This window comes from Coregonus lavaretus, assembly GCF_964263955.1.
Source record: "Coregonus lavaretus genome assembly, chromosome: 20".
Classification (NCBI taxonomy): domain Eukaryota; kingdom Metazoa; phylum Chordata; class Actinopteri; order Salmoniformes; family Salmonidae; genus Coregonus; species Coregonus lavaretus.
The window spans coordinates 19,675,089-19,747,177 of NC_140007.1; the positions used below are offsets into that span (position 1 = coordinate 19,675,089).

At 42.7% G+C, this 72,089-nt stretch overlaps 1 protein-coding gene across 1 annotated transcript; it reads left to right on the top strand.

The window, feature by feature from the left end:
- Positions 1–24,887: 24,887 nt before the first annotated feature.
- On the top strand, positions 24,888–30,831 carry LOC311147679 (solute carrier organic anion transporter family member 4A1-like; the record flags this gene model as incomplete). The annotated part of the gene is made up of 11 exons (XM_084184433.1): positions 24,888–25,716; positions 26,955–27,045; positions 27,351–27,472; positions 27,598–27,709; positions 28,100–28,254; positions 28,495–28,765; positions 29,480–29,642; positions 29,864–30,042; positions 30,161–30,225; positions 30,329–30,477; positions 30,652–30,831. The coding sequence occupies 11 exons, from the start codon at positions 24,888–24,890 to the stop codon at positions 30,829–30,831; spliced, it is 2,316 nt and encodes a 771-aa protein (XP_084040559.1).
- Positions 30,832–72,089: the final 41,258 nt, after the last annotated feature.

Here is a 72,089-nt window from a genome sequence, read left to right on the forward strand (position 1 = left end):
GAAGCCAGATAGTACTTGTCTTTCTCTGTTGTTTTAACAACAGTAACAGACCACCAGTGCCATCATTTCATGCAGAATTATAAGGACAATATTACTACTACAGTATATGGCATGTAGCCAAAAACCCTGATGTCATAAACATCCTCAAGGCTGTGGAAATCAGGTTTTTGATATTACCTTTGTGGACTGAGCGTAGAGGCTCTAGCAAATAATTGCTAGTTTTGAGGATCCTGAAAGAAGCAGCATATGATTTAACCTGTAAAGTGGCACTCCTGAGGGTATATCTTTAAGGTGGTGAGGGAGAGGAAGGTGTATTTGATTGTGTGTGTATTTTAGCGAGGGAGAGAGAGAGAAACACCACACAAATACACACACAAAACACTGGATTTCTGAAACTCTGCCCAAGCTAGAGCAGCACACACATAAAAAGCCCTAAGCAGATGCCCTAAGCAGTTGTCAGCGGTGTGAATGTGATAATTCACTTCAGAAGAGCTGAAGTGCTATTCAGTTCACTGTTAGGATAACGTTTCCCTATATACTGGTCCTGAAACGACCCCACACAAACAATGGCTGTGTGGCTGGCGGGCGGACTAGGCTATTTCATTCTCCTATTCACACACAACATTCACATTCATTTGCTGCTCTAGTGAATATCTGTTCAAATAATGGGTTTGCATTAACAGTAGTTACCATTGTTTACAATTCACCTTTTGAGCTATAACCACTGAGATGTGTGATCTAAAACAAGTATATTACTGTATTATACAGCAGTTATTATATTACATCATATATCATATATATTATATTATACTGTATTCTACAGTGGTAGTCTGTGTGTAGCTGTGTGCGTGTCTGGGTTGGGTAGGGTGGTCAGTGGGAGGTGGTGGTAAACCCTAGCCAATAATCTGAGTGGATTAGGTACTGTAGTGGTGGGATGTCCCACGTGGGCTGTCATCAGCAGGATCTGTACGTCAGGATTGGGCGTTGTGCTCTTCTCAGTGTTAGCCTTTAAGAGGCTTGGAGAGACTGGGTAGAACCTGGGATACCTCCGTCTCTATCTCTCTCCCTGACTCCGTTTCCCTTTCCCTGTGAGGAAGAGTGGAGGTAGGATGCAAATAATGCTTACTATTTCACTTTCTATATTTACTGTAATGCTTCATTATTGGTATTGAAGAGTAATTGAGAAAACAGTATGGTCAATCTGAGGATTTTATTTTATTTTGTTTGAGTTCGAATATTTCCTCAATCTGATGATATTGTTAACTAAATTATGTTGTCCTGAGGAGAGGAGGATTAGCATATCATGTGAAAAAGGTGGTAAATCATCTACAGATCCTGCATAGCTTCCAAAGCTAAGGCAGAAAATACGATTTTCTCCAGTCTCAAAATAACAGATAACAGCGCTGTGCTTTAATTGGATACTTGAAACGGTTGCTAGCTTTGCTTTCCTAATACATGCTCACCAAACATGAAGAAAAGAGAATTATAAGGGTTTAGTTCAACAAAGCATCATGTTGGCAGGCCAAACTGTTTCTGCAGGGATCCTGAAAGTTCTAAAGCAGTTGGATTGTATGGAATAGAACGTTTTCAAAAATGTAAAACAGAAAATTGTCTGTACAAACCAAGCGACAAGTAAGGTATTTTTTATGTTTGAAAAAATGGTTTAGTTCATAGAAATATCCAACTGTTATTTGACTAAATTATTTCAGTTCTTTTTCATTGCTGTTGGGATAGGTTTAATGAGATGGAGTCTGAGCTGTATAATTTGATTTAAGCAATAATACATGAGAGGCCATGTGTTATAACAATTTTATCATGGCTGTGACAGCCACAAGTCGAAGCATTAAAAAGCAAGATTCTTTCCCAAACCATACATTTTTCTACAAAATGTGATGCTACATTCACTAACACTGGTTGTCAAATGCAATTTTAGGCGCTCTCTGGTCATTAGTTCTATTCGTATTGACTGCCATGTAAAGCAAAACAACCCAAGCGCTGGTTGATAGTTCCAGAACTTTGCAGGTTGCTATGGCAAGCAAAAATGGTTGCTATGGAGGCTCTTCCCCCCCTTGCTAGATAGCCAACTACACGGCTAACACAATCACTTCCAACTGAAGCTGGAAAGACAGCAAACTAGCTGCATTTTGTTTCGTTTTACCAGTTTTTCTATTGACATTTCTTTGTATCCATAAAAATTATGTTTTTCATGATATCGACTGTCTGAGAAAAGCTGCCTGTCTGTCTTGCCCCGACCCCCAACACATTCATTATTATGGGACGCATTGTAGATCGAATTTCAATATTGCAACCATGTTGCAAATGTTGTAGATAATGTCTAGATGCTTTTTACAGTGGAGATCAAGTTTATAAATTGCATGGCTGGGCAGATAAGACAGTGGATCTGTAAAAGTAGTAGTGTGTTGCTAGGTAATGATGTAAACAATGGCACTTTTTATGAATGCACTGGCCATGTGTATATTGTCTCTTATTAAAGGGGTTGTTTGGATTCTGGATGCTGATTGGTTGATATGCGGGAGTTGTGGGACAATGCTCCCACAAAATACCATGACGTGTTAATGTCATCATTCCACTGTCCTGCAGCCCAGGCATAAAATTAATAAAATCTCCCTCGGGGGAAGAAAGTGTCTTCACATTTTTGTTTCCATACTGCTATTTTGGTTTCCAAATAAACCTACCTGTCTGCCTCTATGACCCGCACAACAATGTATAATTTTACAAATGCGATCTCTCCTGTCCCAAGAATAAACGTGAAACTAATTATTCACCTTGGAAACCGTAAACAGAATTCCATGAATTCATTAACCAGCGCAGGCTTATTGGATATTTATTAAATGATTATTTATTGAAGTTCTTGTCTCTCGTCATCATTGAATCTCTGCTAGCTAACTACATGCCAATGATTTGTTTAGCACAGCAATGTCGAATGAAAAGAATGATTAGAATTAACGACTGGGTCAAAACAAAATAACTAACAACCAGCCCGCTTGGGTAGCAACTTCAGAATGCAAAAGTTATCCGATGCGGGCCTGGAGGCAAGGGAAATAATGGCTGTGAGTGGCCATCGGTGTGAGAGCTCACTCAAGAGTTATTGGCAGCCCCAAGGATAACGGAAAGTGCTGGAGTGTCATTTTAGCTGGCAACGATGTGGGTGGGACATCTTATTCTCAGCCAAAGAAGAGGCAAGCACTGGCTGTCACCAACCAGGACCATGGACAGTTCTTCCACTTGTGTGCCATCATTGAAACGTCACTATTAACATCACCAACTAGCTTGGTTAGCTCGGACTTGCCAACCATAATAGTTGTTGCTTATGTAGGCCTATTGGTTATTTATTAAATCATTATTTATTGAAGTTCTTGTCTCTCATCATCAGTGAATCTCTGCTAGCTAGCAACATTCCAATGATTTGTTTAGCATAGCTACGTCTAATGAATATAATTATTTGACTGATTCAAAAGAGCCCTTAGACGTGAGTTATTGCACTTTAATCCCTGGGTTCTTATGACTTATTGCTTAATTATACAACGGGTGGGTCTAATCCTGGATGCTGATTGGTTAAAACCACATTCTAGCCATTGTATATTCCACAAGTTACCACCGGCAAAAGCTATGACATTGAAATGCCTATTTACTCTGTTCCATCTCACTGCGAAATCCACTGTCTCATCAGCCCAGCCAGGCAATTTATAAACTTGATCTCCACTCTAAAAAGCATCTAAACATTATCTCCCATTTCTTTTAGCTAGCATTTGATTTTCAAAAGCTGAGTTTTGTATAAACCTAGTTGTCTATCTCTCCGACATTTGCAACATTGTTTCAATATTGAAATTTGATCTCCAGCTGTCCCATAGTAATGGATGTGCCAGGAGTCAGGACGAGACAGACAGGCAGGCAGGCAGGCAGGCAGCTTTTCTCAGCCAGTCAAAATCATGAATCAGCTGGCATCATGGTTATGGATATATACAAAGAAATGTCAATAGAACACAGGTAAAACTAAACGAAATGCAAGTAGTTTGCTGTGTTTCCAGCTTCAGTTTGAAGTGATTGTGTTAGCTGTGTTGTTGGCTAGCTCCTCTGAACAACAGTTTCCTGACGACAGAGCACATTTTCTATGCCAGGCAAAATCGTGCTTCATTAGCTCATTGTTATGGATGTATCCAAATAAATGTCACTAGAAAACTGCTTAAACAAACGCAACTACCTTGCTGTTATTCTGGCTGCACTGTTTGACGTGACTGTAAATTAGCCGTAGTTGGCTAGCTAGAAGGCAAGGGATAAGAACGTTGCCAGCCAGTATGGCAATGAAACATTTACAACGAACGACTGAACGACTGGGTTGCGTCTCTGGCAACTGAACCGATAGAACGAACAACCAGCCGGCTTGGGTAGCAATCCTAGATTTGTGTGGGGACTATATCTTGTGGAAGGATGAAATAGTATGAATAAATTAATCAAAATAACGTTTTTAATGAACATACACTACCAGACAAAAGTTTGGACACACCTACTCATTCAAGGGTTTTTCTATATTGAAGGAGTTCCCACATATACTGCTTTTCCTTCACTCTGCGGTCCAACTCCCAAACCATCTCAATTGGGTTGAGGTCGGGGGATTGTGGAGGCCAGGTCATCTGATGCAGCACCCCCACACCATAACAGCTCCTCCTCCATGCTTTACGTTGGAAACTACACATGTGAAGATCATCCGTTCACCCACACGCGTCTCACAAAGACACGACGGTTTGAACCAAAAATATCAAATTTGGACTCCAGACCAAAGGACACATTTCCACCAGTCTAATGTCCATTGCTCGTGTTTCTTGGCCCAAGCAGGTCTCTTCTTCTTATTGGTGTCCTTTAGTAGTGGTTTCTTTGCAGCAATTCGACCATGAAGGCCTGATTCACACAGTCCCCTCTGAACAGTTGATGTTGAGATGTGTCTGTTACTTGAACTCTGTGAAGCATTTATTTGGGCTGCAATTTCTGAGGCTGGTAACTCTAATGAACTCTGCAGCAAGTGGTAACTCTGGGTCTTCCATTCCAGTGGTGGTCCTCATGAGAGCCAGTTTCATCATAGCGCTTGATGGTTTTTGCGACTGCACTTAAAGAAACTTTAAAAGTTATTGAAATGTTCCGTATTGACTGACCTTCATGTCTTAAATTAATGATGGGCTGTCATTTCTCTTTGCTTATTTGAGCTGTTCTTGCCATAATATGGACTTGGTCTTTTACCAAATAGGGCTATCTTCTGTATACCCCCCCTAACCAATTAAGTTCTTGCATATGAACATAGATGTAACCCTATCTCCGTGTTCATTGATTAACTAGGTTGATCTTATAGTTCACTGAATCTGAATAAATGTAACTGTAGTCTACTGTGAAATCATCAACATATCCAAATTAATTATCCAACCCAAATTTAGAATGACAATGCTTAGTGATTCACATGGTCTTATCACTCAAAGTTAAAAACCCTCAACTTAGCACATATCACCACTCTCAGAATGTACACTTATATTACATACAATATAACAATCCAGAATTCTAGTATTACTTTCCTCATCATGAGAATAACTACAGATCATTATCACAATGCATTCTTAATCCCAATTATTATAAATTTAGCAGTATCGACAGAGCTGACCAACCCTTCCTTCCCCGTCACTCAATCTTCTGGCGTCTCTTCATTATGTTCTTCAGACAGCTTCATAGTTCAACTTGGATTGCCCATGACAATGTTCCAATTTCAATGTCTCATCCGAGTCACCACCATCTCTACCCCCATTCTGTCTTGTCCATTTGCCAACCAGTATACCAACAACATGAGAAATGTTGTATTTGAACAGATCACTCTCCATTCTCACTCCTCGTGGACTCCTGTCCCACTCCCCAGGGAAAAGCATGAGAGAAAAGCATTTGATAGCTTCGATTGGATGTTGTACACCGGTTGCAGGTAGGAGTGGTGCTGGACAGGACCATATGCCTTTGTTGCTCATCTTCAGCCGGGGAAATGGGTTTTGAGTTTCACACCATTCTAGGCTGAATTATCCAAGCTATGCATCAAGACACAATCTGTAGTAACCTCGACATAGGACAGATCATAACAGTTTAGTTGAGTTCATTTCTAATCCACGAAATCCATATAAGCATTGACTATATGACAAATAATTATGTTTTACCAATTATTCTTAAAACCAATGTCTAATATACTCCCCTTATCAATCTGTCAATTACACCGCAGAGTCACAGGATCAGGAATCTTTTACCACCACAAAGTCTCCTGGGCGCAGAAAATGCCCAGATTATCCTGCTAGGTCGGGCAGAGAAGCCTTCACCCATGAAGAAAGTCTTAAGAACATTGTTAGGTGAGACACAGTATGCTACTATACCATGTCTTCTCATCAGTCAGGAGAAGCCCTGAGATTAGGAAGGGCACATTCTTGCAGCTTGTTGCACTATACTAGTTTCATAGACACAGACCCCCTTTGTACTTTGTCTCTGGCCACTAATACATTTGCACATAACATATTCCATCTAACGCATAACACATTAATTACTAATGCTCATATTCTTAATACAATTTCCATATTTACCAAAAGGCCCTAGGCGACCAGTAATTCCCCCCTTTGGACACATGACTCACATCGTGATTCATGCGTTCAAAAAACAACAACAGCATTGCCTGTTAAACCAAAATAAAAAATGAAATTAAAATGACAACCCTTGATAATATCTTAACTTAATTTTATCCCCTAAGGTAATTCAAGGAATAGTAAAATGTACTATCGACACGTGTCCCTCATTCAGGACTAGCTCTCTCTCTCTCTGTCCTTTTCATGGTCTGAATCATATATACTACTATTGCAAAATTATAAATGTCTTCATAATTATCAGTATTACAAAAGACCCTCAACTCGGTATAAGAAATTACCTTAAATTCATCATCCTATGTCTCTAAGTTTTACAGTGTGGCTGATCACATCACTAGAAAGTCAGGACAGAGGTCAGAGGTCATTCAAACCCTTCAAATAAGTGTTTCATTCTATAGTATACTAATCATTTAACAACAGTCAAAACATTTAATACATTTCGTATCCCAAGTGTACAATCAGTCCTTAGTACAGTTCTTTTCAAAATAAATCACATATGTTTAATTAAAAGTCACTCAGAAAATAAAACTTCAAAAAAGTGTGTGTCCCTTGAAGATTTAACTAACTGCTCCCCCAGCCCACAGACTCGGGAATCTTCCCACAGAGAGATAATTAAACCCCCATTATCCTGGAACAGAAAGTTAACATGTTGTTAACATTCAGTTATTATCATCAATCCCAAAATAGTAATTACACACAAAACATGATGCAGATAATTCCACTGTACTACCTCATGTCAATAATCGTTTGTTTCAATCTAATTCCTTGTGACTACTTCATATTAAGATGACATAAAATCTCTTACAAGATGAAAACCACTCAATGTTCTCTGAGTTTGCAATGAGCATCCCTAATTGATTACCATTTAGACCCCACTGTCCATAATTCACACAAGGATTATTCAACCCCAAAATCATCTCCATTTGATCCCATATCAAATTATTATGGTAACTTTACTGGATCAATGAAATAGGAAATAACTGTTTCGCCTTTTACCCCTTTAAATGTAATATTTTAGTCATTCGCAAATATAATCAATTTCTCAGCGGAAAGAACCATTGATATTTAATCCCAGGCATCTATTGAAAATCGTTTGAGATGTTGTCTCCTATGACTCCCTTAACATACAGTGGGGAGAACAAGTATTTGATACACTGCCGATTTTGCAGGTTTTCCTACTTAAAAATCATACCTCTACATGCTTTGTAAGTAATTAATTTGCATTTTATTGCATGACATAAGTATTTGATACATCAGAAAAGCAGAGCTTAATATTTGGTACAGAAACCTTTGTTTGCAATTACAGAGATCATACGTTTCCTGTAGGTCTTGACCAGGTTTGCACACACTGCAGCAGGGATTTTGGCCCACTCCTCCATACAGACCTTCTCCAGATCCTTCAGGTTTCGGGGCTGTCGCTGGGCAATACGGACTTTCAGCTCCCTCCAAAGATGTTCTATTGGGTTCAGGTCTGGAGACTGGCTAGGCCACTCCAGGACCTTGAGATGCTTCTTACGGAGCCACTCCTTAGTTGCCCTGGCTGTGTGTTTCGGGTCGTTGTCATGCTGGAAGAACCAGCCACGACCCATCTTCAATGCTCTTACTGAGGGAAGGAGTTTGTTGGCCAAGATCTCGCGATACATGGCCCCATCCATCCTCCCCTCAATACGGTGCAGTTGTCCTGTCCCCTTTGCAGAAAAGCATCCCCAAAGAATGATGTTTCCACCTCCATGCTTCACGGTTGGGATGGTGTTCTTGGAGTTGTACTCATCCTTCTTCTTCCTCCAAACACGGCGAGTGGAGTTTAGACCAAAAAGCTATATTTTTGTCTCATCAGACCACATGACCTTCTCCCATTCCTCCTCTGGATCATCCAGATGGTCATTGGCAAACTTCAGACGGGCCTGGACATGCGCTGGCTTGAGCAGGGGGACCTTGCGTACGCTGCAGGATTTTAATCCATGACGGCGTAGTGTGTTACTAATGGTTTTCTTTGAGACTGTGGTCCTAGCTCTCTTCAGGTCATTGACCAGGTCCTGCCGTGTAGTTCTGGGCTGATCCCTCACCTTCCTCATGATCATTGATGCCCCACGAGGTGAGATCTTGCATGGAGCCCCAGACCGAGGGTGATTGACCGTCATCTTGAACTTCTTCCATTTTCTAATAATTGCGCCAACAATTGTTGCCTTCTCACCAAGCTGCTTGCTTATTGTCCTGTAGCCCATCCCAGCCTTGTGCAGGTCTACAATTTTATCCCTGATGTCCTTACACAGCTCTCTGGTCTTGGCCATTGTGGAGAGGTTGGAGTCTGTTTGATTGAGTGTGTGGACAGGTGTCTTTTATACAGGTACCGAGTTCAAACAGGTGCAGTTAATACAGGTAATAACTGGAGAACAGGTGAGCTTCTTAAAGAAAAACGAACAGGTCTGTGAGAGCAGGAATTCTTACTGGTTGGTAGGTGATCAAATACTTATGTCATGCAATAAAATGCAAATGTATTACTTAAAAATCATACAATGTGATTTTATGGATTTTTGTTTTAGATTCCGCCTTTCACAGTTGAAGTGTACCTATGATAAAAATTGCAGACCTCTACATGCTTTGTAAGTAGGAAAACCTGCAAAATCGGCAGTGTATCAAATACTTGTTCTCCACACTGTACATACTATAGGGTACTTCCACCAGTCCTGGAAGAAAAAATCCTACTCAAAACACATCAGATAATACCATGTTTCATTAAGTTGACTAGACACCTTCTAAATTAAACAAACCCATACCCCTTTCCGGTAATCTAATCATCGCAACCTGTTGCATTGATTTATTAAAAATATAAACCTGTTGATTAACAACTCTAGAACCTTCAAAAAATGGGTACTTCCCCATCATTATAATAGTAAAAACAAACTGTAATTCCCTTTAACATATTGCATCAACAGAACCCTTAAATTTACACCATGTAGCAATTGCTGACATGCGGCGTGATACAAAATTTGACTATATTTTAAACATAATTTGTGTTCTCGCATATACATACCCCTAATTTAATGTGAGCTAATATATTTTCTCCTTGATACTCACAAAGGCAATCAAGCTCCCAAGCTAACTGGCTAAAGATGGCTAGCTTGCTAGCTACTCTACAAACATACCACTCCACTCACCCTAGCGGATCTTGCTAGGCTTTGAAATTCATGTTATCACGTAAGATCATGGACACAGTTCTATCGCAATTGTCAATCCGCTGTTATTAGAAGTCAGTACATCTAGATAACTGTACCTTCTGATTAGGCTACAGGTAATACAACAAACATCTACTGTTTTTGGATGATCATACATTTAATTGATATCCATAGTATAAATATTCAATCTAGTGATTGACATTAAGTCCCCATTCTCAGTAGTTTAAGCTAGCACCATTAGGCAACGCAAAAAATGACTACCTCGAAATCGTCTCGCTATTCCTGTGCAAACAATCTGCTAAATCGGCCATTCTACATCACAAAACAAACACTGGCTGCAGTATCTGTCTAAGCAACACATACCCACATTTAAATGACAATCAGAACCCCACATTTTAGTCTATGCCATTGACCCAATGCTATTGAAATGACAAAGAAATCCCGCAAATAGCCCAATTACAATGGTTTGTCGTCTTAACGTCTGATTGTCGTAGAAATATTTGACTCAAAAATAGTCAACTAAAAAATATCTCTCAAGAGACTGGAGCTTGTGAATCCAGAAATTAGACTTTATTATTTGCGTAACAAAGCCGAGCCACTCCATGGAACGGCTGTCTCTCTTTGGCTCAGAGATCTCTTTTATACACACACAAATGCACAGTCATGTATTCATAGCTTACAAAGCTACTCCCCTTAAGATCATTGATTATCATCTTTAACTGCCACGCCACTATTATCTTTGAAAGTCCAATAACACATGTTGTTTACTCCAAAAGGCCATGGACGCTTTTGCCTCTTTTCCATTTTAGTCATTTAGCAGACGCTCTTATCCAGAGCGACTTACAGTTAGTGAATACATATCTTTTTATAGTGGCCCCCCGTGGGAATCGAACCCACAACCCTGGCGTTGCAAACGCCATGCTCTATCAACTGAGCTACATCCCTGCCGGCCATTCCCTCCCCTACCCTGGGCCAATTGTGCGCCGCCCATGAGTCTCCCGGTCGCGGCCGGCTGTGACAGAGCCTGGATTCGAACCAGGATCTCTAGTGGCACAGTTAGCACTGAGATGCAGTGCCTTAGACCACTGCGCCACTCAGGCATGGCTCAGACACTTTTAAAAATAAAATACATACATTCATCAAAGCATGTTTACACACTATATTGGCTATATTCCTTATTTAGACATGCATCTAGAATTTACAGTGCGGGTGATCAGGTTACACTATAAAGCCAGGACAGATTTCAGAGGTCATTACAATCATTCAATTAATTGTTTTATCCAATAGTATACTACTCTTAACAACCATCAAGACATTTAATAAATGTTGTATCCCGAGTGTACAGTAAGTCCTTAGTACAGCTCTTTTCAAAATAAATCACACATATTTACTTATCCCTCAGTAATGAAAACCCAAATTACATGTGTATGCCCCTTTAAGATATTTCACTTCCATCCCGTCAAAAAAACAAACAAAATAGAAATAAAAATCCTATACAGCTAACATTTCATACTAAGTAGTTTGTTTGTGGTTATTCGAACACCATATAGTAAAACAATAAACAAACAAAAAATGGCCAGGCCTTATTTATAGTCTCAGAAAATATTTCAAAGAAAAAAAGAATCACTCCCCCCTTTTTCCTGGAAGAAAAAGTACACATTTAGTTAGTTTTCATTCTGATACCTCTTAATCAGTCCACACAATCTACATTTGAAATTCTCACTCTCTTGCCACATCTCCTGATCCCTCCTTTCAGACAACCCTCAAGACATCACTTGTGACTGCTCCCTTCTCCGGTGAATTCCACAATTCAGCGCACATAAAACGAAATAAAATCCCATAAGACTTAAACCCATAGGCTTTTCCTTAGCCGCACTGCTACCACTCCATCACCCCCAACATGCTTCGTTACCTCGAAAACTCAAATATGCTATCCCTTGCCTCGTTTGTTGTACTTTCCCATATGCCTGTGGCCCTAGCAGAGCAAGGGAAACAAATACTTCAAGGTCTCAGAGCGAGTGACGTCACCGATTGAAATGTCACTAGCGCGCACCGCTAACTAGCTGGCCATTTCACACCGGTTACACTCACCCCCCTTTTTGACCTCCTCCTTTTCTGCAGCAACCAGTGATCCGGGTCAACAGCTTCAATGTAACAGTGTTGCTTCCGTCCCTCTCCTCACCCCTACCTGGGCTCGAACCAGGGACCCTCTGCACACATCGACAACAGTCACCCTCGAAGCACCGTTACCCGTCGCTCCACAAAAGCCGCGGCCCTTCTATCAAAATAGTTTACTAATGTGATGATGGTTTCCCCATTACCTTCTGTGGACATACCCCTTCCTTAACTATTATTAGTCCCTCTGATCTGCATTTAATCTGCCCCCCTATTCTACACAGTGTATCTCTTTCTACTAAATTAACTGGAATTTGTTCTGACACTAATATATGTACACGTAACTTTTTCCTGCTTTTTATTCTCCTGGAACTGTCATATATATTAGCTGTGTTTGTCATGAAAATTCTATTGTCTGTGCATCTTTGCCTGACATGGGGTTGGTGAGAGGCATAATTTGGATTTACACGTGAGTAAATTGCTCCAGTATCTATCATCATTGGGGTGCCTCTATTCTTCACCTGAACCTTTAGCATAGGTTCTTCATCAGCTTGCATAGTTACTGCCACTAGCTAACCCTCCCCTTTAGGATTCTCTGGGCCCCCCTAATATCCATTATTTTTCTGGGTTTTTTATTGTCCTTCTGTGTCATAAATTTGCTTTTTACAGATAATAATAATATGCCATTTAGCAAACGCTTTTATCCAAAGCGACTTACATGTGTGCATACATTTTTGTATATGGGTGGTCCTGGGGATCGAACCCACTATCCTGGCGTTACAAGCGCCGTGTTCTACCAACTGAGCTACAGAGGACCACAGATGAGCGTATAGTGCCCTTTTCTGATATTGTTATAATTGTAGCCTATTGCATTACTTTACTTTAAAATATAAGTTTGTTTATTCAACAAATCTAGAACCCACTATAAATTGGTGCTATTCCCTCAGCATAATAGCCAAAGCTCCTTGCATCCCCTGGTTCACGTAACAAAAATAAATTATCATTCTAGAATTCACCAACTATTCGCATACATCACTGGTGTCACGCAAACTATAGAATAAAGTAATAACAATTAGAATTATGTCAAATAAAGGTTTTCCATCCAACTATTCAAACTTGCTTCAAATATCTCTTTCAGCTCGATACAGTCAAGCAAGTACGACTCTCTTTTACCCGAGAACTAGATCATGGCATTAGTAAAGTCTATTCACAACTCAACAATAACTAATAGTATATTTATATTCATATTATTAAAAGACCTTACTTTCATTCCAGTCTACCTAAACAATTCAAATTATGGCCATAACTCTATCGCAATTGCCAGTCAGCTATTCAAATGTATGTAACTGTCCTTTCTGATTAGACTATAGTCACTCCTCCTTCTTTCCCGTTGAATAAGTGAGTCCTTCAGTCTGAAAAGACGCAGGCTGCTAAATCGTCCAGTCTTATCCTGACTGTTCCTTCAATCTAAACAACCCACAACCATAGCTGAACTATACTTAGAAAACCTAGACTCTAATCAGAGATGCAGAATCTATGCTTTAATGAAATGACAAGTTAATCCTCCTTTATTCCAATGATAATGGTCAGTAGTTTTAGTATCTGGCACATACCACACTTTATCAGAAAATAGCTTTGAAGGACGCAGATCTCACACGCTCAACGTAAACAACTTAACAGTCAACGAGTCAAACCCCACATTCATTGATTTGGAAACAGATCTAACGACCTAACCAAATGAATTATATTTTCCCCTAATATACTAAAATTCCTTGACTATATCACCTCTGCTTCTGAAATAATACATAATTTATTATAATGCTTAATTCTACCACATGCCCTATGTACTTTCTCCCATTTCCACGTACGTCTACGTGTTTGGGCGTGCAAGTCAACACCTATAATTTTATCCAATCCCTCGTATTAAATTACACTGACATAAAATTCATTCTATTCGAATATACAGTGGGGAAAAAAAGTATATAGTCAGCCACCAATTGTGCAAGTTCTCCCACTTAAAAAGATGAAAGAGGCCTGTAATTTTCATCATAGGTACACGTCAACTATGACAGACAAATTGAGATTTTTTTTCTCCAGAAAATCACAATGTAGGATTTTTAATGAATTTATTTGCAAATTATGGTGGAAAATAAGAATTTGGTCACCTACAAACAAGCAAGATTTCTGGCTCTCACAGACCTGTAACTTCTTCTTTAAGAGGCTCCTCTGTCCTCCACTCGTTACCTGTATTAATGGCACCTGTTTGAACTTGTTATCAGTATAAAAGACACCTGTCCACAACCTCAAACACTCACACTCCAAACTCCACTATGGCCAAGACCAAAGAGCTGTCAAAGGACACCAGAAACAAAGTTGTAGACCTGCACCAGGCTGGGAAGACTGAATCTGCAATAGGTAAGCAGCTTGGTTTGAAGAAATCAACTGTGGGAGCAATTATTAGGAAATGGAAGACATACAAGACCACTGATAATCTCCCTCGATCTGGGTCTCCACGCAAGATCTCACCCCGTGGGGTCAAAATGATCACAAGAATGGTGAGCAAAAATCCCAGAACAGGGGGGATGACCTGCAGAGAGCTGGGACCAAAGTAACAAAGCCTACCATCAGTAACACACTACGCCGCCAGGGACTCAAATCCTGCAGTGCCAGACGTGTCCCCCTGCTTAAGCCAGTACATGTCCAGGCCCGTCTGAAGTTTGCTAGAGTGCATTTGGATGATCCAGAAGAGGATTGGGAGAATGTCATATGGTCAGATGAAACTAAAATATAACTTTTTGGTAAAAACTCAACTCGTCGTGTTTGGAGGACAAAGAATGCTGAGTTGCATCCAAAGAACACCATACCTACTGTGAAGCATGGGGGTGGAAACATCATGCTTTGGGGCTGTTTTTCTGCAAAGGGACCAGGACGACTGATCCGTTTAAAGGAAAGAATGAATGGGGCCATGTATCGTGAGATTTTGAGTGAAAACCTCCTTCCATCAGCAAGGGCATTGAAGATGAAACGTGGCTGGGTCTTTCAGCATGACAATGATCCCAAACACACCGCCCGGGCAACGAAGGAGTGGCTTCGTAAGAAGCATTTCAAAGTCCTGGAGTGGCCTAGCCAGTCTCCAGATCTCAACCCCATAGAAAATCTTTGGAGGGAGTTGAAAGTCCGTGTTGTCCAGCGACAGCCCCAAAACATCACTGCTCTAGAGGAGATCTGCATGGAGGAATGGGCCAAAATACCAGCAACAGTGTGTGAAAACCTTGTGAAGACTTACAGAAAACGTTTGACCTGTGTCATTGCCAACAAAGGGTATATAACAAAGTATTGAGAAACTTTTGTTATTGACCAAATACTTATTTTCCACCATAATTTGCAAATAAATTCATAAAAAATCCTACAATGTGATTTTCTGGAGAAAAAAATTCTCAGTTTGTCTGTCATAGTTGACGTGTACCTATGATGAAAATTACAGGCCTCTCTCATCTTTTTAAGTGGGAGAACTTGCACAATTGGTGGCTGACTAAATACTTTTTTCCCCCCACAGTATTCATATCTACCAAACCATTCATGTTTCTAATGATTCTTTATTGCCACAAATCAGTTCATCACAATCTAGTCTCAGCGGAACGAACAACAAATTACCCAAATCCTTCCCCTCAGTCATAGAATCCTCCCAGAATCGTATATGTTGGTTACAGATCTTATGAAATTCTATGACAGGCATTGTTGTACGAAACTCCAAGATATATTTTACAAGAAAAGCGTATTATTCCAACGTATATATAATAATCATATACACCTCTATATCTCATCATTCAAACTTCAGAGTGCGACTCATTTACACCATTTATACCACTCTCATTCCATATTTATACAATGTTGTTCTCAAACGCGCTTAATTACTATTTGTATAACCTACAGGAATATTTTATTCTATCAAAGGGCCCAAATTTGGAATGTTAACCCTATCCCAGTTATTATTTTACTGTAGTCAATTTATCATAATACTACATCACCTCTAAAGTTTCTAAATATAATGTCAGAAACATACCCTAAAAGATTGATCAAAATATAATGCATAGACGTCATATGATCACACCGGTACACGTGACCTGTTCCTCCAACAGGATTTATTTTACCCCTCCTGGTAACGTGAATTTTCTACACTCAGTTGGTCAATGAATATCCACACACCATTTATTATTCTCTTTCCTAATGTGAGATTGGGCACGCCCTTTCTCCATCAGACAGAAGCTTCAAATGACCTCAAATATATTTCCTTTCCTTACAGAAAGGCTATTTACTTGCAAGATGTCTTATTATTCTCACTCACACAGATGAGCAGCCACTTGTGCCCAAATTAATCAGACAGTTTAATGACTCACAGTAGCCCAAGCAAACCACTCATCCACATGATCAGACCTACTCTATTTAACACTTTCTCTATATTTTGAAGCCTTAGTGACTGTTTAACCCGTTCACCTACTCAGGGTGACCGGTGTTAACTCCAATTTATGTCACCTACTCAGGATGACCTATCTTTTACCTGATCGACCCTTTCTGATTCACTTCCCCGACACAAGAAAGACAATTTCTATTTATTTAGCCCCCTAGGTGATACACTTCCTCGACACACCTGGACTTTTACTACGCTTTCCTAAGCGACCTGTAAATTCTTCCCTTCTTCTCTGATTCGCTTCCTCAACACAGAAAATAAGCAGTATTGCATACATACATTCATCAAAGCATGTGTACACACTGTATTGGCTATATTCCTTATTTAGACATGCATCTGGATATATAAAATGTCAATCATGTTTACTATATTTTATCTTTGACATTTCCCAACATTTTCCTTAATGATACATAAAATATTACCATATGATCCATAATGAAATTCCTTCACTTCATCACCTTAGCTCCGGAATGATACTTAGTTTAATGGAAACCCTAAATTGGCTTTGTACAATGTTATAAGTTACGTCTATAATTTCCAGTCCTAATGGACAGTTTATTTCTTAAACCTTATCTCTATCAAATGATCCATCAACGGCACCAACTCCGAAAACTTTTATTTATTATTTCCCACCACTGACGTATGTCTACGTTTGGGTGAGCAAGATAATATATAAATATTATTCTAATTATTACTTTATCAAATCCCTAGTAATCGATTACACACACATAAAATTAATCATATTTTCATATATTCACATAATCCATATAGAACGTTAGAAATCCTTAGGTACTCACATCAACCAATCCCTTCGTGTTTTTATCGATTCTCAATCGACACAAATCAGCTTCTTCAAACATACTCCCAGCGGAACCAAAAAACCAACAACTTTAATTTCCCGGACACTGACCTTCCTGTCATGGGATCCTCAACGCCTCCCAGAAAATATAGACTTTCCGCTGCTCTCTAAAATAACATCACGCTCTCAATACCACTCCTTGATATACTATGATGGGCATTGATGTACGGAACCACAAGATAACGTTATATCAAAGCTTATTATCCAAATCTCGATACCCATTTCTATCTTTTATTATCCAACCTTCAGATTAATACATATTTCCATATTCACACCACTATTTCCAAACACACTTAATCAATATTTGTATAACCTGCAGGAATATTACTTCTATAAAAAGGGGCCAAACTTGGAATGTCAATTCCATACCATTAACATTTTACAATAACTGATTTTAGGATTACATATTTCATTAGCCTGACTTCCAAAATATTCTATAAATAACCAATCATATATGTTGCTATCATCGTCACAGTTGTCCTCTGTACTATAAGCTGGAGGCTGAATAGAGTTCGCTAACTACGGATAAATTCCTTTCATATTGTCAGATCCTTTTATAGCCCATGTGTTCTGACTCTTTTCAGAAGGTAGATTATGTTGTTCCATTGCCAAATTACGTAATTTCTTAACTGACTTTTCCTCCTTCCTAATTAAATGTACAGGCCATTATGCACTCATTAAATACCATGCTTTATACACATCTTTCATATAATCTAAATCCCATTTCGGGTTGCTTACGGCTGTATTGTCAATGATATACTTTCACGCTACCTGTAATTTATCCCTTTCAAAACAACTATCTTGAGGATACTCATTATCTGTCCATGCTGATAAATCACTAAGATATGGTTCCACATATAAAAACCCTAATTTAATTAACATCCATTTGCTCAGTGTCTGATTTTCGATACATTTAAAAGAGATATGTTTTTGATGCGGATTTGTCTGCAACAATTTCGTCATTACCTTTCGTTCCCTTCGAGGTAAATCTAGCTCTGATTTATTCTTAATTGTCACTGTCTTGCCAGATACCGGTCTACTGAGTTGGCTCCCCATTGTTTTGTATTATTAGTTCATACAATATTCGTAATTAAATATTTGAATCAAATCCCCACCTTTATCTTTTTTGTTTGTTTTGTAGTTGCTGTATTAGTTATGGTTTTCTCTCTCGCCCGTCTTGAGTAATTCACAAGGGACTAATTCTCCCTTCACCAAGGTCCTCTAACTCTTATAAACACCAAAGGACTCAAACCTGTAACAAAAGGACTCTAACCTTTAATAATAATATGCCATTTAGCAGACGCTTTTATCCAAAGCGACTTACAGTCATGCGTGCATACATTTTTACGTAAGGGTGGTCCCGGGAATCGAACCTACTACCCTGGCGTTACAAGCGCCATGCTCTACCAATTGAGCTACAAAGGACCACCCATAAGCTAACACTTCATGATGATTCTTACACACCAAAGGACTCAAACCTGACACTTTATCACACTTTATGATGATTCAACACACCAAAGGACTCAAACCTGACACTTTATCACACTTTATGATGATTCAACACACCAAAGGACTCAAACCTGACAACTCTATCACACTTTATGATGTCGTACACATTAAAAGACCCTACGCCCAATCTTTTTAAACCCACTCTCCTTCTCCTCTGTTGTTTTTACTCATTACTCTGAACACACCCTGTTTTGAATCATAGCACCATGTCATTGTCTAATTTGATATTTCTCCTTACATATGTTAACATACTCGAATACCACTCATCTATTCCCCTCAAAAAAATATTACATTTTAAACGTTCGATACAGCTCAGCTTTACCACAGATAAGCAGAATTTTACATAATCAAAAAAATGAAAGTCTGCTTACCCATCGGCTCGACCGTAAACTGTATCCTGTTTATTTAGACGCCAATCTGTTATGATGAGTTTCTCCGGTATCAAGTAATTCAGGATGCAAGAGAATTGTTAAACAATTAGATGGAGAGTTGATACATGTATTTAATATATGGTACCGGGTTCAACATGACAAGCTGCACGTGAGTGGCCTATTGTCATTTGAACTCCCCACCTGATTCAACATAGCAAGACATACTTGGGTTGCATCTCACTATTCGAATGATAGGCATACAAAATCTCAGTTTATATACTGCTTGGCAAGCTGATTCTATCCAACAGTTGCCAACCATTATTAGAATACACTCCCAACTACAATAGTATCACCCTATATGGTATCGTCTTGCACCCTAGTCAGGATATTCCATCATGTACTCCTTCTAAGATTAGCACCAGTGGCCCCCCATCCTTCCTGGCACGCATACCTTCTGGCACCCACCAGTGACAGAAATAAATGGAATGTCCTCCTCCTCAAAATCGTATGCAGCACGTAATATCAAAGACATTAACGAATCCTGTGTAAAACACGTCATATCATATTCCTTATCTCACAATCAGAGTTGCTATCCTTAGGAGGCCATCTAACTAGATCATGTAATACTGTATTAAAATCGCCACCCCATATTACTTTGGCCAACGGAAATTTAGACATAATTTGACTTATTTTCCTCTCAATATCTCTAAATAAAATACAGTTACTTGACTTGTTATTGGTAGCATAAGTATTCACAACAATTAATTGAATGTGGTTGGCATCTACCAATAGCATAATCCATCTCCCTGCATCATCTCCTTCATGACTCAGTATATGACCCTTAAAGTTGCCTTTTAAAATAGCGACACCTGCTGACCGATTGGTACCAAATGAAAGCCAAATATCATTCCCCCATTGACACTTCCAAAACGCAGTATCTGTGGAACAGGCATGAGTTTCTTTAATTAAATGAAAGTCGGCACTCTTACCCTTACAATACAAAAATAAAGATTTCCTTTTCAAAATATTACGGATTCCCCTGGCATTAATAGAAAACACTGAAATTGACATTTACTATCACAGTGACTAAATGAAGAATATGAAAGTTGTATAAGTTCAGATGAACCGGGTTCTCACAAAATGAAACGTTCTTACTAGTTGCAAATAAAAACAGTCCTTTGCACCACGCAGGTGGTAACGTTCGATCTATTGCAAATAACATCTGCACCATCCATTGGTAAAACGAATAGCCATCAAGCTAACATTAAGTGACAGTGCGAATTTCCTGCCATAAAAAAATAAAATAAAACTTGCCTCACACAATTAATGCTCTTTCCTCACAAAATAAAACGTTTTACCAGTTGCAAATAAAAATCAGTCCTGCCCCACTCCAGTAGCCATCAAGCTAGGCGTCAGCACAAATTTCCCTTCCATTAACAAAAGCCTTGGCTCCCGCGAAGTATGCACTTTTCCCCTCCTTCCTTGCTCTCTCAACCATCGGCCATAGACGATTCCGAGCTTCTTTATCAAATGCTGTCATGTCCTCCTTGAACCTCAGGTTGTTGTTCTTTAAATAGTCCTTTTTCTTTGCACTTTTCCATGTCAGATCCCTCGCAGTCCTGGAGATTAATCTCATGATCACTGGTCGCGGTGGCTGGTTGTTCTCCCAATCTCTCAGCCTACACAGGCGGTGCACCACATCCAGAGAACCTGCAACAACATTTCGCTCATCCTCCGGGACTATTGCCCTGCAAATGTCCTTCACTTTTGCATTGATGTTCTCGTCAGATCTTTCTGCGATTCCGTAAATTCGAAGATTCCATCTCTGACTGTACGGGTCAGTCTCGTTTACCTTTGACTCCATTTCAGTGAGTTTCTACTCCTGCTTTGCAACCTGAGTTTTCAATGTTGCGTTCTGCTGCTTCAGAGTATTTACTTCCTCAGCATTGAAATCAATGGCTTTCTTCAGGTTAACGATGCTGACAGTGTTCTTTTTCACCAAGTCCATGATGTCATCTGCGCTCTCGTTGTGAGGATGCGGATGATGTTGTCCTGTAGCTGACTCAGTGATGGTTCGCTTCTCAGCCTCTTTGGAAGTTGCTCCTTGGTTGGGGTATTCGGGTATGAATCACATTCACCCACCTTTTCTACACTGCAAGCATATGAATGAGTTTCAGCAATGCCTCTTTTCTCCTTGGAAGTCTCAACATCCATTATCTCAGCAACAGTTTGGTTATGTACTGACTCCATGCTGCTAGCTATGAATAGGCTGGACAATAGAACACGTCAAAATTCACCCAAGGCTGAAAAACAGCCAAAGAATGTTGGCTGAGCTGGAAAACTAGCGCGAGGCCATAGCAAATGAATCTAAACAAACTTTTGCAGAGCCTCTTCTGACTGGAGTGATGCTTAGAATTCCATTTCCCCTAAATGGCACCAAAAAATGTATACCTTTTTATTTTACCACTACAATCTGTTCTTAGGTCGAAACTGAAAAAGAACAACTCATGTAGAAAGTAAACATCCGCACCTCGATGGTGTCAACTGTGCTTACAGTGCTGTGAAAAAGTATTTGCCCCCTTTCTAATTTTCTCTACTTTTGCATATTTGTGATACTGAATGTTATCAGATCTTCAACCAAAACCTAATATTAGATAAAGGGAACATAAGTGAACAAATAACACAACAATTACATATTTATTTCATTTGTTTCATAAACAAAGTTATGCAACACCCAATTCCCCTGTGTGAAAAAGTAATTGCCCCCTTACACTCAATAACTGGTTGTGCCACCTTTAGCTGCAATGACTCCAACCAAATGCTTCCTGTAGTTGTTGATCAGTCTCTCATGTCGCTGTGGAGGAATTTTGGCCCACTCTTCCATGCAGAACTGCTTTAACTCAGTGACGTGTGGGTTTTCAAGCATGAACTGCTCGTTTCAAGTCCTGCCACAACATCTCAATTGGGATTAGGTCTGGACTTTGACTAGGCCATTCCAAAACATCAAATTTGTTGCTTTTTAGCAATTTTCATGTAGACTTGATTGTGTGTTTTGGATCATTGTCTTGCTGCATGACCCAGCTGCGCTGACATTCTCCTGTAGAATTCTCTGATACAGAGCAGAATTCATGGTTCCTTCTATTAAGGCAAGTCGTCCAGGTCCTGAGGCAGCAAAGCATCCCCAAACCATCACACCACCACCACCATGCTTGACCTTTGGTATGATGTTCTTACTGTGGAATGCAGTGTTTGGTTTTCGCCAGGCATAATGGGACCCATCTCGTCCAAAAAGTTGACTCAAGTTTGCCAAAAAGCACCTGGATGATCATCAAGACTCTTGGAAGAACGTTCTATGGACAGATGATTCAAAAGTATAACTTTTTGGACGACATTACTGCATCCATTTTTGGATCCATATCCATTTTTTTAAACGTATAAATTAATTATATCTACAGATAGATTCAGAAAATAATATAACTTATAAATGCCTCATGAGCTTAGTTGAACTGTCATTCTCTATCAGAACACAAAATACAAGCTTGTTTGTAAAAAAAAAAACGAACACTTTCTCCAGCCCCATCCCAGCTTTTTACCAAAACAATGTCGGGAGGCAACTTTGTTATTGTTTCAACTGCTGATTGGCGCTTTATGGGTTTTTGTATGGTGTTTTTGGTTTAAGGCTATATATGGACCATTGTTGCATTGTTCATTGTTATGCTGTAAATAGCTATTTTATGGTTGTAAGTGATAAAATGAACTAACAGTAATTACTACTTCAGTAAGGATTACTATACACTTATTCTGTGACATTTGTAGGTACTGCTAAATATTAATAGGCAGCATAAGACCACGAATGACATTAACTTTCCACTCTGTCAACGCAAGAGGAAGGACTGAAAAAGCATTTAACAGATTACTCTGAAGTAATATAATGATGATTAATGTTTATTATTACCTGTTTTTATGCTCATGTTTTGAAATTTTTTGAAAGGTCTTACTCAATTCAGCTATGGAGAGCGTGATCACACAGTCGTCCGGAGCAGTTGGTGTTCTCATGCATGGTTCAGTGTTCCTCATCTGGTAGGCTCGCGTCACTGGGCAGCTCGCGGCTAGGCTTCCCTTTGTAATCCGTGGTAGCAAGCTCTGCCAGATCCGACGAGCGTCAGAGCCGGTGTAGTAGGATTTGAACTTAGTCCTGCTTTGCCTGTTTGATGATTTGTCGGAGGGCGTAGTGGGATTTCTTATCAGCGTCTGGATTAAAATTGCGCTCCTTGAAAGCGGAAGCTCTAGCCTTTAGCTCAGTGCGGATGTTTCCTGTAATCTATAGCTTCTGGTTGGGAAATGTACGCACGGTCACTATTGGGACAAAGTCATCGATGCACTTATTAATGAAGCCGGTGACTGATGTGGTAAACTCCTCAATGCCATCGGATGAATCCCGGAACAAATTCCAGTCTGCGATAGCGAAACAGTCCTGTAGCTTAGCATCCACTTAATCTGACCACTTTTGAGTTTTTGCTTGTAAGCAGGAATCAGGAGGATAGAGTTATGGTAATTTGCCAAATGGAGCGTGAGGGAGAGCTTTGTATGCATTTATGTGTGTATGTAAGTAAAGGTATCTAGAGTTTTTTCTCGTCCAGTTTGTTGTCCAGTGTCCAGTACATTCACCAATAGAATGGAGGGTAGAGGTGGTTTATGTACTCACCAATGTAGTTTCGTCAGGGTGCCCGCAAGTTGGCCTCTTACGCCATTTTTTTATTTTCTGTTTCTCTGGGAATAGGGCCTAGCCCAGGGTGAGCAGTATGTCCTGCACCTCTGACTCGTTGAAGTAGAAATCATCATCGAAATCGAGGTTAGTGATCGCTGTTTTGATGTCCAGAAGCTATTTTCGGTCATAGCAGAAACATTATGCACCAAAAAAGTTAATATCAGCGCAACAAAAAACACACAAAATAGCAGAATTGGTCAGTAGCCTGTACAACGAATGCTATCCAATGCGGCGCCATTACTTATATGTTGAAGACTTTTGGCAAATTCAATCAGTTTTCCACGCTGATCCAACACCAATACATTTTTTGATATGGAAACAATGTTGATTCAACCAGTTTTTGCCAAGTGGGCTGTGTTTGTTGGGGGAAACCTGTGGGTCTGGACAGATAAGAGAAAAACAGTGATAGTTGTGCCAATGCTACCATGCAGAGCTAATCCCATGAGTGTTTTGTTCTGGTCCTCTGGACCGCTCCAATGCCTTGGAACCATCACAGGAGGATAATAGGCAGTATAGTACAGTACAATGAGACCTGGCTAAATCCAACCAGAGACAGATGCCCTCTGTCTGTCAGCAGGCACTAGACAGAAAGGCATTGGCTTAGATTAAATTAATGTGTTTTATTAGAATCATACTTTTTTTATCCCCACATTTTCATATTTTCAAAATAACATGTGATAATGTCTGACTGTCCTGTTCTCTCCTCTCTTTAGGATGAAGTTTCCCAGAGGCTCCAGAATGTCATGTCCTGTCCATTCCCCTGTATAGTGGACCTCCTGCAGAGCTGTGCTTGCCACATGCAAAGACTTTGACTGTTCCATGGCATAGGCACATACTGGGTACAGACAGTAGCCTACAGGAGAACAGCATCCCTATCTTTTAGCACTCTCTCTCTCCCCAAAAGTCTCTCAGGCCCCTCTATCCCTCTCAGAGAGCCCCTCCCTGGGGCCATGCCCATCCAGCTTAATGCCGACACCTCCTTCAGCTCCAAGCAGGAGCTACTGGACCTCCAGAACGGCCCCATGGGCCCCTTCCTGGATACACCCAGCCCCGTGGACTCTCAGGAGGATAGCCCGATGGGCTCAGGCCCTGGCAGCTCTGCTGGAGAAGGCCCCGCTGGCCACATCATCCTCACCAGGGCTACTGCCCCTCTGCCTGGACAGCTTTACAGGGGTGAGGTGCCCACAGAGACCCCCATGGGCCTCAAATTCATCCCCATTGACTCAGAAGGGCTGTGTGGCTGGGGGGCCCTGACGCCCCGAGCCATCCAGACCTTCAACACCCCTCGCTGGCTGCTCTTCTTCCTCTGTGTGGCTTCCTTCCTCCAGGGCATGATCATTAACGGCTTCATCAACACGGTGGTGACCTCCATAGAGAGGCGCTTTGACCTGCGTAGCTACCAGGCCGGGCTCATCGCCAGCTCCTACGACATCGCTGCCTGTCTGTGCCTGGCCTTCGTCAGTTACTTTGGTGGGACAGGGCACAAGCCTCGTTGGCTGGGCTGGGGGGTGCTAGTCATGGCGTTAGGCTCTCTGGTGTTCGCCCTGCCTCACTTCACCACTCCCCCGTACCATGTCAGCATTCCCGAGCGGACAGGGGTATGCACAGGGAACCGTACCAGCCCTTGCCATGATAGGGAGGGTGGGGGTCTGTCCAGCTACCGCTTTGTCTTCATGCTGGGCCAGTTCCTGCATGGGGTGGGAGCCACGCCCCTGTACACTCTGGGGGTCACCTACCTGGACGAGAACGTCAAGTCCAGCTATGCTCCAGTGTACATTGGTGAGTCACTAAGCACAACACTGACTGTAGGACCATTGTTCTATCTAATCTTTTTTGGGACGTGTATTTTCTCAGGTGTACTTTTCAGGATTTATGTGGTGCATATATTTGTCATCCATCAGAGAATAGTTTTCATTGTGTTTAATAATGTTACAAAATTTGATTTTAACGTAACTAACAACACCAAATGTACTGTGTCAAAGGACCTGTGAACTGTAGATGACTTACTTGATTTGCATATGGTCTAAACCAGGGGTACTCAACTCTTACCCTATGAGGTCCGAAGCCTGCTGGTTTTCTGTTCTATCTGATAATTAATTGCACACACCTGGTGTCACAGGTCTAAATCAGTCCCTGACTATAGGGGAACAATTAAAAAATCCAGTGGATTTGAGTTTCTGGGGTCTAGACTTGCTTCTTGCTACTCTTGAAGTGTGCTGTGCTGCCAGTGTTTGTGGCTGCTGTGCTGACTGATATCCTGTGTGATCTATAACCCTGTGGTCTCGTCTCCATTAGGTATGTGACCACATAATGACCCACACTGCACAGCAGCAGTAATCAGGATGATGTGAGACTTGTCAGACAAGTTATAATGACAGAAAACTAGTCCGGATGAGAGCAGAGCCTGATTCACTGATGTGATAGGTGAATAGGTTGACCTTTGAGATGTCACATATCGGAGAATGACGTAGTAAAAATAGGTTTTAGATGTGAAATTATGCGTGTAGTGAGGATTGTATCTAATGGTTCGAAATGGCAGTATTTAACTCTAAAACAGTCACAGACTGTTACACCCCTGTTGATTGAGCTTGATTGTAGATTAAAGTTCTTCAAATTGGATGTGTGTGACGTTATGTCTCCAACTGAGGTTCAGCAGAAACCCCTGCCATCTGACGTTCCCTATTGACCTGCCATCAAGGAGGATCAATGTCACATCCAGGATGAGGCCTACAATTTTGACCCTCTCACGCTCCCTTAGACTTCCCATCTTTCCATTCAGCAGTTTCACCACAGACATAATTTCAAAGGCAACAGAGGCAATCGAAGACAATCCCCACCTCGCTGACTCCAGTGAGGACTCAGTGAACGCACTCAGTCTGTTTCTGCGAGCTTATCAATCACAATAAAACAACACAGATGAAAACCAAACCATCAAAGCAGGAACAATGAGGTATTTTTACTCAGTAGGAAGTCCTTAACTGACGCACACAGCTCTCCTCTGGTCTCTGTCTCCTCAGGGATCTTCTATACAGCAGCCATCGTGGGTCCAGCAGCAGGGTACCTTCTAGGAGGATACTTCCTCAACATCTATACAGAGGTCCATATGACGTGAGTACCTCAGTCAGTCTGTCTCCACCTACCATACACCTGGAGTAACCTCAGGGAGATAGCTACTTAACGTAGCTGTACTTACCGTATCTGAATCAGTTGGACCCATAGACTGTATAAAAATGGTTCACCTTAAAAGGGGAGATGGCAGCAGAGCAAAACCTTTCTACAGATAAAGAATAGTGCCCTCTAGTGGCCATTTGTAGTTTAACCTTTGCTCAAATCCTCAAGAAAAAAATAAAAAGCTCTCAACTTAATTATTGCCCTTCCCTCTTTGTCTCTTCTGTGCCCCTCCCTGTGTGTAGGACGGAGCTGACTCCAGAGAACCCTCTGTGGGTGGGGGCCTGGTGGATAGGCTTCCTTGCAGGAGGGGCAGCAGCACTGGTCATCGCCCTGCCCATCCTGGGCTACCCACGCCAACTACCAGGTTACTTACCAATTTACTGACACTTCACCAGCACCACAGAACACAGAACACTAAAAAATCAGATCAGCAACTAACTCAATCTTTGCCATCAACATGAATATCTCTATTTTCCCACTTCTCTCCAGGCTCTCAGAAGTATGTGGCCATGCGTGTGTCTGAGGCCCACCAGCTGAAAGATGGCAGTCAGGCCAGTGCATCAGACCCTCAGTTTGGGAAGTCAGTGAAGGACATGCCTAGGTAGGTGACCCTACACTCTAGGGCACTAGAGGGACCACCAGAAAGCCCTACACTCTTACTTCATAACTCTCACACAGAAATAAGACCTATATAAGATAGTGTAATCCCTCCATGCATAGCTACTGTGTTTATTATGTGTCAATGTAACACACTTGGGCTCAGAAAGCAGGCTGGTTCTCCATGGCAATGGGGGATTACTGAGAGGAAACAGGACAGTGATTACATTGTATAATATATCATGGTAGTAAAGTATTTATTTTCACTGTGGCTGTCTTTTCCAGGGTCAGGGATGAACCTTTAATTAAGAAGATAAGATCTTACTAAAGAGATCTCTCTCGCGCTCTCTCTCTCACTCACTCTCTCTCACTCGCTCTCTCTTTCTCTCTCCAGGTCAGTGTTGCTCCTGCTGAAGAACCCTCCCTTCCTCTTCCTGTGTCTGGCGGGGGCCACGGAGGCCACCCTCATTGCTGGCATGTCCACCTTCGGCCCAAAGTTCCTGGAGTCTCAGTTCAGCTTGAGTGCATCTGAGGCAGCCACATGGTTCGGTGAGAGACTATAGAATCAGATCACTAACATTACCCCATACACAAACATGCACTTACAGCACGTTACATATTTGAAACACCACCTACCCCCTCCACCTACCCCCCTTCTTTTAGTCACACTACTACCATTTAGCTATTTATGCTTCCATCCTCATCCATCCTCATCCATCCTCATCCATCCTCTTCCATCCACGTCCCTCACATACACATGGGTATTAACCTTCCCTTTCCTCCCACCAGGCTACATGGTGGTGCCCGCGGGCGGAGGTGGCACCTTCCTGGGCGGCTACATCGTGAAGAAGCTGAACCTACGTTGCCGTGGCATCATCCGTTTCTGCATGGTGTGTGCCCTCATCAGTCTACTGGCCATATTCATCTTCCTCATCCACTGTCCCAACGTCCCTATGGCCGGGGTGACCACTCCCTACCGCAGCAACCTGCCACCGGGCAATCAGTACAACAAGAATTACAATGAACAGTACTATGAGCAAGCCAACAACCTCCGCAACAGGTAAACCCAGACCAGGCCCAATGGAGAGACAGACAATCTGTGTCCATTAGAAGGAATATTTGACATTGTTTTTGTAATGTTACATTATTATATGATAATGATATTTAGGTGAAAATCAGGAAGAGCTCAAAATTTTAAGAGACTAAAAAAGCATACAGAGTAGCCCACAGTAAACAACACCAATGACTCAACATTAAAGCGGCACACAACACTGAGTTTATTACACATTAGTTGATTCCCTCTGGCTGTTGAATGCTAATGAAACAGAGAGGAGGCAGAGGGATTGTACAACCCACCAGGGGAGGAGAGGAGGGTCTGCTGTTTGACAAGTATTTTACAGTTTAAAGATTTTAGTTTGTCAGATGCATGTCTACACTCAGTGTGATAGTCAAGATATTCCCCCTCAAGCAAATGAATATATTTAGCTAGTCAACAACTAGACCAGCTCCTTATTGTCCTACTCCAGTTCCATTTCACGAAACAATCAAGAGTTAGCCATGGTACAAGTCTGTTTAGGTTACATACCGCCAAATAGTTTTGCAATGACACAGAGTGCAAGGAGTGTAATGTTAGCTAAACAGACTGGTACTCAGGCTAATTAACACTAATAACACAGTAGAATAAATACTACTGCATACAGAGCAACAGATATTGATTATGGATGTCATAGAAAATAACCTTTCAACTCTATTTTTCTCTCCCGCTCTCTCTCAGCTCTTTGTTGGGGGGCAACCTGACGGTGGGATGTAATGCAGATTGTCACTGTTTACGAGAGCTCTATAACCCAGTCTGTGGAGCCGACGATGTGATGTATTACTCCCCCTGCCACGCAGGATGCAGCACAATCAACCACACAGAGATCTCAACAGGCAGACAGGTAACCAACCAAACCTTCAGCAAAGATCTCACTTTGGTTAGAACTCTAATTGTAAAAATTGATGGACAGAGTCTGTGTAACAGGTCTGTGTTCGATGAAGACTAATTAAGGAAGATGCATTAAATAAATGAGTTAAATTAGATACAATAGTTAATGAATATAGCCAGTATACATGTTGACTTTGACTGACTGTCTCTTCTGTCTGGTGTGTCCCTGTTCAGGTGTACTCGGGCTGCAGCTGTGTGGTGGGGGGGAATGTGACATCAGGGCTGGAGGGCCAGGCGAGGGATGGGAAATGTACCAGCTCCTGTAGTCACATGTCAGCCTTCCTCACCTTCCTCTTCATCATCATCTCCTTCACCTTCCTGTGTAGTATACCAGCCCTCACCGCTACCCTCAGGTGGGTACGGATCAGACCGACTACAGAGAGAGAGAACTCAGTGGTATAGTCCTGTGATAACCAGGCATGAGAGAGAAACGTGTGTTAACTCTGACTCTAAACGGCTCTCCTCCTACAGGTGTGTTCCAGACAGCCAGAGGTCCTTTGGACTGGGGATCCAGTGGATTGTGGTGCGAAGTCTAGGTACTGTATGTTCTTGTTGAATTTGATTTGATTTCATAAATGGCCTTTTAGCCTCAAATTCCCAACAACAAGCATAATATGATGTGATATGTTCTTCCTGAAGGTGGGATCCCAGGCCCGATAGCATTTGGCTCTGTGATCGACATCTCATGCCTGCTGTGGGAGGACCAGTGTGGAGAGCAGGGCTCCTGCCATCTCTACCAGAACTCTGCCATGAGCCGCTACACACTCATCGCTGGCATCATCTACAAGGTAACTCAAGGCCTACACGTTGTCTGGGCTGATATCTAAGCCTGTTGCAGGGGCATGATTTTCTTTATACTCGTAACCAGATCAAATGTTTGTTTAACTGATAGAGAATGATATTCTTCCTACTCTAACCATAGTGCATGTCTCATTGTCTCCCTCCCTCCCTCTTTCTGTCAGGTTCTCGGCACGCTGTTCTTCCTGCTGGCCAGTGTTCTGTACAAGCCCCCTCCAGAGTCGCCCCAGAGCAGCTGTGAGAGCACCGACCACGGGCCAGTGGACAGCGGAGGCGAGACGGGGGACCTCCCGATCAAGGACCTTCCACCAGAGATCATCGCCAATGTACACACCAGGTTATGATGACTTCAGACTCCATCCACACTGCACTGCAGTGTGTCTCACCCTATATCTCACCGCACATGTATGTGTTGGTGTGTGTGGCGTACCACTGCTTCCCCCATCATTGCCAGCCTGTGCCCGTCTCATAGCCACTCCCAACACACAGACACATCACCCCAGGGCATGTCTCACCTACTGACCCCACGTTCAGCCTGCCCTCCACTGCCAGCCCACTGAAATGGGGTGTGTGTGATGTGATGAAAGACTGAGACTAGGGTCACAGATAGGGTCAGAGGTTAGTCTGAGAAGTAGCTAAGAGGTTTCTCCTGATGGCTTTTGGGATTTAAACTACTCCAAAAAACACATTTTTAAATGTAAAGTAACATAGAAAGTATGTTTTTTTGTTTTGTTTCTCAGTTGGGTCCCAGTTTGTATAGCTTATGTTATGCCATGAGTATGAAGCATTCCTTATGTTGAGTGTTGAAAGAGGCATTTACACCCGTAAAACAACACTGTTGTCTTGCCCTATCACAGATACATTACATATTTATTTTATCTACACCGAAACAGAATTTAAATACAAAGAAAAACAGAATGTTCATATCATATAAAAACTATAGACCAAGAGTATGTAAAGGCACTTACTGTTATTATAACTATACCTATTGAGAACAAAAATACACATATATTTTAACAAATGGAAGAGCACACAGCTATTTATGACAGCCTTTTAGCACATGTAAGACTTCGAATGACCTGTAGCAGGCTGCCATTTAACAGAAGTGAAGATAAAACCCAAGAGAGGCCGTGAAGATGATGATGCTACAGTGAGGGAAAAAAGTATTTGATCCCCTGCTGATTTTGTACGTTTGCCCACTGACAAAGAAATGATCAGTCTATCATTTTAATGGTAGGTTTATTTGAACATTGAGAGACAGAATAACAACCAGAAAAATGCATTTCAAAAATGTTATATATTGATTTGCATTTTAATGAGGGAAATAAGTATTTGACACCCTCTCAATCAGAAAGATTTCTGGCTCCCAGGTGTCTTTTATACAGGTAACGAGCTGAGATTAGGAGCACACTCTTAAAGGGAGTGCTCCTAATCTCAGTTTGTTACATGTATAAAAGACACCTGTCCACAGAAGCAATCAATCAATCAGATTCCAAACTCTCCACCATGGCCAAGACCAAAGAGCTCTCCAAGGATGTCAGGGACAAGATTGTAGACCTACACAAGGCTGGAATGGGCTACAAGACCATCGCCAAGCAGCTTGGTGAGAAGGTGACAACAGTTGGTGCGATTATTCGCAAATGGAAGAAACACAAAAGAACTGTCAATCTCCCTCGGCCTGGGGCTCCATGCAAGATTTCACCTCGTGGAGTTGCAATGATCATGAGAACGGTGAGGAATCAGGCCAGAACTACACGGGAGGATCTTGTCAATGATCTCAAGGCAGCTGGGACCATAGTCACTAAGAAAACAATTGGTAACACACTACGCCGTGAAGGACTGAAATCCTGCAGCGCCCGCAAGGTCCCCCTGCTGAAGAAAGCACATATACAGGCCCGTCTGAAGTTTGCCAATGAACATCTGAATGATTCAGAGGAGAACTGGGTGAAAGTGTTGTGGTCAGATGAGACCAAAGTTGAGCTCTTTGGCATCAACTCAACTCGCTGTGTTTGGAGGAGGAGGAATGCTGCCTATTACCCCAAGAACACCATCCCCACCGTCAAACATGGAGGTGGAAACATTATGCTTTGGGAGTGTTTTCTGCTATGGGGACAGGACAACTTCACCACATCAAAGGGACGATGGACGGGGCCATGTACCGTCATATCTTGGGTGTGAACCTCCTTCCCTCAGCCAGGGCATTGAAAATGGGTTGTGGATGGGTATTCCAGCATGACAATGACCCAAAACACACGCCCAAGGCAACAAAGGAGTGGCTCAAGAAGAAGCACATTAAGTTCCTAGAGTGGCCTAGCCAGTCTCCAGACCTTAATCCCATAGAAAATATGTGGAGGGAGCTGAAGGTTCGAGTTGCCAAATGTCAGCCTCTAAACCTTAATGAATTGCAAAGAGGAGTGGGACAAAATCCCTCCTGAGATGTGTGCAAACCTGGTGGCCAACTACAAGAAACGTCTGACCGCTGTTATTGCCAACAAGGGTTGTACTAAATCATGTTTTGCAGAGGGGTCAAAAACGTATTTCCCTCATTAAAATGCTAATCAATTTATAACATTTTTGACATGCGTTTTTCTGGATTTTTTTGTTGTTATTCTGTCTCTCACTGTTCACATAAACCTACCATTAAAATTATAGACTGATCATGTCTTTGTCAGTGGGCAAACGTACAAAATCAGCAGGGGATCAAATACTTTTTTCCCTCACTGTATATCATCCTGTCCACGTGTCAAACAACAAGACAAACTATTTTGTATGAAGGGTTAATACCAAGACCCTTTTTCACAACCAGACACATAGCTGCACTTTAAAACTAATCAGCTCTGATGAACTTAGACAATTGTATTATATGAGAGTAATTCTGGCAGTGTGTGCTGGTTGTAATAAATTGTAGGGACAATGCACTATTGGAATGAGTTGCCGTAAAAACAAGAACAACAGGCCTCTTATCCAAACCTCCAAGTGTGCTAAAGTAGCATTGCCCCAATCTCTCTTCTGTTTTGTGATCTTATTAATTGAGATCATTTATTTATGATGGAAATTAACAGCACAGATTGTTCATATAGTCTTTCATTTTGTTGTTTTTCATATTATTTGATATTGTTCCAGACATCTTTGTATAAAGAGGATCTAGTTGATGATTTATACTGAAAAATGGACCCATAGAAGTTTACCCTGACCAAACAGTCTCCCCTAGAACTACCCTGTTTTTGTCTTTGTTGTTTAATGCAACAGTAATGATACTTTACAACTTGTGTTGGTAATTTACCATCTCATGTTTTTGTTTTAAATGTATTCATTTGTTATGGACCCAAATGCCTCCTAATGAGCTCTCACCCATTCTCCAACATGATCCATTTATGGGCTTGACCGCCATTAGAGAGTATGTGTAACCGTAAACATTCCTAGTCTTATTGTTATGCCTCCTCACCTCCTAGCACTTCGTAAAATTTGACTTTTGGATTTTGTTTTGGTACTTTTGTAAATTAAATGGAAACATATGAATTATATTAAAATGTTTCTTAAGATGTCATGTTTCTTTTAAACAACAGGTGAACAACGCAATAATTTGTTTTGTTTAGATCTTTATCAGTATTTGAAAGTATTGCATGTGTCTGCCCACTTCAAACTCTCACATTTACCACATTTACACATATAACCAAGCAAATGACAAATACAAATGACATACAGTTGAAGTCAGAAGTTTACATCCACCTTAGCCAAATACATTTAAACTCTGTTTTTCACAATTCCTGACATTTAATCCTAGCAAAAATTCCCTGTTTTAGGTCAGTTAGGATCACCACTTTATTTTAAGAATGTGAAATGTCAGAATAATAGTAGAGAGAATGAATTCTTTCAGCTTTTATTTCTTTCATCACATTCCCAGTGGGTCTGAAGTTTACATACACTCAATTAGTATTTGGTAGCATTGCCTTTAAATTGTTTAACTTGTGTCAAACGTTTCGGGTAGCCTTCCACAAGCTTCCCACAATAAGTTGGGTGAATTATGGCCCATTCCTCCTGACAGAGCTGGTGTAACTGAGTCAGGTTTGTAGGCCTCCTTGCTCGCACACGCTTTTTCAGTTCTGCCCACCAAATTTCTATAGGATTGAGGTCAGGGCTTTGTGATGGCCACTCCAATACCTTGACTTTGTTGTCCTTAAGCCATTTTGCCACAACTTTGGAAGTATGCTTGGGGTCATTGTCCATTTGGAAGACCCATTTGCGACCAAACTTTAACTAGTCTTGAGATGTTGCTTCAATATATCCACATAATTTTCCTTCTTCATGATGCCATCTATTTTGTGAAGTGCACCAGACCCTCCTGCAGCAAAGCACCCCCACAGCATGATGCTGCCACCCCTGTGCTTCACGATTGGGATGGTGATCTTCGGCTTGCAAGCTACCCCCTTTTTCCTCCAAACATAACGATGGTCATTATGGCCAAACAGTTCTATTTTTGTTTCATCAGACCAGAGGACATTTCTCTAAAAAGTACGATCTTTGTCCCATGTGCAGTTGCAAACTGTAGTCTGGCTTTTTTTATGGCGGTTTTGGAGCACTGACTTCTTCCTTGCTGAGCGGCCTTTCAGGTTAATGTCGATTTAGGACTCGTTTCACTGTGGATATAGATACATTTGTACCTGTTTCCTCCAGCATCTTCACAAGGTCCTTTTCTGTTGTTCTGGGATTGATTTGCACTTTTTGCACCAAAGTACGTTCTTCTCTAGGAGACAGAACGTGTCTCCTTCCTGAGCGGTATGACGGCTGCGTGGTCCCATGGTGTTTATACTTGCGTACTATTGTTTGTACAGATGAACGTGGTACCTTCAGGTGTTTTGAAATTGCTCCCGAGGATGAATCAGACTCGTGGAGGTCTACCATTTTTTTTCTGAGGTCTTGGCTGATTTATTTAGATTTTCCCATGATGTCAAGCAAAGAGGCGCTGAGTTTGAAGGTAGGCCTTGAAATACATCCACAGGTACACCTCCAATTGACTCAAATGATGTCAATTAGCCTATCAGAAGCTTCTAAAGCCATGACATCATTTTCTGGAATTTTCCAAGCTGTTTAAAGGCACAGTCAACTTAGTGTATGTAAACTTCTGACCCACTGGAATTGTGATACAGTGAATTATAAGTGAAATAATCTGTCTGTAAACAATTGTTGGAAAAATTACTTGTGTCATGCACAAAGTAGATGTCCTAACCGACTTGCCAAAACTATAGTTTGTTAACAAGAAATGTGTGGAGTGGTTAAAAAACAAGTTTTAATGACTCCAACCTAACTAAGTGTATGTAAACTTCTGACTTCAACTGTATGTCCCACAGTCCTCTCTTACTCTCTGTATCTCTCTCTTCCTCAAACACACACACACACACACATATGCATTGACACACACAAACACATTCTCTCATCCTCTTACTCCGCCAGCAGAACCCACAACTATATGGGGACAGCCAAATATTTCAGCTTTTTCAATTCCAGGGGATTCAGTTAATGTGACTGAAACAAGTTTTTATTTCCACAGCTCAAATCACAGACACTGGCACAGGGAACATTAGGCCAACAAACACGGGCACTGTTGTACCAAACACATTGATGGATTTAATAGTCACCGGGTTCTTCATAGAACAGTATTAAAGAACTGAGCAATGTCTTGCAAAAAGAGTATGTGGGAGAGAGGATTGTGGGACAAAGGATCAGTTTCCATGGATACTGGTTGAGTCACGACAAAGCAGCTCTGCTGGCTGTCTTGTCTGGTTTGTGTGCAGACATTACATATTTATGACCCTTGGCAAATACACACAGGGACACATTAATGAACATTAAATACACATAAGGATATCACGCTCAAATACACATACTTACAGAAAACCAAACACAGTATTAATCAATGTACTGACAGAAACAACAGTGGATGGTGTGACCATAATGATAATATATATACAAAAATGTTGACCCATTAGTAGCTATGATATCCAACATTATCAGTAGCCATTTTAATCTACATTGACGGATCTCATAACGGTACATCCATATACACTGAATGTACAAAACATTAGGATCACCTGCTCTTTCCATGACATAGACTGACCAGGTGAATCCAGGTGAAAGCTATGATCCCTTATTGATGCCACCTGTTAAATCCACTTCAATCAGTGTAGATTAAGGGGGGAGACAGGTTAAAGAAGGATTTTTAAGCCTTGAGACAATTGAGACTCATTCAGAGGGTGAACGGGCAAGACAAAATATTTAAGTGACTTTGAATGGGGTATGGTAGTAAGTGCCAGGCGCACTGGTTTGAGTGTGTCAAGAACTGGGTTTTTCACCTTCAGCATTTTCCCATGTGTATCAAGAATGGTCCACCACCCAAAGGACATTCAGCCAACTTGACACAATTGTGGGAAACATTGGAGTCAACATGGGCCAGCATCCCTGTGGAATGCTTTCGACACCTTGTAGTCCATGCCCAGACAAATTGAGGGTGAGTGCAATTCAATATTAGGAAGCTGTTCCTAATGTTTTGTCCACTCAGTGTATATAGTGTTTTCAGTAATAACTATTACCGATCATGAGTTTTTTAATCCCACCCTTCAGCTACTCTCAGCCCATCCCACCTATCTCAGTAGGCCACCCTCTTTTGATTTCCACGTGCCATATATTTTAAACTGTGCTTACATTAATTTTGACCTTTCTAATTGCATAGTATCCACAGATTGTAAGTTAAAGATAAATATTTAAAGAGTATTATTATATAGATTGATTAGCTATGGCTTTCCAAATCACCCAACACTGCAATTTGTAAGGTTAATTTTAAATGAATGTACAGATTTTTCAGCCATTCCTGAACCTATGATCCGAAACAAGCTACATGTTGGCAATACCAGAATAAATAAGATAATGATTCTGTCTTTTTTCGCAGCAAAATCTGCATAGCTGAGATTGTTGTATGCCTCATATATTCTACAACATTCTGTTGGTGGCAAAAATGATGTATAACATGTTTAATTGAAAGTTCATACAGCATGTGCCATGTATAAGTTCATACAGCATGGAATCAGTACATCGAAAACTATTTTTGTCCTGAAATGAAAGTGGTATATTTTTCTATTTATGCCAATATTTTTCAGCCAATTTTGGTCTTTAATATATGGCAGACAAACAAGTTTCCTACCTTCCCCCTTTCCACTTGCCTTCTCCATTTTTGTGGTAATGCTAAAATCAGTTGGTTGTAACTTTGGATTGAGCAAACATTCCCATATATTTTCGATAGCTGCTTGTGTGACAAAACTTCACCATCAAATCACAACAGGTGTAGACTTTACCATAAAATGCTTACTTACGTGCCCTTTCCCAACAATTCAGAGATGCAAATTTGCATAAAATAAAATAGGAAATAGCAACAAAATGGTACAGCTATATAACATTTTGAGGATCTGAGGGCCCATGCCAAATGATATTCATGATATCCCAGTATATTTGAGATTAACCATAATACAGTGACTTGTGAAAGTATTCACCCCCCTTGGCATTTTTCCTATATTGTTGTCTTTCAACCTGGAATTAAAATGGATTTTTGGGGGGTTTGTATCATTTGATTTACACAACATGCCTGTCACTTTGAAGATGCAAAATATTTTTTGGGGTGTAATAAACAAGAAATAAGACAAAAAAAAAAAAAACTTGAGCGTGCATAACTATTCACCCCTCCAAAGTCAATACTTTGTAGAGCCACCTTTTGCAGAAATTACAGTTGCAAGTCTCTTGGGGTATGTCTCTATAAGCTTGGCACATCTAGCCACTGGGATTTTTGCCCATCCTTCAAGGCAAAGCTGCTCCAGCTCCTTCAAGTTGGAAGGGTTCCGCTGGTGTACAGCAATCTTTAAGTCATACACAGATTCTCAATTGGATTGAGGTCTGGGCTTTGACTAGGCCATTCCAAGACATTTAAATGTTTCCCCTTAAACCACTCGAGTGTTGCTTTAGCAGTATGCTTAGGGTCATTGTCCTGCTGGAAGGTGAACCTCCATCCCAGTCTCAAATTTCTGGAAGACTGAATTTCCCTGTATTTAGCGCCATCCATCATTCCTTCAATTCTGACCAGTTTCCCAGTCCCTGCCGATGAAAAACATCCCCACAGCATGATGCTGCCACCACCATGCTTCACTGTGGGGATGGTGTTCTCAGGGTAATGAGAGGTGTTGGGTTTGCGTCAGACATAGCGTTTTCCTTGATGCCCAAAAAGCTCAATTTTAGTCTCATCTGACCAGAGTACTTCTTCCATATGTTTGGGGAGTCTCCCACAAGCCTTTTGGCGAACACCAAACGTGTTTGCTTATTTTTTTCTTTAAGCAATGGCTTTATTCTGGCCACTCTTCTGTAAAGCCCAGTTCTGTGGAGTGTACGGCTTAAAGTGGTCCTATGGACAGAAACTCCAATCTCTGCTGTGGAGCTTTGCAGCTCCTTCAGGGTTATCTTTGGTCTATTTGTTGACTCTGATTAATGCCCTCCTTGCCTGGTCCGTGAGTTTTGGTGGACGGCCCTCTCTTGGCAGGTTTGTTGTGGTGCCATATTCTTTCCATTTTTTTATAATGGATTTAATGGTGCTCCATGGGATGTTCAAAGTTTCTGATATTTTTTTATTACCCAACCCTGATCTGTACTTCTCCACAACTTTGTCCCTGACTTGTTTGGAGAGCTCCTTGGTCTTCATGGTGCCGTTTGCTTGGTGGTGCCCCTTGCTTAGTGGTGTTGCAGACTCTGCGGCCTTTCAGAACAGGTGTATATATACTGAGATCATGTGAAAGATCATGTGACACTTAGATTGCACACAGGTGGACTTTGTTTTTCTAATTATGTGACTTCTGAAGGTAATTGGTTGCACCAGATCTTATTTAGGGGCTTCATAGCAAAGGGGGTGAATACATATGCACACCACTTTTCCGTTATTTATTTTTTTGAATCTTTTGAAGTTCTTTTTTTCATTTCACTTCACCAATTTTGACTATTTTGTGTATGTCCATTACATGAAATCCAAATAAAAATCAAATTAAATTACAGGTTGTAATGCAACAAAATAGGAAAAACGCGAAGGGGGATGAATACTTTTGCAAGGCACTGTATTTGTTGTAATATTTGTTTAGTCTTTTCTGGAGTATAAAATGTTAATTGTAACCAGCTTTGTATCAAATTGTATTTGTCACATGCTTCGTAAACAACAGGTGTAGACTAACAGTGTAATGCTTACTTACGGGCCCTTTTCTAAAAATGCAGATTTAAAGACAATTTTTTGTAATGTAATTTAAATAATGAATAACAATAACGAGTAAAAATAACATGGCTATATACAGTGAGTACCAGTACTGAGTCAATGTGCAGGGGTACAAGGTAATTGAGGTAGCTTTGGACATATACACTGCCTTCAGAAAGTATTCACACCCCTTTACTTTTTTTTGTGTTACAAAGTGGGATTAAAATTAAATTGGATTGAATTGTCATTTTTTTGTCAATGATCTACACAAAATACTCTGTAATGTCAAATGTGGAAGAAAAATTATAACATTGTTTAAAAAAAGAAGGAAAGATAAAAACTAATATATCTTGATTAGATAAGTATTCAACCCCCTGAGTCAATACATGTTAGAATAACCTTTGGCAGCGATTACAGCTGTGAGTCTTTCTGGGTATGTCTCTAAGAGCTTTGCAAACCTGGATTGTACAATATTTGCCCATTATTCTTTTAAAGATTATTCAAGTTCTGTCAAGTTGGTTGTTGATCATTGCAAGACTGTCACGACTTCCGCCGAGGCTGCCTCCCCTCCTTGTTCGGGCAGGCTTCAGCGTTCGTTGTCACCGGCTTACTAGCCACTGCCGCTCCATAAGTCATCATTCCATTTGTCTTGTCTTGTCAATTACACACACCTGGTTCTTATCCCCTCATTAGTCCGTGTATAAGTGTTCCCTCTGCCCCCCTTGTCCTTGTGGGTGATTGTTTATTTGTGAGAGTAGTGTAGCTCGTTGGAGCTACTCGTACCTTGTTATTGCCGGGGTAGACATTTCCCCTGTGCCTGTTATTGTTGGAGCTACCATTACCTTGTATTGCCAGGGTAGATTTTCCCCTGTGCCTGTTTCGTTTCTCGCTATCCAGCGCTATGTGTACGACGGAATGAACTCTGCATTCGGTGATTACCCTCCTGCGCCTGACTCCTTCTATCACACTCATCACAGAATCACCCACCCGCTATGGCGTCAGTGGGAGAAGAGTGCATGCCTGGAGTCGTGGCATGGGTCCAGGAGCATTCCACGATGCTGGCCAGCTTGGGGGAAGCGATGGATCGGGTTCTTCAGGTCGTCCAACGCCTGAAGAGGAGAGAACCCGATCTGTCGAGTCCAGCTGGCCAACCGGATCCAGCCACCTACACCCCAGCACCCGGAGGGATCCAGATATCCCGACCACGGGCGTTCGACGGGACGGCGGCGCTCTGCTAAGGATTCCTCCTCCAACTGGAGCTTTACTTCTCCAGCATCAGGCCGGCGCCATCGGAGCGGGAGAAGGTGTCTGTCCTCGTTTCCTGCCTTTCGGGAAAAGCCCTGGAGTGGGCCAACGCGGTTTGGAACGAAGGAGGAGCCGCGTTGGAGGACTACGGGGAGTTCACTCGCCTCTTTCGGGCGGTCTTCGATCACCCGCCCGAGGGCGAGAGGCAGGCGAGCGGCTGGTCCACCTGAGGCAGGGGATGAGGACCGCGTAGGACTTCGCGTTGGAGTTTCGGACTCTGGCAGCGGGGTCCGGGTGGAACGAGCGGGCCCTGATCGACCATTTCCGGTGCCATCTGCGGAAGGACATCCAACGGGAGCTAGCCTGCCGGGACACCATGTTGTCTTTCACGAAACTGGTGGACATGGCCATCCATTTGGACAACCTGCTGGCAGCCAGAGGACGTCCTGGTAGGGGTCTGCCCGTTTCCACCCCGGACGACTCGGATCCGGAGCTGATGGAGCTGGGTGGAGCCGCCGTCCGAGAGAGCGGAGGACGACAGCGACAGTGCCACTCTGGTGGCAAGAAGGGACAGTACACTACACATCGTAGTCAACACTCTTTTGGGCCTGGAGGCGGCAGGCAGGGCACTCTCGCTCCACCCCAGGTATCGAACACCCACACGCGTTCAGAGCCCTCTGCTGCGCACTGTACCCTACCTATCCACTTTCCCGATCACATGGTAGTTCCCCAGTGTAAGGCGCTAGTCGATTCAGGCGCAGCTGGGAACTTTATGGACAAGGCATTCTCACGCCGTCAAGGCATTTCATTGTTTCCCCTATCCATTCCACTCCCCATCAGAGCACTTGATAGTCAACCATTAGTGTCCGGGTTTGTAAAGGAAGTCACTGTACCAGTTACCATGATCACCCAGGAGACTCATTGTGAGCAGGTTACTTTTTCGATTATTGAGTCTCCTGCTTTCCCTGTGGTGTTAGGTATCCCTTGGCTAGCACTCCACAACCCCACCTTCTCATGGCCGCAGAGGGTTCTCACAGGGTGGTCGCGAGAGTGTCAGGGTAGGTGTCTAGGTGTTTCCGTTGGTGCAACCACGGTGGAAAGTCCAGACGGTACCTCCACCGTGCGCATTCCCCCCGAATACCATGATCTGGCGCACGCGTTTTCTAAGACACAGGCGACAAAATTACCACCTCATTGGGCAGGGGATTTCACGATAAACCTTTGGGTAGATGCTGTACCTCCCAGGAGTCATGTGTACCACCTGTCGCAGGCTGAAACAGAGTATATGGAAACATACGTCACAGAGTCCCTGGGCCAGGGGTATATACGTCTCCTCCACTTCACCCGCCTCCTCGAGTTTCTTCTTTGTGAAGAAGAAGATGGCGGTCTGCGCCCGTACATTGATTATCGATCACTGAAATTTACCAAATGTATTACAAATAGAAAGAGAAATACCTTATTTACATAAGTATTCAGACCCTTTGCTATCAGACTCAAAAATGAGCTCAGGTGCATCCTGTTTCCATTGATCATCCTTCAGATGTTTCTACAACTTGATTGGAGTCCACCTGTGGTAAATTAAATTGATTGGACATGATTTGGAAAGGCACACAACTCTCTATAAAAGGTCCCACAGTTGACAGTGCATGTCACTGCAAAAACCAAGCCATGAGGTCAAAGGAATTAGCCGTAGAATTGTCGAGGCACAGATCTGGGGAAGGGTTCCAACATTTTTTTGCAGCACTGAAGATCCCCAAGAACACAGTGCCTTCCATCATTCTTAAATGGAAGAAGTTTGGAACCACCAAGACTCTTCCTAGAGCTGACCGCCCGGTCAAACTGAACAATCGGGGGAGAAGGGCCTTGGTCAGGGAGGTGACCAAGAACCCGATGGTCACTCTGACAGCTCTAGAGTTCCTCTGTGGCGATGGGAGAACTTTCCAGAAGGACAATCATCTCTGCAGCACTCCACCAATCAGGCCTTTATGGTAGAGCGGCCAGACGGAAGTCACTCCTCAGTAAAAGGCACTTGACAGCCCGTTTGGAGTTTGCCAAAAGGCACCTAACAACTCTCAGACCATGAGAAACAAGATTATCTGGTCTGATGAAACCAAGATTGAACTCTTTGGCCTGAATGCCAAGCGTCACGTCTGGAGGAAACCTGGCACTATCCCTACGGTAAAGCATGGTGGTGGCAGCATCATGCTGTGGGGATGTACAGAGAGATCCTTGATGAAAACCTGCTCCAGAGCGCTCAGGACCTCAGACTGGGGCGAAGGTTCACCTTCCAACAGGACAACGACCCTAAGCACACAGCCAAGACAACGCAGGAGTGGCTTTCAGGACAAGTCTCTGAATGTCCTAGAGTGGCCCAGCCAGAGCCAGGACTTGAACCTGATCGAACATCTCTGGAGAGATCTGAAAATAGCTGTGCAGCAACCCTCCCCATCCAACCTGACAGAGCTTGAGAGGATCTGCAGAGAAGAATGGGAAAAATTCCCCAAATACAGGTGTGCCAAGCTTGTAGCGACATACCCAAGAAGACTCGAGGCTGTAATCGGTGCCAAAGGTGCTTCAACAAAGGACTGAGTAAAGGGTCTGAATACTTATGTAAATGTGATTTTGTCTTTTTGTCTTTTTTATAAATTAGCAAAATCTTCTAAAAACCTGTTTTTGCTTTGTCATTATGGGGGCATTGTGTGTAGATTGATGAGGGAAAAAAAACTATTTAATCAATTTTAGAATAAGGCTGTAACAAAATGTGGAAAAAGTCAAGGGGTCTGTATACTTTCCGAAGGCACTGTATATCTACATCACCATCAGCCCATTTTATTGGTAAACTACAGGGTAATGTAAAAGTAATACGTAATATGGTACACTTATCATAATTGGGTTTTAATCCAGAGACTAGAGAAGTGATCTAGATCTTCAATGAGACCATGCAGGAAATCCAGATAGCGGACTTATTAGGCCCGTGTAGCTCAGTTGGTAGAGCATGGCGCTTGCAACGCCAGGGTTGTGGGTTTGATTCCCACGGGGGGCCAGTAACTAACTGTAAGTCGCTCTGGATAAGAGCGTCTGCTACATGACTAAAATGTAAATGTAAAAATGAAACTTGACACTTTTGTTTTTAATAATGATAATATTTTAATAATAAAATGTACATTCATACTACATATTTGATTCATTCATCTCTTATTCCCCCTATCTCTCTTATCCTCCCCTTTCTTGGACTCAGGATTAAATAACACATCTAACCTGTGACACAGAGCCTGCTGGTCGGCTGTAAAGAGAAAAATAAAAGGAAAGGAGACCCCAGGTCAGGGAGGTGGAAGAAGGTGTAGGAGGTGGAAGGAGGTGTAGGAGGTGGAAGGAGAGGTCAAACAGTAGCCCTCTTCTCCTGCGGCCTGTGAGGCCCAATGTCCAACTGGTCCAACATCAGTCTTGAGTATATATTGTCATGGAGCTGTCTCCTAATGATAGAGGAAGGTCGCAGGGCTGAAGTTTGCTGCAACGCCAGTGAGAGTGATGGGCCAATGCCTCTCATTGATTCAGCAATGCCATACCCCCCAGTCAGGAGACACTCTGATCTGAACACCTTGGACTATCTGCTGCTCTGCTCGGCTATGGAGATTTACCTTAACACAGTGCCTTCAAGAGCTGAGGGGGAGTCAAGATGGATGGGTTTACTTGGTTTACTGTGTATGTGTGTGTGTGCGTGTGTGTACTGTAAGTGTGTGGTTGTGTGTAGAGGGAATGAATGCATGAGGAGGCTACATATGCAACAGTGTTTTAATGTGCCTCTAATCTATTATCATCTACATTATCATGTACATTTCTGTAAATATTTATTTTGTACCATCACCTTCTTTGTGATTTACTGTACCAATGCACTTACCATATCCAATTCTGTTGGAAGTTCATTTCGTGTCCTTACTGTATGTGTCCTCATGTACTGTGAAATGTGTTATGAATTACTTTCCGACCAATTTGTGTGAGGTATGTTGCATATCCATGTGTCAATGTGAATGAAAACTGGTCAAGCTCAAGGTTTTTAGTTGTTTCCCATAGTGACATTAAGTGCTGAGTGGGAATGTACTGTAATCATCATTCAGCTGCACTTACTGTAAGTAGCCAGAAACACAGGTGTACTGTGTAACAAAACATTCCTTATTAAGTCAACAGTTGACCCAAAAGCAAAGGCAACAATCCCCCAAAGACAGATAGGCCTAATTGTGGCACTATTGTGAGACCAGTCACTGATAGAGACCATCATCTGAAGTAGTTACAGAAATATAAAGGGGGTTCCACAGACAGCGCTCATCTTCCCTTTCCCATTGCACCCTCCATTGTGAGGGCATACTGTAGTCTTCTAGTTTACCAACTAAATGCTGTGTTTACTGTGTGATACCCATGAATCATTCAGCATCAGTATGCAATTTAAAACAGTACAGTATGTTGAACATCTTGTGCCCCCAATTCCCTTTCAATTCCAGTCAATTCAGAAAGTAAACCAAATTCCAATTCCACACTTTCCTAATTGAAAAGCATTAAATAGAATTGGAATTTCAGTGTACTTCCTGAATTGATTGGAATCTAAATGGAATTGATGCCAACCCCTCTTTTTACCACTAGCAAGGTCAGAACAGTGAGTAACTCAACTACTCAGCCATTTAAGAAAAACACAAACATGCAGAGCATACAACTCCTTCATGTAAACTGTAAGCTTTAATGGGAATTGAGACGGTCACCTTATAATGGATGAAATATGACCAGTTACTGTGATTATTTTTTGTGTATGTGAATCAGTTGTCATAAGGCCTTGCCTTTGTCCCCTGATAGGGGCTCTGAATGGGGACAACAAACACATTGGAGACATGGCTTAGCGACGCAAGACTGAAAATGGAATTGTGCATGGAATTTTAACAGAGATGTTTTTGAACAAATAAAAGTTGTAAAATTACATGCAATTGAGTCAGTGGAAATAATTATTTTTCCCCAAATGGATCTGACTATGTTAACCACTAGGTGGAAACAGGTACCCATGACGACCCCAGCCTCCTGTTGCACCCGGTTCCCGTCATCCTGCCATTGAAACCTTAAGACCCTGAAAACCTACAGTAATCTGAATAGGTGTAAAATAATTTCCTGTCAGAAGGCAACAGTGGTAAATCTAATAACGCTGGTAAATCTAATAACTTTTAGATTTTTAAAATGTAATAAACCCGGTAAATGTAATAACTTGCCGGTAAACGTAATGAAATGTTGAACGGTGAATATAATAACTTTTTCCACTAAATTTAATAACTTATTACATTAACCGGTGAGTAAGAACTTTTTTTGCAGGACCGGATCATGACACTGACACGGGACCAGATCATGACATAGACGTGGGACTGGACCATGACATTGACACAGGACCAGACCATGACCATACTTTCTGCCTAACAATATAATTTCCTTGATTATAAAGTTGGCACAGGGGGTTTCATGTTTTCGGGGAACTGTCTAATCCAGGGGGTCGGATCTCCAGGTGGATTAAGTAAAACAATTATCCTTTAGTCATTTCAAATATACTTTAAAATGACAAGAATCTAATCGAAACTGTAGAAATGATAATGGACCTACAGTGCCTTCAGAAAGTATTCACACCCCTTGACTTTTTCCACATTTTGTTTTGTTACAGCCTGAATTTAAAATTGATTAAATTGAGATTTTGTCACTGGCCCCATAATGTCAAAGTGGAATGAAAAGCTGAAATGTCTTGCGTCAATAAGTATTCAACCCCTTTGTTATGTCAATTCTAAATTAATACAATAGTAAAAGTTTGCTTAACAAGTCAAATACTAAGTTGCATAGACTCACTCTGTGTGCAATTATATTGTGTTTAACATGATTTTTTAATGACTACCCCATCTCTATACCACACACATACAATTACCTGTAAGGTCCCTCAGTCGAGAAGTGAATTTCAAGCACAGGTTCAACCACAAAGACCAGGGAGGTTTTCTAATGCCTCGCAAAGAATGGCACCGATTTGTAAAAAAATAAATAAAGCACACTGAATATCACTTTGAGCATGGTGAAGTTATCAATTACGCTTTGGATGGTGTATCAATAAACCCAGTCACTACAAAGATACAGGCGCTCTTCCTAATTCAGTTGCCTGAGAGGAAGGATTTCACCATGAGGCCAATGGTGATTTTAAAACAGTTATAGAGTTTAATGGCTGTGATGGGAGGAGAAAACTGAGGATGGATCAACAACACTGTAGTTACCCCACAATATTAACCTAAATGACAGAGTGAAAAGAAGGAAGCTTGAACTGTTAGGCCTACTGCTGCTAGGTAGCTCTCTTTCTGCTCTCCCCCTCCCCTCTGTCTGTCCTTGATTGTAGGAGTGAAGTCTGGTGTGCGGGAGTCAGGGTTCCAGCTGCAGCTCATTCATCATAATCACCTCAGCCTTTAAGACCCGGTCAAACTTGCCACTCATCGTCAGATCATAGTCAAGACGACCATATTATTGGAACCTGACTCCTGCCTCCGCTTCACTCCTGCCACCACCATCCTGCTTTCCACTACCGGACCTCCCTTTTGGACTCACCACGGACACTAGGACATTACGGTACCACACCTGCTCTGAACCTGGATCTGTTACCCTCCCTGTAAACCTGGACTTGCTCTTCCCATATTATTGGAAACCTGGACAAATTGAACTTTGTAAATAAACCTGTTAAACCTTCTCTGGCTCGGTGTAGTTGTCTGCATTTGGGTTCAAATCCAGTTAAATCATGACAGTATGATCTGACCAACATGAACCCAGCAGACAGTAGCTCGGATACCACCCCAGAGTGCACTCAAATTCGGACTGCCATAGCCAATCAGGGCATTTTACTTGGCCAACATGATACCCTGTTTAAGACTATATCCGAGAACAGTCAGGTGCTGCTTAATCAGGTTCAATTACTCACCAATCAAGTGTCTGCCCTTACTACCCAAGTTAATAATGCACCACTCGTTCATGGCATACAAACTGCTCCTTCTCATGCTCCGCCTGTTTTTCCGGCTCCTCCAGCCCAGATCAGAGAGCCTTTTGTTCCTGCTCCAGAGCGCTATGACGGGAACATGGGAACCTGTGGTGATTTTTTGACTCAATGCTCGTTGGTGTTTGAACAACAGCCCCTCACCTACGCCTCAGAAAGAGCCCGTATTGCCTACCTTATCAACTCTACTAGCGGTTCCGCTCGTTCCTGGGGATCCGCGGTCTGGGAGAGTCAGTCGGACATTTGCAACGCTTACGTTGCCTTCACCACTGAGATGAGGAAGGTTTTCGACCACCCCGTACGGGGCAAGGAGGCTGCTAAACGTTTGTTTTCTCTTCAGCAGGGGTCTCGCAGTGTGGCGGAGATGGCAGTGGAGTTTCGGACTTTAGCGGCAGTGAGTGGCTGGAATGACGAGGCATTACAAGGAGTGTTCATTAATGCTTTGGCTGAGACCTTGAAAGATGAATTGGTGTCATATGATGAATCGCCTACGCTGGATAATCTTATTTCACTCACCATCAGGTTGGATAATCGGATTCGGGAGCGCCGCCGGGAGAGGAGTGGTAGTTCCAAGCAACCTGTCTGTCGTCAACCAACTCCTCCCCGCCTCTTCCCTACGGAGAAGGCCGAGTCTTCCCGAGTCGATACTAGCACTGAACCCGAAGCCATGAAGGTGGGTCGTGCACGGTTGTCCTCAGAGGAGCGTGCACGTCGTATTCAGGCTCGGGTCTGCCTGTATTGTGGAGAAGCTGGTCATTTCGTTCCTTCCTGCCCAGTTCGTCCGGGAAAAGGGCCGGCTCATCATTAATGGGAGAAGTTTTGGTGAGCCGAGCAGCGGATTCTTCCTCTTCTCCCCGCATTCTGCTCCAGGCATCCCTCCAGTGGCAGTCCCAGGATTTCCCTGTTAGTGCGCTGGTTGACTCTGGTGCCGATGAAAGCTTTTTGGATCGAGTGTTGGCTCAACAAATGGATTTAGAGACTGTACCTATGGACCGTCCGCTGCAGGCTAAGGGTCTAAATGGACAATTGTTGACCCGTATTACTCATCAGACTGTGCCTGTTTGTCTCAGAGTGTCGGGTAATCATCAGGAGAACAGTCAGTTTCACATCATTGACTGCCCACAGACCCCCCTGGTCCTTGGTATCCCATGGCTCATAAGACACAACCCACACATTGATTGGGTGACAGGTAGAATTGTTTCATGGAGCACATTTTGTCATGTGAATTGTTTGTGTTCTGCTCAGACCCCTGCCAGCACTGTGCCTCAACCTCCACTGGAGTCCATGGATCTCTCTGCTGTCCCTGACGTGTATCATGACCTGGCATCCGTTTTCTGCAAACACAGAGCAACTTCTCTTCCTCCTCACCGGCTTTACGACTGCGCCATTGACCTCCAGCCAGGAGCCCCTCTCCCCAGCAGTCGCCTGTACAATCTCTCCCGCCCGGAGACGGAGGCTATGGAGAACTACATTCGGGACTCCTTGGCGGCAGGTATTATTCGTCCTTCCTCGTCACCTGTAGGAGCGGGATTCTTTTTTGTTGGAAAGAAGGATAAGACCCTCAGACCCTGTATTGATTTCCGTGGACTTAACAACATCACCATTAAGAACAAATATTCTCTGCCTTTAATTAATTCTGCTTTTCCCCTCCTTCATGGTGCAACTATCTTTACCAAACTGGATCTACAAAATGCGTATCACCTGGTGCGCATTCGTAAAGGTGATGAATGGAAGACTGCCTTCAACACACCCTTGGGACATTTTGAGTATCTGGTTATGCCTTTTGGGTTGTCCAATGCCCCTGCTGTTTTTCAGGCACTAGTCAATGATGTCCTTCGGGACATGTTGAATCGGTTTGTTTTTGTCTATCTGGATGATATCCTGATTTTCTCAGAGTCCTCCCAGGAACATGAACTGCATGTGCGCCAGGTGTTGCAAAGGTTGTTGGAGAACAAACTGTTTGTGAAGATGGAGAAATGTGAATTTCATGTGTCTGAGACCTTTTTTTTGGGTTACATAATAGCTCAGGGGGAGTTGCGGATGGACCCAGCTAAGATCTCTGCTGTCACGGACTGGCCAGCCCCCTCCACCCGCAAACAACTTCAACGATTCCTGGGGTTTGCGAACTTCTACAGGAGGTTCATCAAGGACTACAGCCGCATTGCGGCGACACTCACCGCTCTCACCTCCATCTCACTACCGTTCGCTTGGAATGAAGGGGCCGAATCAGCGTTCGAAGAACTGAAACATCGCTTCGCCTCGGCTCCCATTCTGATAAAGCCGGACCCCGACCGCCAGTTTGTCGTGGAGGTGGATGCATCCGACACTGGGGTAGGTGCGGTGTTGTCACAACGTTCTCCTGAAGATAACAAACTGCATCCCTGTGCTTTTCTTTCAGTTCCCAATCAGCTGCCTCTGATTGGGAACCACCCTGGCCAACATAGATCTACACGATCTAGAAACTCAAACATTGAAAACTAAACATAGAAACTACACACCCTGGCTCAACATTTAAGAGTCCCCAGAGCCAGGGTGTGACAGTACCCCCCGCAAAGGTGCGGACTCTGACCGCGCCCCATAAACATAACAGGGTATGGGCGTAACCACCACCTTCTCTCCACCTCCCTGTTGCGCCCCTGGTCTGGTCTGGCACCGCTGACTGGAGCTGGACCCAACGACGGTGGAACGAACTGTACAGGCTCCGGACTGGAGCCGCTGACTGGAGTTGGACGGGACCCCGGTGGAGCGGATTGCTCTGGCTTCGGAGTGGAACAGGCACGGGCCGTGCCGGATTGGACACACGCACCACTGGCTTGGTGCGGGGAGCAGGAACGGGCCGGACCGGGCTGACGACGCGCACCACTGGCTTGGTGCGGGGAGCAGGAACGGGCCGGACCGGGCTGACGACGCGCACCACTGGCTTGGTGCGGGGAGCAGGAACGGGCCGGACCGGGCTGACGACGCGCACCACTGGCTTGGTGCGGGGAGCAGGAACGGGCCGGACTGTACTGGGAACACACACCACTGGCCTTGTGCGGGAAGCAGGAATGGGTCGGGCCGTACTGGGAACACGTACCACTGGCTTAGTGCGGGGATCAGGAACGGGCCGGACCGGACTGGCGACACACACCACTTGCTTGGTGCGAGGAGCGGGACTGGGTTCCCTTATAAACCCCCGCTCCTTCTGCTGCCTAACCAGCTCCTCTCGCCGTGCCTCTACACTCTCCTTCTCCCTTATCGCCTCCTGTAGCTCCTCCCTCTGACCAATTAACTCCTGCTCCCTCTGGACAAATAGCCCCCGTAACCTGGTGGCCTCCTCTCCTAGTCTGCAGATTCGCCCTGTCGCTGCCTCCTGCTGCCTCGTCGTCCACGCCGTGTGACCCCCCAAATTTTTTTTATTGGGGTTGCCTCTCGGGTGTCCGTCGTCGGCACGGTTGGCGCCGTTTCTCCTCTCCTGCCTGGGCATTTACCTTCGCCCATGGCCCTTTCCCCGCGAATATCTCCTCCCATGACTACCATTTGCCCACCTGAGACATCGCTATTCTCTCTTCCTGGGCACGCTGCTTGGTCCTCATTTGGTGGGATCTTCTGTCACGATCGTTAACGGATGAGACGGACCAAGGCGCAGCGTGATAAGCATACATATTTATTAACGTACTGAACACGAACAAAACAACAAACAAACGATACGTGAAGTCCAAGGTAGACTAATAACATACCTATACCGAACAAGATCCCACACAGACTGGTGCCAAACGGCTGCCTAAGTATGGTCCCCAATCAGAGACAACGAACTACAGCTGCCTCTGATTGGGAATCATCCTGGCCAACGTAGATCTACACGATCTAGAAACTCAAACATAGAAAACTAAACATAGAAACTACACACCCTGGCTCAACATTTAAGAGTCCCCAGAGCCAGGGCGTGACAACAAAAATGTAAAGGCAACATGTAAAGTGTTGGTCCCATGTTTCATGAGATGAAATAAAAAATCACAGAAATGTTCCATATGCACAAAAAGCTTATTTATCTCAAATGTTGTGCAAAATTTGTTTACATCCCTGTTAGTGAGCATTTCTCCTTTGCCAAGATCACCCATCCACCTGACAGGTGTGGCATATCAAGAAGCTGATTAAACAGCATGATCATTACACCAGGGCACCTTGTGCTGGGGGCAATAAAAAAACACTCTAAAATGTGCAGTTTTGTCACGCAACACAATGCCACAAGTTTTGAGGGAGCATGCAATTGGCATGCTGACTGCAGGAATGTCCACCAGAGCTGTTGCCATAAGCCGCCTCCAACGTCATTTTAGAGAATTGTTCAGTACGTCCAACCGGCCTCACAACCGCAGACCACGTGTAATCACGCAAGCCTATCCACACGGATAGCTGATGAAACTGAGGAGGATTTTCGATGGTTCGCCCCGCTGAGGTGCTCTTCATCACTGTGACCTCAGGCCATTTGCTGTGTGTGTCGACTATGACTAACAACATATGATCCTCCAGTGGGCCTGCATAGTCTATGTGGACTCGCTGCCAGGGCACCTCTGGGAAGTCCCATGGGTGTAGTGGCGCTAGCTGAGGCATGTTCCTCATCTTTTGACATGCAGAACATGACTTGGCCTTGTCTTCAATAGTTGTGTCCAAACCTGGCCACCAAAAGTAGGTGCATGCAATCTCCTTCATTCACACCATGCCACAGTGCCCTGAATGGAGTTCTTCAAGCACCTGCCTTCTCAGTGGCGGCGGTATGATGACTCGAAAGCCCCATAGCAAGCATCCAGGCTGTCCGACAGAGCCCCCTCTTTCCCACAAGTGACAATGTCCACGACCTCAGACATCACTGGATCAGTGTGAAGGAACCTTTTCACTTGGACAGACGTGACTGGAACGTTCGTCACTTCCTTGAAGTAGAAGATTTCAGCCTAGCAGTGCTCAGTGTGTGTGACAGATAAGGGAAGCGTTGAGAGGCCGTCTGCATTGCAGTGCTGCTCAGACCTTCTGTACTTGATATCGTACTGCAGATAACAGTAATGGCCATCGCTGCATGCAGCTGGCTGCGAGCGACAGAATGCCGGTGTGGGGACCAAAGATGAAGGTGAGGGGTCTATGTTCCGTCAGCAGTGTGAATCGTCAGCAAAACAGAAACTGATTAAATTTCTTAACTCCGAACAAGATGGCGAGTGCTTCACGCTCTCTGTGCATAATTGCTCTCGGCTTTACTTAAGGTCTGTGATGCGAAAGCAATTGGCCTTTCTTCACCTGATGGCATGATGTGTGAGACAACAGCACCAACCCCATAAGGCGATGCATCACATGCCAACTGTAATGGCAAGTTGGGGTTGAAGTGGGTGAGGGCCTCTGACTGAGCCAAGGCTGTTTTCACTTTCTTGAAGGCCTCCCCACATCTGTCTGTCCTTCCACTGTTTGGTTTTGTTCAAACGTTCATGCAGTGGCTTTAACATGTTAGCTAGGTTCGGCACAAACTTTGCGTAGTAAGTAAGTAGTCCTAAGAATGATCTCAGCTGACTCACATTCTGTGGGGATGGAGCTTCCGCGACGACCTTCACCTTTGATGGCGCCTTGTGGAGCTCCGAACTGTCAATGACGTGGCCCAGGTACTCACATTTGTCCTTCCGGACCCTCAGACCGTACTCCTCCAGTCTCTGTAGTGTAGCGTCCAGGCTTCTCAGGTGCTCTTGCTCGTCTTTGCCAGTGATGAGTAGATCATCGAGGTAACATTGGTCCCCGGTGAGCCCGCTCAGTATCTGGTCCGGAGCAGAGGTGATTCCAAAAGGAAGCCTCCGGTACCTGTCCAGTCCTTTGTGAGTCACTATGGTCAACAGTTCTTGTGACTCTTGGTCCACATGCATCTGTAGATAGGCCTGACATAAGTCTATCTTACTGAATTTCTGTCCTCCAGCTAAACAAGAAAAGAGGTCGTCAATGAGGGGTAGTGGATATTTTTTAGCAGTCAAGACAGGGTTAATGGTGACTTTGAAATCACCACAGAGTGATTATTGGCAGACTAAATAGCCTTGGTTTGCCACACACTAATCTATCATTTACATTTACATTTTAGTCATTTAGCAGACGCTCTTTTCCAGAGCGACATCTATCACGTATAGTGTCACTCAGTGATCGCCCAAATTCAGTGTTCAGATAACTGTTTCAATACAGCCACAAACTGTGAGATTGACTCCCACTCCTCTTGATTTCTCTTATGAAACCTGAATCTCTCTGCGATTATCAGTGGTTTGGGAGAATAATGTCCTTTTAAGGTAGCCACAATTTCATAATGTGGACGCCAAGGAACTTGAAGTTCTCAACCTGCTCCACTACAGCCCCGTCGATTAGAATGGGGGCGTGCTCGGTACTCCTTTTCCTGTAGTCCACAATCATCTCCTTTGTCTTGATCACGTTGTTATCCTGGCACCACACGGCCAGGTCTTTGACCTCCTCCCTATAGGCTGTCTCATTGTTGTCGGTGATCAGGACTACCACTGTTGTGTTGTCGGCAAACTTAATGATGGTGTTGGAGTTGTGCCTGGCCATGCAGTCATGGGTGAACAGGGAGTACAGGAGGGGACTGAGCACGCACCCCTGAGGGGCCCCCGTGTTGAGGATCAGTGTGGCAGATGTGTTGTTACCTACCCTTACCACCTGGGTGCGGCCCGTCGGGAAGTCCAGGATCCAGTTGCAGAGGGAGGTGTTTAGTCCCAGGGTCCTTAGCTTAGTGATGAGCTTTGAGGGTACTATGGTGTTGAACACTGAGCTGTAGTCAATGAATAGCATTCTCACGTAGGTGTTCCTTTTGTCCAGGTGGGAAAGGGCAGTGTGGAGTGCAATAGAGATTGCATCGTCTGTGGATCTGTTGGGGTTGTATGCAAATTGGAGTGGGTCTAGTGTTTCTGGGATAATGGTGTTGATGTGAGCCATGACCAGCCTTTCAAGGTAGTAATTTAGGCAGGTTACCTTAGTGTTCTTGGGCACAGGGACTATGGTGGTCTGCTTGAAACATGTTGGTATTACAGACTCAGTCAGGAATAGGATGTAAATGTCAGTGAAGACACTTGCAAATTGGTCAGTGCATGCTCGGAGTACACGTCCTGGTAATCCATCTGGCCCTGCGGCCTTGTGAATGTTGGGCTGTTCAAAGGTCTTACTCACATCGGCTACGGAGAGCGTAATCACACAGTCGTCCAGAACAGCTGATGCTCTCATGCATGCTTCAGTGTTGCTTGCCTCGAAGCGAGCATAGAAATAATTTAGCTCATGTGGTAGGCTCGTGTCACTAGGCAGCTCGCGGCTGTGCTTCCCTTTGTAGTCTGTAATAGTTTGCAAGTCCTGCCACATCCGACGAGCGTCGGAGCCGGTGTAGTACGATTCAATCTTAATCCTGTATTGACGCTTTGCCTGTTTGATGGTTCGTCGGAGGGCATAGCGGGATTTCTTATAAGCGTCCGGGTTAAAGTACCGCTCCTTGAAAGAGGCAGCTCTGCCCTTTAGCTCAGTGCGGATGTTGCCTGTAATCTATGGCTTCTAGTTGGGGTACATACGTACGGTCACTATAGGGACAACGTCATCGATGCACTTCTTGATGAAGCCAGTGAACGATCGAACTGCACACTCGCGCTGGTAGCTAGCTAGCTACTGGAGTTAGCAAGGCAAATTTTAACTGGACACAAATAAAGTTATAAAACCAAGAAAACTATTTATAATGTACCTCCTCCGTCTCCTGTAATTTGAAAAACGAATTTGTGTGTGTGTGTTTGTGCACGTGTGTGCGCACGTGCACGTCTGAAGTCACTCAAGTTTGCGTCATCACTGAATCACACTGCCATGCCAAGACTAACATTATGCAGCTGCATGTGTCTTAGCATTTAAATGCATAATCCTTACTGTGTTTTATGATAACACATCATTAAAACAAACCCTGCAATACCATCATACAACAACAAAATGCAATTTTCATCGCACTCATTTCCCAAATTGCTCAGGCACAGCTGACATGGTCTCTTGTGTGCCAGGGAATCAATATGTAATATAAGATTATGCTACAGAGCAGCAGGCTATTACTCTGGCCAGATCTGTAACGGAATCAATATGTCAACTAAATAGCTATCCACATACACCCCCTCCACCCGCGCCACCCGCGCCACCCTCCATACACACATATTAATATACTTCCAATCAAGCATCTTGCCACATGGTGAAAGCCCTCTATTTTCCCTCAAGCTGATTGATATACAGTGCCTTCAGAAAGTATTCACACCTCTTGACTTTTTCCACATTTTGTTGTGTTACAGCCTGAATTTAAAATGGATTTAATTGAGCATTTTTTTGTCACTGGCCTACACAAAATACCCCATTATGTCAAAGTGAAATTATGTTTTCACATTTTTTACAAATTAATAAAAAATTAAAAGCTGAAATGTATTGAGTCAATAAGTATTGAACCCCTTTGTTATGGCAAGCCTAAATAAGTTCAGGAGTAAAAATGTTGCTTAACAAGTCACATAACTTACATGATTTTTTTATGACTACCTCATCTCTATACCCCAAACATACAATTATCGTAAGGTCCCTCAGTCAAGCAGTGAATATCATACACAGATTCAACAACAAACACCAGAGAGGTTTTCCAATGCCTTGCAAAGAAGGGCACCTATTGGTAGATGGGTAAAAACAAAAAAGCAGACATTGAATATTCCTTTAAGCATGGTGAAGTTATAAATTACTCTTTGGATGGTGTATCAATACACCCAGTCACTTCAAAGATACAGGCGTCCTTCCTAACTCAGTTGCCGGAGAGGAAGGAAAGTGCTCAGGGATTTCACCATGAGGCCAATGGCGACTTTAAAACAGTGTGAATGATTAATTTAAGATTGACTTCGAGTGTCCCTGTGTAAGAATTTCCACTACAACAGCTATGGTTTAATGGCTGTGATAGGAGAAAACTGAGGGTGGATCAACAACATTGTAGTTACTTCACAATACTAACCTAATTGACAGAAAGAAATACTCCAAAATATGCATCATGTTTGCACCAAGAAACTAAAGTAATACTGCAAAAAAATGTGGCAAAGCAATTCACTTTTTGTCCTGAATACAAAGTGTTATGTTTGGGAGAAATCCAAGTCTGCTTTCCACCAGACACTGGGAGATTAATTCATCTTTCAGCAGGACAATAACCTAAAACACAAGGCCAAATCTACAATGGAGTTGCTTACTAAGAAGACAGTGAATGTTCCTGAGTGGCCGAGTTACAGTTTTGACTTACATGTACTTGAAAATCTATGGCAAGATCTGAAAATGGTTGTCTAGCAATAATCAACAACCCATTTGACAGAGCTTGAAGAATTTTGAAAAGAATAATTACCAAATGTTGAACAATCCAGGTGTGGAAAGCTCTTAGAGACTTACCCAGAAAGACTCACAGCTGTAATCGCTGCCAAAGGTCATTTTAACATGTATTGACTGAAGGGTTGAATACTTATCTAATCAAGACATATTAGTGTTTTTTTTGTGTGTTTTTTTTTACAAATGACAATTCAATCTATTTTAATCCCACTTTGTAACACAACTAAATATGAAAAAAGTCAAGGGGTGTGAATACTTTCTGAAGGCACTGTAGCTTTAATCCGTGGAAAGTAATGTGGTGAGATGTGAACTCATGCATTTACACAGCCAGGCTTCCTGGCACCTACGATAGAGGGTGGCTGAGTTGGATAGGAGGGATATGAGGAGGAGGAGGAGGAGGAGAAGGAGATAGGAGGAGGAGGAGGAGGAGGAGGAGGAGGAGGAGGAGGAGGAGGAGATGGGGATTAGTAAGATATGTAATAAAAATCAACAGGAAAAACTATAGTAGGTACACCGGAGCAGAGGTAAAGAGAGGGGAGAAAATGGAGGAGAAAAGGCAGAACAAGGAGCCAGAGGAGGCAAAACAAAATCAACTTCACAAGTTATTTTGTTTTGGACTAAGCCTCTACAAAACAAGCAAACAAACAAACATGCAACCAATCACCGTGACCTTTTGCTAGGGGTCCCTAGGTGTGTGTGTGTGTGTGTGTATGTGCACATGTGTGTGCATCTGTGTTAGTGGTGGAGGGTTGTTTGTTTAACGATACCTTTTAACGAAGAAGTGTGTCAGAGCCCCTCCATCACCATGGTCACGGGCGGAGGAGTGTGGTGGCACCACAGTGAGGGGCTGGATGATTATCCCCGCCAGGGAGCCAGGAGCGGGGCTGAGGCTGGGATTTAAAGCTGGGCTGCCTCTGGCTTCCGAGTGGCGCAGCAGTCTAAGGCACTGCATCTCAGTGCTTGAGGCGTCACTACAGACCCCCTGGCCGTGATTGGGAGTCCCATAGGGCGGCGCACAATTGGCCCAGCGTTGTCCAGGTTTGGCCGGTGTAGGCCGTCATTGTAAATAAGACTATGTTCTTAACTGACTTGCCTAGTTAAATAAAGGTATCCCCTCCTGATGTTGTCAATACTGCCTACGCTCCTCGCTATACTTTTCGCTAAATTTTATTAACTCAGATTTTCCTTCTCCGCCTCACTCTCTCTTTCTTGCACATCTCTCTCTATCTCACTCTGTCTCTGTCTCTCTCTCTCGTTCTCTCTCTCTCTCTCTCTCTCTCTCTCTCTCTCTCTCTCGTTCTCTCTCTCTCTCTCTCTTTCTCTCTCTCTCTCCTAGCCACCCGTTTTCTGTATTAGTTGACTTTGTTAGTTGACTTTAAAGGTATCTGAGGAATTTTAAGTCTCATCGATTGCATATAGAATACAATTGACAAATCTCTATTGACTTAATGATGAGAAACAGTCACAAGTCCATTACAACACGCAACCACGTGAAGAATGGCACTTCACTTTTATCCTTCATCATCCTTCTGTCACTTTCACTTCTCTCCTTGGCTCTCTGTGCTGCTGGGAATTAACAATGACAGCCCTAGGCATCTCTGGCACAGTTGACATTTCTAATTTTCTCCTCCCTTGACTTTACATCCAAATGATGTCATCCAAGTCATTTGTTTGTAATTATTTATTGTCCATTTCACAGTGTAAACAGCTCCAAACGCTGCAGGGAAGAGAGAGGAGATGGTGAAGGCACACAGTGAGCCTTATTGTATATTGTATGAATATCCTGCAGACAATGCCTCTCACTTGTTGCACAGCTGCTGGATGCTGGATAAGAGTCATGGGGAACCCATGTTGGCATCACTAACTCTGAAGGCATTTCTCTCATTGGGAGAGAAATGTTGGGGTAGTGTCCTTCTGTCTACTACCGCCTTCTCTGCAGTCATTTCCCTACACACATTTAAAGTATGTGCCAACAGAGAGAGAGAGAGCGCGAGAGGGGGGGGTGGGGGAGAGAAAGCGAGGAGAGAGAGTGGGAGATAAGAGAGAGGAGAGAGAGAGAGACGGAAAGAGGGAAAGAGAGCGAGAGAGAGCACGAGAAAGAGAGAGAGAAAGGGGGGTTCTGCTAGAACCAGCACCAGGCAGGGGAAAAGATGTAGAGCAGTGGCATGTTGAGGCAAGGTTTTTCACCCTGCTGACGAGTCACTCAATCAGCAGGCTGTTAGTGTTCAGGAGCATTACCTCAGTGGAGGGAGAGCTATTCCTTTATCTGGGACCATTGAAATCAGCCCCCTCCACCACCACCCTCCGCCTCCTCAGTCACAGCTAGACACTGCACTCAGCAAACAGTGTGACTGCTCTCCCACCGACCACAGATGACAATCACTGCCACGGGAGGTAACGGGAGTTAACAGACGATAAAACCAAGTTAACAGCAAGTGTGTGTGTGTGTGTGTGTGGTGTGTGTGTGCGTGCATTGCCGCGGTTAAGTAGGGGTGCTGATAAATCTGAATTAAAAAACATATATTAATACAAAATATATACATATATATACAGTACCAGTCAAATGTTTGGACACACCTACTCATTCAAGGGTTTTTCTTTATTTGTTCTATTTTCTACATTGTAGAATCACAGTGAAGACATCAAAACTATGAAATAACACATATGGAATAAAGTAGTAACCAAAAAAGTGTTAAACAAAGATTCTTCAAAGTAGCCACCCTTTGCCTTGATGACAGCTTTGACCAGCTTCATGAGGAATGATTTTCCAACAGCCTTGAAGGAGTTCCCACATATGCTCAGCACTTGTTGGCTGCTTTTCCTTCACTCTGCGGTCTAACTCATTCCAAATCATCTCAATTGGGTTGAGGTCGGGTGATTGTGGTGGCAAGGTTATCTGATGCAGCACTCCATCACTCTCCTTCTTGGTCAAATAGCCCTTACACAGCCTGGAGGAGTGTTTTGGTTCATTGTCCTGTTGAAAAATCAAATGATAGTCCCACCAAGCGCAAACCAGATGGGATGGCGTATTGGTGCAGAATGCTGTGGTAGCCATGCTGGTTAAGTGTGCCTTTAATTCTAAATAAATCACAGACAGTGTCACCAGCAAAGCACCCCCACACCATCACACCTCCTCCTCCATGCTTCACGGTGGGAACCACACATGTGGAGATCATCTGTTCACCTACTCTGCGTCTCACAAAGACACTGCGGTTGGAACCAAAAATCGCAAATTTGGACTCATCAGACCAAAGGACAGATTTCCACCAGTCTAATGTCCATTGCTTGTGTTTCTTGGCCCAAGCAAGTATCTTCTTATTATTGGTGTCCTTTAGCAGTGGTTTCTTTGCAGAAATTCAACCATGAAAGCCTGATTCACGCAGTCTTCCCTGAACAGTTGATGTTGAGATGTGTCTGTTACTTGAACTCTGTGAAGCATTTATTTGGGCTGCAATTTCTGAGGCTGGTAACTCTAATTAACTTATCCTCTGCAGCAAAGGTAACTCTGGGACTTCCATTCCTGTGGTGGTCCTCATGAGTGCCAGATTCATCATAGCGCTTGATTGTTTTTGCGACTGCACTTAAAGAAACGTTCAAAGTTCTTGAAATGTTCCGTATTGACTGACCTTCATGTCTTAAATTAATGATGGGCTTTTGTTTGTCTTTGCTTATTTAAGCTGTTCTTGCCATAATATGGAATTGGTCTTTTACCAAATAGGGCTATCTTCTGTATACCACCCCTACCTTGTCACAACACAACTGATTGGCTCAAACGCATTAAGAAGGAAATACATTTTACAAATTAACTTTTAAGAAGGCACCCCTGTTAATTGAAATGCATTCCAGTTGACTATCTTATGAAGCTGGTTGAGAGAATGCTAGTGTGCAAAGCAGTCATCAAGGCAAAGGGTGGCTATTTGAAGAATCTCAAATCTCAAATATATTTGGTTACTACATGATTCCATATGTGTTATTTCATAGTTTTGATGTCTTCACTATTATTCTACAATGTAAAACATAGTAAAAATAAAGAAAAACCCTTGAATGAGTAGGTGTGTCCGAAATTTTGACTGGTAGTATATAGAATTTTTTTATATATTCTTTTCACAAAAGTAGTGTACTGGGCCTTTACAAGTCCTGTATTAGCGGGCCTATATAGCTGTCTGTAGCACAGCCCCAGATAATCTACAGTGCCGCAATCTATCTCCGTTTATTGCATAAATTGTCCATGCATTGGATTGCAATGCTGGTGCGGTAAAATAATCCAGTCCAGTTTAATGAATTACAGTGTAGGCTAATCCAAGTGTAGGCTATGACACAATGGAAATGGAGAAGAAGGCTAAAACGTGGTCAGCGGCAGATCAAAATTGTGGCACGAAGTCTCCGGATGAACCCAGGAGTTTTCCATGGTGCTGTCATTCAAGGTCCTTTATTTACCCTGTTCGTAATGAGCACGGGAGTTTTGGCGCATGACATTTTTTTTTACTATTCAGCTTACCATCCTAAAATATCATTAGAAATTAGGTGTTTAAGGTGTAACAGTAATGTTATAGGCCTGCTATGCTATTCGGTTCTGTTATATAAAATACTAACTAATCGTTAGACTACCCTAACGGGCCCTGCGTCTCAACCAATAGTCAATATAGGCTAAATATCCCAAGCAGGGCTACAGCAACGTCTAAAGAGGGTCAGGCTCTTGGGCTTTATGGTGGCCACTCTGGTTTGGGTGTCCTCAGCAGAACGGTGTTGCTGTAACCAACGTTCTGAAATTGTCAAGCCTCTAATTGGCCTCTGCAGCGCACACATGTAGCCTACAGTTCTTCATCATTCACCAGAGAGAAGACAGGGAAGAAACCACTATTTATCTACTATTTATGCCCCCCCCCCCCCCGCAAATTTTTTTTCGCAGTACCCCAACCCCAAAACTACTTCTATGTGTGTGTGTGTGTGTATGTGTGCGCGTTTTCGCTGTGTGTGTATGGGCGTGTTTAGCAGATGTTATAGCGGGTGTAGTGAAATGCTTGTGCTTGCTTGAGTGTGTGTCTGAGTTTGGAGTTTTTTTTTTTTTGGGGGGGAGGGGGGGTAGATGAGCTTAATATTGCAGATAGATTGTAACTTCCAGCAATTTCATTGTCTGCATCACTTCCAATCCCCCATGTTTTTTTTTTTATATACACACACACACACACACACACACACATACCCTTTAAAAATATATATTCCCCTTTATTACTTTCCAACCCCGCCACCCTTTCCCCACTTGGAGTAAACAACAACACCTAGGCCTCTACTTCCAGCCCATACCCACTATCTACATTTTATGGACACAGTCAATTTTACAATAATTACATTTTGTTTGTTCTTTCTCCTGAACTTTTACTCTGTCATGATCGTTGAGAGACGGGTCAGACCAAGGTGCAGCGTGAAAAGCGTACATGTTTATTTTACTCAATAAACATTAACAAAACAAGAAACAACGTAACGTGAAGTCCTCAGGCTAAACACATACAGGCTAAACACGGAACAAGATCCCACAACTAAGGTAGGCAAACAGGCTACTTAAGTATGATCCCCAATCAGAGACAACGAGCGACAGCTGTCTGATTGGGAATCACACCCGGCCAAACATAGAAATACAATACCTAGAACATAAACATAGAATTTCTAGCATAGATTCTCACGCCCTGACCAAACCAACTAAAGACGACCGGCCTCTCAAGGCCAGGGTGTGACAGTACACTACAACCCATACACTTATTATGGACACAGCATGCCTACATTATTAGTTATCTTGTTATTGTTAGTTGTTAGTTGTTATTAGTCCCATCCTTCAATTCCATTCAACACCTCCCATCTATCTTTTAACATCATCCATATAGGATTTCTATTTGCCATATATATTTCAATTGTACTGTGATGTCTTACAAAAGTTCGGAACCTTTCTATTCTCATTGTTTCTACAGATTGTGAATTGAAAATAAACATTTTTGCTAATAGTATTATTATGTTATTGATCGATTGACTATGATGTTTCAGATCACCCAGTAGTGCTATCTGCAGGGTTAGCTCCAGGTAAATATTGCAATCCTTTAGCCATTCCTGGACCTGTGTCCAAAAACAAGCTACAAATGGACAGTACCAAAACAAATGATCTAATGATTCTGTCTCTTCGCAGCAAAATCTGCAGAGCTGGGAAGATTGTATCCTCCATATAAATAACATTCTATTGGTAGCAAGAATTTTATATAATAATTTAAATTGAAAGATTCTAAGTTTTGAATCCGCCGTCGTTTTGCGTATCAGTTCATAAACACTATGAGTTTGGAGGTTGTTGCCAATAACAGCATCACTTGTACATGCACTCCTGTACATGTGTCAACCTTGCAAGTCCTTGCAAGTCCTCATAAACCAACGACACAGTGTGAGCAGTTGAATGGCTCCAGGAGCTAAGTGCATGACATGGACCAACACAGTGGGTGTAACTGTCCATTCAGCACCACTGGCGGCCAAAATTACAACTCAGCACCATGGACAGCGCTACTCTAGCCTGACGCTCAACACAAAGCCTGCTAGAAGCAGGGAATCCTTCACCGCATAGGGAAAGAGTGGCATTGGGGAAAGGGCTGGAGAGACTACTGTAGCTACTAACTTCCCCAGCTCCTTCCCTCCTCCCTTCCCTCCTCCTTCCCTCCTCCCTTCCCTCCCTCTATCACTCCTCCCTTCCTTCCTCCCTTCCCAATTATGTGTGTTTCTCTCCTGCCATGACAATATCCATCCTCAGCCTCCCTCGTCATCACATCTGCATTCTGCCCCACCAGGCCTCCATGCACCGGCATCGCCGCTCATCAGGCAGCCCAGCGGAATGTGACCTTCATCCAATCAACAGGGTCAGAACCAGTGAGACAGTTTTAGAGATGGAGCAGGCAGAGTGCTTGTCTGCCTGTCAGCCATTAACCAATCCTGACAGGTTTGTGTCTGAGCGGAGCGTGGGCGGCCCGAGACGGTAAACACATGCGGGCTGCTGCCTGTTCACTTTGAGAGGGGTCATTAACGTCCTCAGCATCTCAATATTAACAACTAATATCACTACGCCACAGATACCACAGAATCTGATAGACAATGGAGATGAGTGACACAATACAGGTTATACAACACTGATGTGCAGACAGAGATTAGAGGGAAAGAAATAGAGGGAGAGAGTAGTGATAGGAGGAAAGAGGGAGAGAAAGAAGTGATGGGAGGGCAGAGGAGAGATAGGTAGTAGATAAATGTGCAATGATCTGGAGCGGTATAGAAAAGAGAGGAGGATTTGAGCAAAGAGAAGGAGATGAATAGTGAGTGGGTTTATAGAGACACATTGAGAATCACTCCAAACTGGAAGATATTAAAACAAGCCTAGAGAGACAATTACCCCTAAGGTTATTGATGCTTAGAGAAGAGACCTCATATCACCCACAGAGTCCTTAGGAGGTTTGACTTATGCCTTCAAGATCAATTCAGTGAAAGCGCTAATGCCATCTCAATATTATGCTATAATTACACCCCTTGGATTTCTTCACATTTGATTGTGATACAAAGTGGGATGAAAATGTATTTGTCATTTTTTGTCAATCATCTACACAAAATACTCTGTAATGTCAAAGTGGAAGAATGTTGTTTTATTTTTTTTAAAGATGAATGAAACAATTGTAACTAAAATATAGTCATTGCATAAGTATTCAGCTCCCTGAGTCAATACATGTTAGAAACACCTTTGACATCAATTACAGCTGTAAAAGAGCTTTGCACACCTGGATTGTGCAATATTTGCCCATTATTATTTTCACAATTCTTCAAGCTCTGTCAAGATGTTGGGGATCATGGCTAGACAGCAATTTTCAAGTATTGCCAAAGATTTTCAAGCAGATTTAATTGAAAACTATAACTTGGCCACTCAGGAAAATTCACTGTCTTCTTGGTAAGCAACTCCAGTGTAGATTTGGCCTTGTGTTGTAGGTTATTGTCCTGCTGCAAGGTGAATTCCTCTCCCAGTCTCTGGTGTTAAGCAGACTGAAGCAGATTTTCCTCTAGGATTTTGCCTTGCTCCATCACGTTTCTTTTTATCCTGAAAAACTCCCCAGTATTTGCAGATGTCAAGCACCATCAAAATAAGGAGGCAGTTACTTAGTGATGTGTTGTGTTGTGTTGTAATTTGCCCCTAACATAAGGCATTGCATTTAGGACAAAAAGTATATTCATTTGCTGTATTTTATGGCTGTATTACAGTATTATTCTACATATTTGTATTCTTCATTTCACTCTGTCATTTAGGTAATTATTGTGAAGTCACTACAATGTTGTTGCTCCAGCCTCAGTTTTCTCCCATCACAGCCACTGAACTCTGTAGCTGTTTTAAAATCACCAATGGCCTTATTGTAACATCCCTGAGCAGTTTCATTCCAGTCCTGCAGCTCAGTTCAGAAGGATGACTGTATCTTTGATGTGTCTGGGTGGTTTAATACTCCAAAGCATCATTATTAACTTGACCATGCTTAAAGAGTTATTCAATGGCTGATATGTTATTGTTAGCCATCTACCAATCACTGCCCTTCTTTATGAGTCTTTGGAAAAGCTCCCTGGACTTTCTTGTTGAATCTGTACTTGAAATGCAATACTTGACTGAGGGACCTTACAGATGTTGTATGTATGGGGGATAGAGGAAAGCTTAGTAATTCCAAAATCATGTCAACCCCTATTATATCACACACAGTGAGTCCATGTAACTTATGTGATTTGTTAAGCCAAATCTTACTCCTGAACTAATATTGAGGCTTGCCTAAAAAAAGGTTGCTGAATACTTATGCAACGACTATATTTTAGTTATGAATTTTGTATTTATCTTAAAGAAAATACATATGTAAGACATACGAATGCATGAGTGTGTTCGCTGTCGTTGTGTATACAGTGGGGAGAACAAGTATTTGATACACTGCCGATTTTGCAGGTTTTCCTACTTACAAAGCATGTAGAGGTCTGTAATTTTTATCATAGGTACACTTCAACTGTGAGAGACGGAATCTAAAACAAAAATCCAGAAAATCAGATTGTATGATTTTTAAGTAATTAATTTGCATTTTATTGCATGACATAAGTATTTGATCACCTACCAACCAGTAAGAATTCCGGCTCTCACAGACCTGTTAGTTTTTCTTTAAGAAGCCCTCCTGTTCTCCACTCATTACCTGTATTAACTGCACCTGTTTGAACTCGTTACCTGTATAAAAGACACCTGTCCACACACTCAATCAAACAGACTCCAACCTCTCCACAATGGCCAAGACCAGAGAGCTGTGTAAGGATATCAGGGATAAAATTGTAGACCTGCACAAGGCTGGGATGGGCTACAGGACAATAGGCAAGCAGCTTGGTGGGAAGGCAACAACTGTTGGCGCAATTATTAGAAAAATGAAGAAGTTGAAGATGACGGTCAATCACCCTCGGTCTGGGGCTCCATGCAAGATCTCACCTCGTGGGGCATCAATGATCATGAGGAAGGTGAGGGATCAGCCTTATGACATTTTTGGGAGAAAAATCTCAGACTGAAAGAAAATGGTGACCCGTTTCAAGAAGCTAGGCATATGTCGCACGTCAGTACTTCACAGGAGAGGCATTTGAACGTTTTTTATATATTTTTTATATCAAAATTCATTTTTTGCAGAAATGCCTTCTGTAACAAACTTGTATGCCATCTATAAATACATATTTTTTGTCAATTCCAAGCCTAATTGGTTTAGCCACGGAAAAATACAGGAACCTTCCTGCTAGCCATGATTGGTTGAGATAATGGATGGGCTGGACATGCCGAGAGATGAGATCGGATTGGTATGCCATGTAGCATGCTTCTGTCTATAACATGAGCTGCTCAGTATGTGTAGATAATCCTTTCTACCACAGCTTTTTTTTTTTAGATATTATGAAGAACTGAAAAAGTGTTGCTACTGCTCTCAACATTGCTGCCCTGAAGTTAACAGGCGCTATCAACAAAGATCAATGGCCAAAAGTTGTGACTACTTTCTGGATGACGATGTACACACACACTCATGAATTATATAGAAACTGTCACTCATACGTTACAATATTGCATGCTGACCACACCCCCCGCATCGCGTGCGCGAGCGTTGCAAAATAAATGTACACAAACATGTTATTCAATCATTGCACCCACACTGCTCGCGCACGTCTGCGTAGCCAGGCACTAAAATAGAAGTTGGTTATATTTATGACGCTTGACGCGCTGCAAGTCCCGCCTCTCCCACCTCCTCATTGGTTTTTAGGAGCATATACCCATGTGGGTGATTGAAAGATGAACTGAGGTCCACACTCCAGTCCAGTTGGTGGTCGTAATGCACCTTAAAGTTGGTTGCCAACCACCATATAAAGTCCAAAGAAGAAGAAGAAGCCTGAAAGAGGAGAGATTACTAGAAACAAACTCGGTAGAGGACCTTGTGCATTTCAGGTAAAATAACAACCCAATGTTTATATCCCAGGACAAATTAGCTAGCAACAGCAAGCTATCTAGCTAAATTGCCATAAATGTTTAATGCTTTTCATCCTGTCTCCAAATTAATATAGTTGGTTCAGAGTTTATTTTGATATTTCAACCTGTGTGTCCTGATATCGTCTGGTGTGGGTGGACAAAATCAACATGCGCGCACGCGAGCGGTGTGGTCAGCATGTTATGCCCCTCATGCGTCATTATTCTCACCTCACCATTGACCTTCCTCCTCTCTACCCACACCCATTCCTGGACTCTGAATCTGTGTCTGACTGGATCAGTAGGCTTTGATCCAATTATCTGATCAAGCAGATAATCAATCTAATTTGTTCCCGTCTGGGTAAATCAACGCCAGCGTGAAAGTGATATTTCCTGTGCCACATCGTACACACACGTACGCACACACTAATAACTGTTAATTGTTCTGTATCAAAATATGTCTCAAAATGTCTACAACCCTGATCTGAATATACACTTTAAGATTACCTTTTTGTGAATCAGCACTCACTGTGTATCTGATCTGAGATAGAGAAGGGGAAGCAGGTCTAGTTGCTCATGTAATCACTCAGGCAAATAAATGCAGCCTTCACTCAACATAACAATGAATGGCTCTAATAAACAGTGCAAATGATAACTGATCGTGAAGAGCTTTAGTTAGACCTGGACTGCAGTGCAGTAGATTACAATCAGTGAATTTCAAATTAATTTCTAAAAAGGTCTGTTAGAATGTATGCTGTGCATCGTTATTTATCGCACATTTCCTGACAGACCTTATGTGAATACATGTTTAAACTCTAGCATTAAAGGGACAATCTGCAGTTGGTACATCCATTTTTTGACTTATAAATGAATGATATGTACCCATTGATTCTTGAAGAACATAACTTATAAATGCCTCGTTCAACTGTTGTACCCTGTCAGAACCCAAAATATGAGCTTGTTTTACTGCAATGTTTGTAAACAAAGTAAATGTAAACACTATATGGCCTCAATACATGGTTAAAACTATAATTTTATATCATGGATGGTCAGCTTTGTCTATGAATTTGAGAGCGGTTGCATTTCTCCAGCCCCATCCCTCAGCTTTTTACCAAAACAAGAAGCTTTGTTATTGTTTCAACTGCTGATTGATTTAACGATTATAATAATGTATAGGCTCTTTTACATAAAGTATTTTACTTGCTGTGCATGAACAGCATGTGTATTACTTACTTAATTAGATTTATATTGCACTTTTCCAGCTGCTTAAAGCTCTTTACATTGTAAGTGCATCTATGTGTCTACTCATCCTATGTGTGACCATGTGTGCAGACAGCAGAAAGAGGCAACCCATGTGCTAAATCAGCTCAGTCATGACTCACGCCTCTGCTGCTACTAAAGGAAGGCCTTCGGACCACTGTAATGGATCCAGTGCCAAGCGGTGTGTGTGTGTTGTGGCTATTCCCCTTCCTGCTTGGTCTTGTCACACATAGAGAGATAATGGAAAGCATGCAGTGAGTACCTTATTCAGCCGGACATCAGCACATGGTTCGCTGTCTTGTTAGAACAGTATCGATCAAGCCTGAAACGCTAACACTGGCCTGGCCATCGGCCATGGAAGTATGCACCTTACTGAATGATCTGTAATATATCATTACATTCAGGGCTTAGATCAATCAGACATGCACTGCAGTGTTCACACAGTAGGAACCAAACCTTTATCCTGTAGTCAAATCAATGCTTCAGGGTACTGTAAAGGGCAGGTTGACTCATAGCATCTATGGGTTGACTTCTCTCACAGGTGCAGGTTCCAGTTTTCATATTAACATACTTTATGTGTATGGACACTGGGCAGTCTGTGTAACACCCTGCTCACCTGTACGTGACCTGGTGTACTGGACATGAGTGGCATGGCCCCTTACTGCCAAGGACAATGGATCATATCAGAATTGATAAACGACTAAACCTTGCCAGTCAACACATAACAACTTTTCCTGCTCCTGACCTGAATCCTTTTCATCATGCATTCAGCAGTAAAGAAAGATGAACTGCATGTTCTTTACATGTATGAGAGAATACTATTCAGTATGTATGGTGTAAGTGCTCATTTCCCATTTTCTTTGTACCTCTGGGTCATTGCCAAGAGTCGGGAAAACCTATAAAGACAATGTATGAGCTATTCAGAGCATCCATCAAAAGAATACATGATGCCTCATATACACTGAGTGTTCAAAACATTAGGAACAACGTCATAATATTGAGTTGCACCCCATTTTTCCCTCAGAACACTCTACAAGGTGTCGAAAGCGTTCCACAGGGATGATGGCCCATGTTGACTCCAATGCTTCCCACAGTTGTGTCAAGTTGGCTGGATGTCCTTTGGGTGGTGGACCATTCTTGATACACACAGTAAACTGTTGACCGTAAAAAACCCAGCAGCGTTGCAGTTCTTGAAACACTAAAACCGGTGCACCTGGCACCTACTTTCAAATGCACTTAAATCTTTTGTCTTGCCCATTCACCCTCTGAATGGCACACATACACAATTCATGTCTCAAGGCTTAATAATCCTTATTTAACCTGTCTCCTCCCCTTCATCTACACTGATTGAAGTGGATTTAACAAGTGACTTCAATAAGGGATCATAGCTTTCACCTGGATTCACCTGGTCAGTCTATGTCATGGAAAGAGCAGGTGTTCCTAATGTTTTGTACACTCAGTGTAGATTAAACACATCAAGCCCTACCAGTGACATGCTGTCAGGGTAGGCAGGGAAGGCAGTGCCTACCCTGTGAAAATGAATGAAAAAATAACTGCAATGAAAAATACATAAATATACATTTTATCAATCATAATCTTTGTCTGCATGATTTTTCTGCATGATCAAATCCATTTCTGAACTAGTACTTGCCAAATTTGCAGTGATCTGGTAGAAAATGCACAAGGAGGCCAGGGGAAAGGCAGTCTCACTGTGTGCCTTTCCCCCGCCCTTCAAACTCCAAACTCAATGCAAGGCATTGACATGACTAGCGCGTGTGTTTCTACCTTATACTGCCAGCTAACGAAGTTAGGCAGAGCGCTTCGCTGCCTTTCATGTGTCAATATGTCCCATTCATTTTCATTGCATTCAAATAATAAAGGTTTGTGCATACTGGCGTGAAGAAAATGATGAGCTAGGCAGGAGGATAGGCAGAGCTCGTTCCTGCCTATGGACATTACACGTCATCTGACGCCTTTTGGGGGTTACATTCGTTTTATTGCTAGCTAAATTAAGCTGATCAGCATGGCAAACATACTGCATCTGAAATAGTTTTAAAAGTTGGATTTTCTAGCAAAACAGGGGGTGATAAGGGATGGAAAAGCCACACCTGAGCTTAAGGACCTACAGTACATCAAATGAAGGGACAGAAAATAACACGATCATTTCGATCTGAGTGGTATCAATGGAAAGACTGGCTCTGTGGCTGCGCTGCTGGCAGCCAACTCTACTGCTTCCCCTGCTTGCTGTTCTGCACCAGTGACAGAGGGTGTACAAGAGCCGGTTACTGCGACTTGAATAACTTGCCTACAGCACTCAACAAGCATGAGAAATCTGTGTCTCACATCCAAAGCCAGATAGCTCTTAAGACATTTGGCGGCTCACGGATAGATCTGGCATTGAATGAACAACGGAGATTACACATCAGCATGCACAATGCAAAGGTAAAAGAAAACCGTGAGATTTTGAAAGACCTAGCTAATTAATGCTACATCCTGCATTTTGTTGGCATTTCATGGCAACGATGAGAGTGCCAGCTCATCAAACAGGCCCAAGTGCAACTATGTGGAACTATTACATGCTTTTGCTGAAAAAAGTTAGAAACCCATTTAGAGACCGCCACCATGTTTGCTTTTTGCTCATGGCCTATGATGGAGTTTTCAATGAAACTGACGCGCTCTTCCGTGTTCTGCAAAACAAAGTGATGGATATTGCTTTCTGTGGTACCCGTATCAGCGACACAATGAAAGCACTGGAACAGCAACAACAATACTTTGATAGTTTCTATGAGCGATTCGAGCAGAAATGCAATGAACTGGGCCTGGCAGAAAGCGAAACTCGTAGTAAACAGCCGATCAGAGTATAGCCCCTCTATACTCTGATCAGCTGTTTACTACGAGTTTTGAG